Genomic DNA, 72,089 nt, shown 5'->3' with positions numbered 1-72,089 from the left:
TTCACTTTAGCGTGCAGTCAAGGTTGAGAACCAGTAGCCTGAAGGGCACACCTGTTAGAAATCTGAACCCTAAGGTCTTTTCCTGAGCATTGTATAAGATCAAAAAAGAATGACAAATGTGTACATTTAAAATAGTACTGTCCAACAGAAATATATAATATATATGTTAGTTTATATTCTATATGTAATTTTCAATTTTCTAGCAGTTCCATTATAGTGAAAACTAGGTAAATTTAGTTTTAATGTTTTCTTTATCCCAATATACCAAAAAGTTATTTCAGCTTGTAATCAAAATACAAATACCTGAGACATTTCACATTCTTCTGAAATAAACCTTTTGAAAATTCTTTTATTGTTGTTCTATTACAGTTGTCCCATCCTTCCCCCCACTTTTTGACCTCCTCCGCCCATCCCACCCCCCTCCCACCATCAATTCCCACACTGTTGTCCATGTCCATGGGTCATTCATACGAGTTCTTTGTCTAGCCCCTTCCACTTCTTTCCTGCCTTACCCCCCTCTCCCCTCCCCACTGGCTGCTGTCAGTCTGTTCCATGCCTCTGGCTCTATTTTGCTCATCAGTTTATTTTTGTTCATTAGGTTTCTCTCACTGGTGAGATCATATGAGCCAGTCAGCGGAATAAATCTTAATTGAACTCACCACATTTTAAGCACTCAGTAGCCACATGTGTTTGTGGCTACCAAATTGAAGCACACAGCTCTAGACCAAGACAGTCTTGTTTCCGACCCCCTTTTCTTTGCCTGTTTTCTGACCATGAAACTTCTGTACCATTCTGCATGGCACAAATGTAAGGCTATTCACTCCAAATCATAGAGACTGTATTTAGAAAACCTGCTTCTGCTTACGGCAGGATGAAACCATTCTCTTCCAGACAGATGCACTCGTGGTGGAATATGCTCATAAATATTTATGCTGGACTAACAGCGATGCGCCCACAGCCTTGGAGCCATGGTGTCCCCCGACCAAGTTTTGATTCTTATATTACTTTCCATCCACTAAAGCTACTCAATTCACATGAGTTTACACAGTGTTCTAAATTCACAAGGCCCTTGTTTATGGACGGAACTGTACAGTGGTGAGGGTGGGACAAGGTAAATCTTACATGTCATCATTTAAACTGTCTAAGGAACAAAGAGCTGAGTGGGACTGATTTTCAATGCACCAGTGAAAGGATGCCAGTTTAAAGAAATGAACCCGTAGCCATATGGCATGGACTAGAACAGACTTTCTCATGCTTAGCACTGTTGCCATTGTGGATCGGACCATTTCTTGCTGTGCGTGGTGGGGGAGGGGTTGTCCTGGCCACTGCAGGATGGTTAGCAGCATCTCTGGTTTCTAGGATCCACATGTTCCATAGTGTGACAAACCCACATGTCTCCAGATGTTGTCAGATGTCCCCTGGAGGTCAAAATTTCCCTTGCTGAGAATCACTGGGCTAGAATAAAATCAGTTTCTGATATATATATATATATATATATATATATATATATACACACACACACATATATATATATATATTCATATTTGTGTGTTGTTTTTGTAGAGGGTATTTTCGTCCTAATTTGAAATTTGACACAACTAACTACACTTGGACTCTTAAAAATAAATGGAGGCATATTACACATTTTAAAGAGTTTATTTGAGGAAAAATCAACTCAAATTGTTCAGTATCTGATCTAGCAGATAGAAAGGGGCCCTGAGTTGCTGTACAAAGTGAGAGACTTTTATAGGCAGAAGGGAGCAGGAACAAGGAAGTTATTGTAGGCAAAAGAAAAAAAGGCAGGTTGGTTTCTGCAAGGTCATTTTCCTTTAGGGGATGACAGGGGTCTATCAGGCAGGTGACCCTAACTAGTGCTGATCTGGTGATTCCTCAGTGACTGGTGTAGGATTCCACTTCTGGGAGAGTTGGCGCTGTAATGAAGTCAATGTTTGGGGATGTAGGGCTTGGCATAAGTCACTCCATTTGGGGTCTGTTGTCATATTTTTATTTTATTTTATTTTATTTATTTATCTTTAGAGGGGAAGGGAAAGAGAGAAATATCAATGTATGGTTGCCTTTCGTGCATCCGCTCCTGGGAGCTGGCCTGCAACCCAGGCATGTGCCCTGACTGGGAATCGAACTACAATCCTTTGGTTCACAGGCCTGCCCTCAATTCACTTAACTACACCAGCCAGGCTTCTTTTCTTTTTAACACCTCAGCATTATGGTATATTTTGCTCTTCAATTGGTTTTCCTCTTTGGGGAGGAAATTATGTTTCTAAAGTGCCTTTGACAGTCTTAATCAATTAGAAGATGACACCCAAACCCTGGCTGGTGTGGCTCAGTGGATTGAGTGCTGGCCTAGAAACCAAAGACAATGGCATCCTTAGTTTTAGGCAGTAGTACTATAGACTCCTTGAGACACAGAAATAGGATGCAGAAATTTTCATCCAATCTTTGATGTAAGATTTATCTTTGAAATAGACCTCTATTCTCTGCTTGATGAATTCCCACTCCTCTGGTTCTGCCTCATTTGTGAAGTCTTTGCTAATTTCCCAAGAAAAATGATATCTTTGTCAGAGGTCTCCTTACTTTTTGTTGAAGCTCCGCTAAAAGCATCTATTCATTATGACTGTCATCCCTGCATAGTGAGTGAACGAATGAATGATTACAAGTGACGTTACAGGTAGAAGCTGGAGGCTGAGGCATAGCCAACTCTTATTAAACCAAGAAGCACATTTCATGTATGGCAGACAGACCAAAGTAACCAGTAAATGGGTAATGCTTTGAACATGGCCAAGAAGCTCTCCAAAATTTTTAAAAAATTAATCAAGAGGATCAACAACATCTGTAAAGAGAACACTGAAAGAGCAGAGTAGTTATGAAAAATGGTGCTGCTCATCACGTTAGGCAAACTTGAATGAGTGTTGCAAACTCATCTGATCCTGTGATCAGTGACTTTCAAGATGGATGAAGCATTCACAGTAAATGTCCTTTATAGTCAAGAATCTGGGGGGGAATTATTAGGTAGATGTTGCTGGTTTAGAGACTGCACTTTGAGGCAATCTTGTCAGGGATTGAGAAGGAACTCTGACTCTTTGATGTCATTGTCATTGGCCATTTAATGTTGGGGGGTCTGCTAGGCTACAAATAGCACTGATGACGTGAAGAAGGGTATCTTTGCATACCTTTCCTTGAAGAAAAGGAGTGAAATACTCAGCGGGATAATCATAACTATTGTACAGCATTCCTCCCCTCTTCTTCCCATGAGCCTAAGATTTTCCATCCCAGAGCTGACTTACAAAGCTGTTCTAAATTTTGTCATTTAATCTATCCTGACCTTTAGCTCCCACTCTCCTTGCCAAAGATGAGGCATGTAGAGACAGATTACAGCACAGATATGTGACTGGCTCATGGGATGGCATCAGACACTATTTAGGGAGAAAATGCACAATTTTGCAGCTACTGGTTCCAGACCACACATACAAACCACAGACAGGTGAACATGGGGTGAGTGTAGGAGAATGAACATGTGGATGTCCAGCTTTAGTATGGGGCAAGTGTATGAATGCCCTCTGGCCACTCATGGTGTGGTAGTGATAAACTACAAGCCTGTGAGAGAAATAAGATTAGTAGGTAAGATACAGTTCCTAAAGGCAAAGAACTTATTTATATTAGTTTTCACGTGGCTCTTCTTTTGATCAGCCTGACAGCAAACAAACCAGAGTTTCTACTTCCTGCTCTACTTGCATTTCTTGCTTAAGTGACCTTCAACTTTACAAGAGAAGGGAGGGTGGGTAGCATCACAGCTTCTGGACCCAGCAAGCTTGGGTTTGGATCTTTGCCCTGCCGCTCACTACTTTTCTAACCTTGGCCAGGTCACATGACCTCAGTGTGCCTCACTTTCCTCATCTGTAAAGTGAGAGCAATGATAGCACCTACTGTGTCGGTTTCTCCTTCTGAGAAATAAAGGTGAAATGGGGTAATGTATTTAAAGTGCTTAGAACAATAGCTAGTACATAGTGAGCACTCGAAAAGTATCAGCTCTTATTGTATATACTGATCAGAATTTTTATTGTGGAATAGAAGCTTTATAACCAGCATTTTATTAAGTTAGCACAATAAAAAAGCAATCATCTTTTTTTATAAAGTAATAATACAAGGCAACAGCAGGAGAAGGGTTATTTTTAAGAACAGCTTCAATAAATATTGCAGGGACCTCATTTACAAGATGTTCAGGAAATATGTCGGGTTCCATTCACTGTTCACAGGCAGATATTATAGTAGCCTAGTTGCCACTGAGCATGTTTATCTGCAACTGGCCCACTGACCCTGCCAAAGTGAAGAATAGGATCAGGTCATGGAATGCAAACTAATGGAAATGAAATGATTTCTAGTAGCAATGCAAATGCAAATAAGCAAAAACAATAATAAATACGGGCTTCGTATTTTTTCTCCAGCAAAACTCATTCAAACTTATTCACCTGTGTTTGAAAAGTACTGGAACAAGAAGCTGGAACAGCCACTTCAAGTCCAACAAGAAAAGAGTTTTCATTTAGTCCTCTTACAGATGGCTGCCAGAAGGGTCAGCAGAGTATTGATATGTGACCATCCTAGCATTGCTTTCCAGTGAGTGCTAGTGTGTGTCTTAAATGTGAGAAACCAAAGACCTGGCTGTCAGAAAAGTGGCGATAGGGGAAAAGAGCCACGAGACCGTATCGCGGCAAAATAATCCTAGTGTGCTTCTCTGTTTGCTCCGCCATGAAGGAATCAAAGGGTGCGAGGAGGAAGAGGAGAAGATTCTTTGTCTTGAAGAGGAAGAGCAGAATGTTCTTATCAGATCTGTGTGTGAGCCTGTGACTTTTCTGTTTGTGGTTCAGAAAGAAAAAAAAGCATTTGGTTCTACAATGGCTTCAGAATATGACCTGATATCTTTAGATCGGGGTTTGGCAAACTCAGCCCTACTGACATTTGGGGCTGAGGGATTCTTTGTCATCGGGGCTATCCTGTGCATTAGGGGACATTGAGCACCATTTCTGGTGTCTACTCACTAGATGCCAGTAGAACCGGCCCTGACTTTCTAATTGTGAGGATTAGACATGTCACTGGATGCCTCAGGCTGGTGTGCTCAGTGGATTGAGCATGGGCCTGCAAACCAAAGGATCATGGTTCGATTCCCAGTCAGGGCACATGCCTGAGTTGCAGGCCAGTTCCCAGCAGGGGATGCATGAGAGGCAACCATACATTGATATTTCTCTCCCTCTCTCCTTTCCTTCCCCTCTAAAGATAAATAAATAAAAATCTTAAAAAGAAAAAGAAATGTCACTGGATGTTGATGAATGTCCCCTTGGTGCAGGGGCAAACGTCATAGCCTGTTGAAAACCACTGCTTTAGGTGGTCTGACCAAGATCAGAACATTCAGAATGGTGCTTCCCAAATTATGTGTAGGGAAATACACTTTTGAAAAAAAATCACATCTATTGGGAACTGGTACATTTTGAAACATAGGAAAAATGAATTACTTGAATAAAGTAAAAAATGACAAAATAAAAATTTTGGGTTGTATTCAAATGAAATAAAATTACTCTGTAAAGCTGGCAAAAAGGTTTCCAAAAGCTTACTTTCCATCCCTGTGCTTATGTGGACTAGCAGCGAACAGCAGACTGGCCCTGTCCTCAGTACCACTACATTGCAGGACATCAGCCTTAGAGAGAGAGAGAGAACAATGCATTAACTCAATACCTGCAGCATGCAGTAGTCGCCCCTTATGCATGGGGGATACGTTCTAAGAACTCTCAATGGATGTCTGAGACTGAAGATAGTATGGAATCCTATTTATACCGGTTTTCCCTATACATGCATATTTATGATAAAATTTCATTTTTAGAATAGGTACAGTAAGAGATTAACACTAATCACTAACAAAAATAGAACAATTATAATAACATACTGTAACAAACGTTATATGAATGTGGTCTTCCCCCCATCAAAAAAATAATGTATGGCACTTACCCTCCCATCTTGTGATAATGGGAGATGATAAAATGCCTATGAGATGAGGGCAAGTGAGTGACATAGCCATTGTGACGTACTGTTAGGTCTCTATTGACCTTGTGACTTGCTTTGGGTGAGCCTGGGCCATCAAGCCATGATGGTGGCGATAGTTGGGATCAAGAGCAGACAATGTTGATGTTTAAGGAGATTTAATATTTTGGGACCAGGGTTGACAGTAACTGAAAAGGTAGAAAGTGAAACTACTATCGTACGAAATTACTATAGTAAGAAATTAAGTTTTTACATTTTGTTCAAATTTTTGTCACCCTTCAATTATACAATGTAGGTTCATTTTAGGGGTTTTATTGGTGGCTTTTATTGAATTGTTCAAAGGAATAAATGCTTTTGGAAAAGCATAATCATTTATAACTGTTTTCCATGGCACAGCTGGCTATGAAGTCTCCAGCTGAGATACAGCATTTGGCTTTTAGACAGTGCATTATTTCTTGGGTTCACTTATTGATTCATTAGTCCAACACGAATTTGTTCAACAATCTGCACCTCACCTGGCACTGGGCTAGGCCCTGGGGATCCAAAGACAAGTGAGGGAGAAATTTCACCTATGAGGGAGAGTAGTGGCATCCAGAGAACCTTCCTGGAGGAAGCGATACCCGGAGGGACCCAAGGCATGAATAACAATCCACATGGTGAAGCACAGGAGCTGACAGTGTGCTTTCTGGCAGAGGGTACAGCGTGGGAAACGGTCAGCAGTTAGTCATGACCCTTGCAGGGAACTGAAAGTAAAGCATGGCTAGAGCTGAGAATGGAAGAGGAAGAGGCCAAAGATGATGCTGTAGAAGTAATGCAGAGGTCAAATCTCGAGGCCCTTGTCAGCCCTCGCTATGGCAGGCATGGTGCCGAGGACCAGTACCATTAGCATCACCTGGGAGCTTTCTGTAAATACACTCTCAGGCTGCCCCCCAGTTCTGCTGAATCAGAACCTGCATTTTGACGGGAGCCCCAGCGGACCCATATGCTCAGTAGAGCCTGAGAAGCACAGCTCTGAGGCACAGGAAGGCTGCATTGTTTATTGGAGCCTTTATCCTGAGAGATGCAGGCAACTCTTGTATGGTTTTCAGGCACCGAAAGTTGGCTAAACCCTATTCTCCAGGTACCCTTGCCTGCCTGTGCCACAGGTACTAGCTAGGTAGATGAGTATGTAGCTCAACACTGACCTTCCCAGACTCCTTCTCACTTGCAGAAAGGGCAGAGCACCTCAGTGGAAATCTATGGGGGAGATTTTAGAGAAAGCCACTGCTTTCCCAATGGTTAAAACAACAGGTGTGGTTGGCAGATCCCTTTGCCATTTCCTCCTGCCTTCAGTGGGGATGTGACTCCAGGAGCTGCAGAGGCCCTGTGATAACAGGGGAGGCCAGCTTGGCTTGTTGGAGTTTAGAAGCTCATCCAGGAGCCACTCCCTACGGACACCATTTGTTGGGTTGTTACGTGTCACTGAAAACACTCCTGTGACCAGTCCAGGTTATGTTTGTACACACACAAACCACAAAACAATGTTTGTTTGAACAAGAGAAATCTTTACTACCCTCTCACATACAGAAACAATTGGCGATATGGAGTCTAGGCTACCACAGTTACCACAACACGCCAGGAACTCAGTTCACTCTGTTTGCCTTCGTCAGTGGATGGCTTCCATTGTCATGGGAGTTGCTGAAATTCCACCCATCACTTCTCCACTCCAGGTCAATGGGCTGTGGAGGAAGAAATGTTCCTCTGCCCTCAAGGATCTTTTGGCTGGTCTGATGATTAAATCTACATGAGACAGATTAACAAGGGCAAATAAACAAATTTCATTATCTCCGTGTACATGAGAGGTCCAGAGACAGAAAGGGAAAATGGGGTGTGGTCTATATGGAATTCTGAGCTAAGGATGAGGTGAGGTGCCTCACTGCAGGATGGTAAGAAGAGCAGATGCCATAAAAAGTTATTTCTGGCAATAACCTTTATTATGGGCCAGGCCCCTAATTAAAATTCCTTAAGGGAGAGGTAAAACTTTCTTGTGGGCCTGCCAGGTCTCTGGTTGCCCCTCTTGGGGTGACTCATTCTGAACCCCTACAATACCACCTCCTAATTTTTAAGGAGCCTTTTTTTGAAATCTGACACCACCCTTCTACAAACAGTTCATTGGCCTGGACTTGTCACATATTTACACCTTTCTGGGAAGGACATAGGTAATGTGTTTTTTTCTGGGTTTCCATATCCTAAACTGAAGACCAAAACTCTATGACAAAAGTGAGTGGGAAAGGATATTTAATATCTACATTTCTCTGGACGATCCTACCTCATTTTTTTTTTTTTTGTATTTCAGAATGATTATTCTGATACTAGTGTGGAGAGCAAGTAGTGAAGAAAGCAAGTGGTAGGCAGACCAGCAATGACGCAATGGAATATTCTAGGACAGAGGTTGGGAACTACAAACCATAAGCTAAATCTGGCCTGCCACTCATTTTTGTAATGTTGTATTGCAACATAGGTCACACATTAAGATATAGTCTACAGCTGTGTAGAGCAGGCAACATCATTTTCCTTCTACCCTTCTGGGTCCCTGATGGACATCCCTCCTGTAATCAAAGACAGATTAATAGGAAAGATACAAACAGAAGCTTAATAACATGGATACCTCCTGTGTACATGGGTGAGACCCAGCCAACCTGAGTAGCTCCCTAAAATGGCCCAAGCCCGCACTTGCTTACCATCCCCAGCTACAGACAAAGGAAGTTGCTCAGGATGGGTGGGGGTGCTGTTAGAAAGCAAGGTTGTCATGCAGATTTAAGTCCTTGCCTTCTCCGCCACTGATAGGCCATCCTGGAGATCCAAGGCCACCTCCTCTTCCTGGTAGGAGAGAGAGATACAGATGAGGTTTCCCTTAGAAATGTAAATGTATCTTACAAAAGGGTAACCTCTACTCTGTTTCTCAAAAAGAATCAGATCGAATGTCCTCACCACGACAACTACAACCAAAACGGTGTTCATTGTGTAATATGGATGTGTTAAGAAAACTTACTGTGATAATCATTTCAAAATATGTATGTGTATCAAATCAACACATTAGATACCTTAAATTTACATAATGCTATGTCAATGATAGCTCAATAACCTGGGAAAAATAGAATATATTTCTATTAGGAGTATGAACTGCAGTTTTGGATAAAGATATTTTCAACTTCTGATGGGTTTATTGGGCTTGTGAAGTGGTTGTAAGTTGAGGTGCATCTGCTCTCGGGCAGGCAGTGGTGTACTCAGCAGAGTTTTTGTCTTCAGAGAAACATCACGATGGAAAATAAGACTCAAAAAGGAAATTGCCATTAGCACACAGAGAGAAGGGGGCCGAGATGAAAAGATTCTGTGTAGTTATACCAAGTCTGCCAATGCTTTCACTTCAAACATACTTACAAGCAATACAATCGCCTGAGTTAAGATTCTTGCACTGCCCTTGCGGTCTGTTTGGATTTGCCCTTTGTGAAGAAAAGCCAACAAAGGCCATGTGTGTTCTGGAGGTAGTGACTGCCTACTGGGCCAAGGAGCTCAGCCTTCAAGCTGTGTGTGGGTTGCCAGAGCTCCTGCCGAGCAGAGAGCAATAAGGCTGGCTCTCACGGTGAGCTTTCATCTCAGGGAATTGCAAAAGTGTTTCACATATTTAGCCCTTTCACAAAAAGATAACAGACAAATATTTGTCCAGAGAGGAGCAAGAAGGGAGAGTCAGATATATACAATCTGGCCATGGCTGAAATATAAACTAGCTGGAGGAGGTAAAATAGGACATGGAAGAGGCAAATCTATAGAAAGTTATTTTATTTAAAAATAAAAGTTTATTTTTAAACTTTAAAAATTGATCAGGGAGAGGGAGAGAGGGAAACAGAGAAACACTGATTTGTTGTTCCACTTAGTTATGCAGTCATTGGTTGAGTCTCATGTGTGCCCTGACTGGATATTGAACCTGCAGCTTTGGTGAATGGGGATGGTGCTCTAACCAACTGAGCAGTCACACTGTGCCATATTCTGTTATTTTTACAAATGGAATTTAGGAAATGAGAATATAAAGACCTCTACTGGGCTTTATCTGTAAAGCCCATCTTCCTTTATTTACGAGGATCATGGCATTTTAACCTTGAAGCATCATCTTTAGCTCTGACTTAAATTTCTATTGCAGGCTGGGCTTACAGGCACACAGGATTCCTTAAACGTGTACTAAAACTCCCTACAAAGTTTTCCAAAATGTGTTCTTGTTACAGAACAGACACACAGGGGCCCGGACTCCAGAGGACAGTACACTAATACTGTCCAGACCACCTACTGGGCTCGATTGTCTGCCACCAATAGGAAAGACATCTCTCAATGCCAGAGATTTGTGGAAAGGAAAATAAATGTTTATTTAATGCTATACAGACTTAAAGTAATGACCTAACATCTTCATTAAAATATCAGAGTCCTTTAGGATATCCACAGATGCCCACAGTGCTTCCTCCCCACCCTGCCCTAATCTGGGGTACACTAACTCAGGAAAAGAGCACACGTCTGTGTTTCAGGCCCATGGCACTGTCATCTGTGTCGCCATCCAGGCAGGATCTCTAATTACTCCAAAGCCATGTGGCACCTTCTCATGGCCTACTGCCAAAGAGTTCTTTCACCCTTCTTCCAGGCCAAGTCTCTCTTGCTTCCCAGGCCACGTGGCCAAAGGGAGCACCCCAAAGCTATGTGGGCCTCTTCTACTAAAGCTGCGGGGGTCAGCACTCTGGCTAAGCCTCGTGGTTCTCCCTGCTTCCACCAGAGCCAAGAGGAGGTCCTCACTCCGACAAAACCTCGTGGTTCTCTCTTCTATCAAAGCTGCAGGGGGCCCCACTCTGGCAAAGCCACATGACACTCTCCTTTTTTCTTCTTACATGGCTGCCACATCTGGGTTTAAATCCCCTCGCCAATCTTCCTCTGCACCCCCATTTCCAACTCCTCCCACGATCAGTGACACCTGCCAGCATTCCCGTATTATTCCAAGTTTACTAGGCTGCCATCATGAGACTGGGTAGGTGTGACCCCATGTCCTGGAGCCAATCTTCTCCAAGCTTCCATGCAGGCACTGTAACTCGGGGGACCTGCCCTCCAGTTACATCTTGGGGGGAAGTGACTTCCATCCCCCTGGCTCCAAGCCTGGTCACAGCCATTTAACATATCCAAGTGATCCACCAAAGGCTATAGATATGTTAAATGACCATGCCATGGATTAGCTGCAAGGTTGTGGCTGTACGAAACAGCCCTGTTCCATATTCCTGCTCCATGTGTCCCTTCCCCCAACTCATGCCTGTGGGGGAAGGGGTGAGGACATTGTATATGTCTCTCCAGTATTTCCTAGACACCTTGAGTTCTGGACCCCATTCCAAATCCCTTTTGGGGGCCCCCCTCTTGGCTGTACCCTGTATCATTCTCAGGATACCTAGTCCCCAAATGCATTGCTTAGAAAGGGATTCCATGATTTTAGAAATTTGGGAAATAAAATACATAATATTCTTGGAGATTTGTCATGCACATTAGTACATTAAAGATTCTGAGACGTTCTCTTGTGGGAAAGTTTAATTTTGTTTAAGAGTGCTTCTCAAATTTATATGATGATGGAAGCCTTTTGGCCCCGAGTAAACTACGGGGTTGGTATTGTAAGGGATCTCCTTGGAGAAAACGCACACTTTTAGAGATAGAAAACCGCCCTTGAGAAACTTCTTGGCCATGATATTTACAACACTACAGCCTCCTCTGCTTTGAGGTGAGGAGAGGAAGAAAAGCTGGGGAGCCTCCATCCAACATCCGGGTGAACCTGACCACTAGCTGCTAAAGCATCCATGACAAGTGACGGAACATCATTCCCGCTGACCTGTAATTCCCACTGGGGCTGCAGAGCAGGTATTCCTGAATCTTGGAGGATAGCCACTGTCTCCCTTGCTTGCTCTTTTGCCTGCAGTATCAAAAGCTGTGCTTGGTTAATGTTACTCGAATGATGTGCATGAGGAAGAAAGCTAGAAATGAGAAAGAAGGCTAGCCTAGAACTTCAGAATAGTTTTTTTTTTTTAAATCCCAGGAGCAATTTCCTTCATCATGTAGGCTCTACCTATTTGGCAGGTACGTGTTAGGTGATGGGGACTTGATAGTGAACCCCATCCCTTCCTTTGTGTAGTTTACCATCTAATGGGGGAAAAGACATCAATAAAAGCCCCACAAACATCTTGAGATAAGGTTCAATAATTGCTGGGAAGAAAATGTGGTGGCATCATGGGGACATCTAATAGTGGGACCTGATCACATCCTTGGAATGAGAGATACTTAAATTAACCTTTTGTTGAAAAGTAGATATAATTGACATTGAGCATTGTATTAGTTTCAGGTATACAATGTAATGCTTTGATATTGTAATGGTTTTGCAAAGTGGCCGCCACAATAAGTCTAGTCAACATCCATCAGCACTCAGAGTTATAATTTTTTTCTTGGGATGAGAACATTTAAGATTAACTCTCTTAGCAACTTTCGAATATGCAATACACTGTTAGTAACTATAGTCACTGTACTGTATATTACATCCCTGACAATGATTTTATAACTAGAAATGTGTACCTTTTTGGTATACGAATTTGTACCTTTTGATCCCCTTCACCCACTTGGCTTACCCTTTTCCCTCTGCTTCTGGCAAGCACCAGTCTGTTCTCTGATTCTGTGAGCTCATTTTGTTTGTTGTAGATTCCACATATGAGTGAGATCATACAGTATTTGTCATTTTCTGTTGGATTTAGTTCACTTAGCGTGAAGCTCTCAAGGTTACCTATGTTGTCACAAACAGATTTTATTTTTTATGGCTGATTAATACTCGTGTGTGCGTGTGTGTGTGTGTGTGTGTGTTGGTAGACACACAGGTTGTTGCTGAACATGGGAGTACATGTATTTTTTTGAGTTACTGTTTTTATTTTCTTCAGATTGGTATCCAGAAGTGGAATTGCTGTGTCATAGGGTAGTTCTGTGTTTAAATTTTTGGAAGAAACTCCATACTGTCTTCCACAGTGGCTGCACCAATTTACATTCCCACCAGCAGTGCAGGAGGGTTCCCTTTTCGCCCTACCCTTGCTGTCCCTCGTCTTTTTCATAATAGCCATTGTAACAAGTGTGGCTTGGGTTTGCATTTCCCTGATGATTAGTGAGTGATGTTGAGCATCTTTTCATGTACCCGTTGGCCATTTGTATGTGTTTCTTTGGAAGACAGTCTATTCCAGGGGTGTCTAACCCACAGCTCGCGGGTTGCATGTGGCCCAACAAAAAATCATAAATTTACCTAAAACATTATGAGTTTTTTTTTGTTTTTTGTTAGTATTTGTGTATTTACTGTGTGGTCCAAAACAACTCTTCTTTGTCCTGTGTGGCCCAGAGATACCAAAAGGTTGGATGCCCCTGGTTCTGCCCATCTTTGAATATTTTGTTTTGTTTTGCTATTTAGTTGTATGAACTCTTTTTAAAATCATTTTTTATTGAATTTAATGGGATGGTGCTGGTTAATAAAATTACATATGTTTCAGGGGGACAGTTCTATAATACATGATCTATATGTTTTGTTGTATTCACCACCCCAAGTCAAGTCTCCTCCCATCACCATTTATCCCCCTTATACCCTCTTCTACTTCCCACCCCTCTTCCCTTGGGTAGTCACCATACTGTTATCTGTGTCTATGAGGGTTTTTTTCCTTTGCTTAATCCTTTCACCTTTTTGCACCCAGCCCCCCAACCTCCTTCCCCTCTGACAGCTGTCAGTCTGTTCTCTGTATATGGGTCAGTTTCTAGTTTGTTGGTTGGTTTATTTTGTTTATTGGATGTATGAATTCTTTATGTACCTTGGATAGTAGTACCTTATCAGATATGACTTGCAAATATTTTCTCCCATTTTAGAGGTTGCCTTTTCATTTTGTTGATGGCTTGCTGTGCAGAACTTTTTTAGTTTTACACTTGTTTCTTTTTACTTATGTTGCCTTTGATTCTGGTATCAGATACAAAAAAAAAAACATCATCAAGACCAACATTAAGGAGTTTACTGCCTATGTTTTCCTCTAGGAGTTCTATGATTTCAGGTCTTATATCTCAGTCATTAATCAATTTTAGTTAATTTTTGTGTATGGTGTAAGATAGTGGTCCAGTTTCGTTCTTTTGCATGTGGCTGTCCAATTTTCCAAACACCATTTATTGAACAGACTATTCTTTCCCCATTGTGTGTCCTTGGTTCCTTTGCTGTAAATTATGATATAGCTTGTTAGGATATAATGTGTACTCTGTTGATGATATATGCATGGGTTTATTTCTGAGTTATATTTTCTGTTACATTGATCTCTATATATGTTTGTTTTATACTAGTACCACACTGTTTTAGTTACTATAGCTTTGTAATATAGTTTGAAATCAGGGCACATGATGCCACCAGCTTTATTCTTCTTTCTCAATTTGCTTTGGCTATTTCAGAGTCTTTTGTGATCCATACAAATTGTAAGGTTTTTTCTTTTATTTCTGTAGAAAAATGCCATTGGAGTTTTGATAGGGATTGCATTGAATCTGTAGATTGTTTTGGATAGTATGGGTATTTTAACAATATTAATTCTTCCAATCAATGAGCACAGAATATCTATTTGTTTGTGTCTTCTTCAGTTTCTTTCATTAATGTCATACTTTTCAGTATATGTGTCTTTCTCTTTCTTGGTTACATTTATTCCTGGGTACTTTATTCTTTTCAATGCAATGATAAATGGGATTTTCTCCTATCTTTCTGATAGTCTGTGATTAGTATATAGAAAGATAAAAATTTTCTTTCAATACAAAAATATTGATTTTTTGTATCCTGCAACTTCACTGAATTTATTAATTCTTATAGTTGCTTTTTTTGAGGAGTCTTTGGAGTTTTCTCTATATAATACCATATTATCTGCAAATAGTGACAGTTTTACTTCTTCCTTTACAATTTAGATGCCTCTTATTTTCATTTCTTGCCTCATTTCTCTGGTTAGGACTTCCAAAACAATGTTAATGATAGCAGCCACAGTGGGAAGAGAGGGACATTTTCTAAGGAAATGATGAACCGAGAAGAAGTGCGAAGAGGTGAATGCGGGTGTTTGGGATGGAAGAGAATTACAGGCAGACAGATAAGACCAGACCATAAAGAGGAAGAGAGAGGGTGATGAACAAGGCGGAAGAGGCTGGGAAGGGCCAGATCATTCATTTTCCTAATTTTTGCAAATCAATATGCAAAATGTTATCTTTCTATACACTAATCACAGACTATCAGAAAGATAGAAAATCCCACTTATCATTGTATGGAAAAGAATAAAGTACCCAGGAATAAATGTAACCAAATTAGGAAATTTACTCTGGGGAGGGATATGATAGGATGAGCATTTTCAATGGGTCCTGAATGTCCTTGGATGTGATGTGGAGAAAGGACCAGAGAGAGTCATATATTTACTGTACTACATGACACCCTCCCCAAAATACAAATCAAATACTTTATCTGGTACCAAAATTAAAATTGGGACTCACGAAGCTATGGGTTACTAGATCCGTCTCTACTGTGGCACCTTCTTCATGAGTTTTCAGGGGGTAAATCTCACTATATTCAAGTCTACCCTAAGTATTGACTTTGGAATATAACTCCTCTATAGGACATGCCTCCACTTTCAATGACTGAGATCTTAAGCAGTTGAAAGTTCCCAGCCCAGTAACTACTGGATTTGCAAGGAAGCTTTTTTCTTTACATCAGTTTCCTCTTACCTTTCCTTTTTAGTAACTTATTAGTCAGCCACATTTAAGAAATTAAAATTACTACACTGTGTCATACTATTCTTATTGCCCCTAATAATAACCTTGTCTCTTTCCACCCTGCTAAAAGGAAGTAGCTGGAGTTACAGAGTTAGATTATTGAAAAAGTATTCCAAGCACATTTTTGACATTTACTTTATGACTGAGAGGAGTGATTTGGCATTTGACTCAAGTGGCTTAAGCACATTTGCTTCATAGTGAGTGAAAGCAGCGCAGGCCAAATTTAACTGCAAACAGTAAGGTGTCATGCATAGGATGAATCTGTATGATACCGTTAGAGTGGAGATTTGATGCAGGAAGATGGAAGAGTATTGGAACAAGAAACACAAATGATCCACTTCTTTGTTTGTTATTGTCCCAGGTCTAGCAACAGGGCACAGGCATAATATTGGGAGTTTTGAAGTTTCTTGCAGTTAGAAACAAGTATACAAATCTGAATTTGTGGGGCAACAATCAAGTCCATGCGGAACAGTTTAGGATGACTTTTACAAACTAGTGAGATTTTAAAAAAAGATTTTATTCTTTTATCTTTAGAGGGGAAGGGAAGGAGAGAAGGAGAGAAATATCAATGTATGGTTGCCTCTGGTGCGCCCCCTGCTGGGTACTGACCTGTAACCCAGGCATGTGCCCTGACTGGGAATCGAACTGCGATCGTGTGGTTCACAGGCCCGCACTCAATCCACTGAACTACACCAGCCAGGAAACTAGTGAGATTTTCAACACCCATACATATATACAGAGTTCCAGAATAACCTGACAATTTTCAGGGGAATTTTTGGAGTAATTCAAGGTGCTGGTGTTTGGTCCAGAGTATATTGGACAGTATAAATGCTGGGAATCATGATGTAAGTCTCTGTGGGGACTTTTGTCCTTTCTTATAGTTTTAAACCTTTTAAGCAGCTCCCTCCACAGAGCCTATTTATGTCTGAGAAAAGCAATGTAAACAAACTAACTGAAGTGAATGGATTATTTCAAAGGAAAAAGGAAAATTCATAAAACTTACTGTTTTTCACTAGCACTTTGTTTACAAAAGCACATAATTACTGGAAGTCCCCTTCCCCCTAGCCCACTCACTTATCATGAGAATGGTGTTGAAGGGATTTTTGTAAAGGTTTTGTTTATTTTTAGAGAGAGGGGAAGGGAAGGAGAAAGAGGATGAGAAACATCAATATGTGGTTGCCTCCCATGTGCCCCCAACTGGGGACCTGGCCTGCAACCCAGGCATGTGCCCTGACTGGGAATTGAACCTGCGATCCTTTGCTTCACAGGTCCATGCTATACCAGCCAGGCCTGAAGGGATCTTTATGATTAAATAAATGGTGAAAATAGTGCTGATATACTTCTTATTGATAGTTTATAAAAGTTTGAAGACCTGTGCATACTGAGACGTGAGACTTAACAAAGCCTACTGCAATAGAGGCATAGTGACTGGCATGCCTGTCGTTTGGTGCTGACCATGGACATTCTGGGCTACTTCCTATGCTGTGGAGGACATTTGTGAATTCCAAGCAGGAAATTAGATTGGGTAAAAAATCGGGGCCAGTCCTCTGATTCTCTGGTTCCCGGTCTGTAAAATGGAGATACAGGGTTGTGTGAGCTTGCAGGTCCCCCCAACACCATACCTAACTCTCTCCTTTTGAGGGTGGGGCCACAGGTAGTGAATGGGATGGGGTTGCACTCCCATGATTTAGGTTAGTTTATACAGCAGAAGGGATTTTTGTGTGGCAGGTGTAATTAAGGCTCCTAATCCATTACCTTGGAGTTCATCAGAAAGAGGATTGTTCTGGGTCGGCCTGACCCCACCAGGTCAGCCCTTAAATAGAATTGGGTCCTTCCTGAAAGAGATTTCAAGTAGGAACAGCCATTCTGTGAACTGATGGTGAAAGAGTTCACATAGCAAGGACCTGGCAGTGACCTTTAGGAGCCCAGAGCAATCCCTGGCTAATAGCCAGCAAGGAATTGAGGGCCTTAGTGAAATAGCCACAAGTAGAGAAATTCTGCCAACAACCCAAAGGCACTTGGCAGTGGACCGTGGATCTTTGTCCCCTTGTGGCTTCAGGGAGGATGTAGGTGGCTGACAGCTTGACTTTAGTCTTGTGCAACCTTGGGCAGAGAGTCCAGACTTGTTCAGGGTCAACCCACACACATTGTAATTTGTGTTTTAAGATGCTAAATTTGCCCTGGTTTGTTACAAGGCAACAAAAAAACTTGCATGCTCTGATTTTAGTGAGTACCGTATTTTGCCATGCAGTGTTTTTGCCCAGATTTTTGAGGGAAAAGTAAGCATGCACATTATACGTGAGTATAATGACTACATACCGTGAGTATAATAATGGGTCTCATGTATAGTGCGCACAAACATGTGGGCGTGCATTATACACACCAACATATGGTACATGACTAGACTGATGGCTGAGACTAGTAGCAGCACACCCTACTGTGTGTCCTTCTGTGGTGATGAATAAACTTCTCAGAAGGTTGATGCTGTACACCCAATTCCCCGTCAAAGAAAACAGTAAATGAACCCTTATGTTTCAAAACTTTTTCAAAGTAAGGTGTAGCTGTAGCTTAGAATACCAACACACTGATTTTCTGGCCACGGGTCTTGAGTGTGAATATTGTATTTTGTCACTTCTACATCTCCTCAGGGTTAGGGGTGTCAACCCCTCACACCATTGACAACTGGTGTATCATTTTCACTCCCTCAAAACTTAGCTACTAATAGCCTACTGTTGACTGGAAGCCTGGCAGGTAACATTCACAGTCGATGAACACACTTGTTGTGTTATATAATTACATACTATACTCTTACAATAAAGTAAGCTAGAGGAAAGAAAATGTTAAGAAAATCATGAGGACTGCCCTGGCTGGTGTAGCTCAGTGGATTGAGCACGGGCCTGCGAACCAAAGGATTGAGGTTCGATTCCCAGTCAGGGCACATGCCTGGGTTGCAGGCCAGTTCCCAGCAGGGGACACACAAGAGGCAACCATACATTGATATTTCTCTCCCTCTCTCCTTCCCTTCCCCTCTAAAGATAAATAAATAAAATTTAAAAAATCATGAGGAACAAAAAATATATTACAGCCCTGGCTGGTGTGGCTCAGTAGACTGAGTAATGACCTGTGAACTGAAGGGTCGCCGATTTGATTTCCGGTCAGGGCACAGGCCAGGCTTGCGGGCCAGGTTCCCAGTTGGGGGCACGGGATCGATGTAGCTCTGACATTGATGCTTCTCTCCCTCTCTTTCTCCCTCCTTCCCTCTCCCTGAAAATAAATAAAATCTTTAAATAGTACATTACAGTATTTGTTGAAAACATCCATGTGTAAATGGACCTGTGAAGTTGAAACCTGTGTCTGTCTTCTCTTCCACTGTTCAGTGAAGGTAAAGCTCTCCGCCCTCTCCTTTCAACACTTAAACCTATAATTTAGACATAGCAGCTCTGGTTGGTTGTAACAGACAAGTATTGGACTTGCAAAACTAGTTCAACTCTTTGCTCTGAAACCAAATGGCCATGTGACCTTGGGAAAGAAAATTACTTCTCAGGCACTTGGATTCCTTATGTGTAAAACACATCTTAGAATGCATTCCCAGAATTTTCAGGACAAACTAGTACAGTTTCAAGGACACTCAAACTCTCTTTAGAAAGAATTAAAATATGCACATATCTTGTTCCTAAGGGTCAGGGAGCTGTTCCTCTCTATTCTTGCCAGTTGAACCAATTGTCAAAAATTTTTAAAGATTTTATTTACTCTTAGAGGGGAAAGGAAGGAGGAAAACGTCAATGTGTGGTTGTCTCTTGCACGCCCCCTACTGGGGACCTGGCCCGCAACCCAGGCATGTGCCCTGACTGGGAATCAAACTGGCAACCCTTTGGCTTTCAGGTTGGTGCTCAATCCACTGTGCCATACCAGCCAGGCCCCAGTTGTCAAATATTTAAACGTGCAAGAGATCAGTCATACTTCGCATGGTAGGGGACATGATGAGTAGGGTAGAGAAGGGGAGAAAATGTTTGAACATTACAGGGAGGTCATTTTATTCACTGTAAGACAAAACTATTATGAACATGTGAATGATCCTATGGTTTATGTGATATTTTAATTGTTATGAACTCAAGGGGGAACAGTTGCAGGGAATGTTGCAAGATCAATTCCATGTGTGTGGTGTTTGGAAGGGATTGCAGTTATATGGGAAGAAAACATCTGAGCGCATCTTCCTCAGACTGGAAGGGATCCTCCTTCACAGGAGTCAAGGCAGCCGAGCGTTGCTGGGCCCTTGGGTGTGTCCCTGGGCCTAAGCAGCAGAATTAAGAGGTGTTACAAAGGCGAGGTAGGGGAGTACAAAGCAGGGTAACATTTGGAGAACTGAAGTTTGTCTTTGAATGAGGTGGAGGAAAGAGCATCAGAGCCAGGCCAACCTTTTCCAGCCCATCAAAGGTGGGCTGCTTTAATGCACTATGTCCTGTCGCGCTCACATCTGTCCCATGAAACAGTACTATGCTTATCAGATGCACTCGGGGACAAGGAAACAGTGGCCGAAAGAGGTCATTCATGTTCCCAAGTCACACAGAGAGCAAGTGGCAGACAGTCTTACGTCAGAGCCCTCCCTCCTAACCACCACTGATTGCCTCAGTCGGATCAGATGGGAGAATTTCCTTTCCGTCCTCTTGGGCCAGAAGGAGAAGGGCAGCCCTATGCCTCTGAGGTCCCATGGTGTTGTGACATCAGCATACCTTGAGCTGCTGGCGAAAATCAAGAGAGAAAGAGCTGCCGACTGTGGGAAAGTAACTGGAGCTTTCCTAGTCAGAACAGTCCCCACAGCTGTTCTGTTTCCTCAAAAACTGTCTTTTAGGGAAGGAGACCGCACTTGCCACAGTAGATGTGGTGCCTCATGTTAGGTTACTCTTGTCTTCGCAGCTCCATTTTAATTTTCTGACGGCTTTGTATCTCTACTTCTTCAGTTTAGAAGATAAACACGTCCTATTTGTTTCTAAGGAGCAATGGCTGCCCTTTGGGCCTCCCTCCTTCCCCATGGAGCCCCCAGCCCCGCCAGTCCAATGCCAAGTCCAAGGAAAGCAGAGCTTCAGTGAAGAGCAGCCAGACCTTGACCCGGGCCAGGAAGAGGGACACACTAAGGGCAGGTCACCTGGGAGTGAACATAATCGCATCTTTGGAAGCTTGCGGAGCTGTCCTTACCGAAGCAAGTCTAAAAGAAATTAATGTAATCTTGGAAAGGTCAGAGTGAGCCTAAACACTGGTTTTGAGATACTTTATGAACGAGAGGCCAGAGATTTTTCCTGATGATATTTATTTCATAAATGCAATTATTTTTCTAAAACATATTAAAATAGAAAACATGTTCTCTTGATCGATTTATACAAAGAAAATACCAATATAGTAATAAAAATACTGAAAATATATGAAAAGCACCAGAACATTAGAGAAATTACACTGACAACAATTCTAGGAATATATTTTTTGCAATAGTACAATAAAGTGCTATTAAACCCAGTCAAAATTAATGGCAAGATATAAAAAGTTATGCTATTATTATGAAATTTGAGGCTAGATTTACCAGCAATCGCATTTTTAGGCTACTCACAGATCAGACTAATGCTATCTCATGAATGTGTTCATGCAAAAATCGATTCATTTCCATCCTCAAGTGAAAACAATCTAAACTTATATGTTGGTTCTTGGTCATTTGGTCATAAAAACAGAATGATTTGATTCAAAATAAAATAATTACAGAGTACCAAAAATCATCATACAAATGTAATTAAATAAAAGGAAGACAGAATAAAATGAAATGGAAATATAGTGATTAATCAATACATGTACAGAAGTTTAGATGCCTTTGATTTTATAGTGAATTTTGTGTCATTTTGTGTAGTCACATTTAACAGACACACAAATGTTAACAAGATACATTATTAAATAAATTCAACTGCCCAGACGTTAGGGAAGAATGTGTTAGTAAGTCAATGTAATTGTTATATGAAACATTAAAGGGACAGTGTTAGGACAGTGCATTTCCAATTTTGACTAATTATTTCCTCATTTATTGGCTGAGGAACAAAAGGCGTACATTTTGGGATTACATTATATTAAAGCTAGGAATCTAACATGTAAGGGAAAGTGCTGTGCACAGACACAGAGGGGGACTATGGATTGTACTTAGGGCAGACTGCAGTCACTTTCACGTCTGGAGTTGGCAAACTGAAACAGAAAAACCCAAGTTAAGACCAAGTATCAGACCAGTGTCCTTTTAAGGTTTGATTTCATAGGCCAGTTTTGAAGGGACTCTATTATATGGTTCTTCATAACTGAGTTTTGGAATCATCAACTTCTGCAGATGAAAGCCACCAGCACTGCATTTCAGAATAAAAATAAAATCTCCAAACACGGCTCAATCAAAATGCAAAATCCATTTTACAGGCAGACTGTTTCTCTTTCATATGAAGCAGGTTTTAAATGTGAACCTGCGGGGACCGAAACCGGTCAGGTTAATGAGAACAAACTAATTCATCTGGGAACCCTCCTGGGTATTGCTGTGAAAAAGGCAGAGCATCAGGCACGCCCTTGGCCCTGGCCTGAAGGTTCTACAATTGATCATGAGTTATGTGTTTCACTCTTAAAGGGAGAACTGACACTTGATTTTTGATTTTCCCTTCCTCATAGATACTCTAGTCTTTTGTCAAGTTCCCTCTTCATGGCTGACTTTAACAAGGAGCGGAAATGGGAAAGAATTATACTGCTATGAATCTCAGACACTAACTTTCCAAAAATTTTTAGCCTAAGTCCTTTCATTTAAGAACACAGGGCGAAGATAGTGCAATAGAGGGCGATCAGGTCTTTAAATAAATGAGGCGAACAGGTCAGGGGCCAGACACAGTGCATGACATGAAAGAGTGTAACAACGAAAATCCAACTGAACTTAGCCTTCCAAATTCTACCTCATTGAGTGTTCATAAAAAAGTCCAAGGTTAATAAAAGGCAGGCTGTTACGGAAGACAGATAAGAAACAAAGGCAAAAGGTTGTTTGGCATTAAATAGTTTTACATTCCAAAAGATTATTGACTAGCATCTGGAAGTAATTCTCAAAATTACAAAGTCATGATTAAAGAAATTACTCTGCATGTTTCCCCCCAATATACATGTTCTATATACACAGTATAGAAAAGCTAGTAAGTTGGCTCAGCTCTAATAATCATGTCATAAAAAAGCAGATTACATTTTTTTGGGCTGCAACAAAGCATGTTATACTTTTCAGTTCTATATATTCACATGATAAAACTTGAGCTTTGAAAAGTCTTCAAATCAAAAGGAAAAAATAAGTTAGATCTAAACAATGAATTTACACAATGAATAGGCCTTTATCTGTTTTACTAACTAGCTATATACTCTTATCAGTTTCTTCAGTGTTTCTTTATTTTACCAGTTGATTTTCAAGACATGTATCTGTTCCCCTCTAAACTGCCACACATTTCCTTTTAGGAAGCACAGGTATGTGACACTGTTAGTAGCGTGGTGAAGGGCTGGGCCTCACTTCTTCCAACTAATGGATGAAAGAGCCACACGTTCCCTACCGAGCACCACTTCTTTAACTGTACAACAAATAGGAGAGAGAGACGACAAAAGCAAGCAAGAGCACTGTTAAGGAAAGCAGCAGCTGCTGGAACCAGATACAACGCTGAACTTGGTCTTCAAGCTTCCTATTGCTTTCTAGTAAACGATTGAGCTAAACAGGGAAAAAAGGATGAAAAGATTTTTATCAGTCAACTGTACATTAATCACGTGAATAACAAACAGGAGTATAAGAAACCCACACATTTACAGGATGGGGTCCATCTACTCTGAAGGCTGGTAGCTGGAAATGCAGTGAGGAATTAGATTCGTCTGGCGAACAGATGCACATCTGCTGACTTGCATTTTGAAAAGATCTAATTTTTAGTTGAGAAAGGAGCAAAGCAATCACTTCCTGGAAGTACCAAAACCAGCTACTGAAAGGAGAGCCTTTCACCCTCCTCCTTTTTTGAATTGAAATGCACTACGTGGTACCTTTTCCATGAGTTTGGATTCTCTGATTCCTCCCCAAAGCACCATGCGCTTTGCAACATGGTTCCTAGTTCAAATGAAAATGGCCAGAGTCTTAAAAATGTTGGATCTCCAAAAGTAACTCACAGCTTACCATTTCCGATCTGGCGTCCCTTCACAAAGAAGAGGGCATTTCTGCTGTGCCTATGCCAGAGGTTGTCCTTACGGCAGTGGGGAAGATGGATTTCTACTGTTAACTAGCATTAACGACACTGTATGAGGAAGAACAAGCACTTACTTGTAGACACATATCTTCACTGGTTTTATCTGACACGTTAAAAGCACCGTCTTTCAAGGTGAGAGTGTTTGGTTTATTGTTTTCAACAATGTGGCATCTTAATCTGTGACAATCCAAAGGAAACATAACTTTTTAAAATTTGTAATAAAAAAAAAGTAAACTATAGAATAGAACAAAAAACCCATAAGAAGTATATGTAACAAAGGTGAAAATACTCATTCCTCCCCCCAGATTCAGCTAAGGTGGCAGCTCAGTGTGTATTTTTATCTTTGAAATGGACAGAATTCACCACCCCAAAATGTTTTGAGCTGTTTTTTAATAAAGAAACAGCAGACACCGGAAAAGCTCTGAAAACCAGGAAGTTCCCCTTTTGTAAGAGTTACATTTATAAGGGCAGTGCCCATTTTTAAGGGTCTCTCCCTCCCTGTACCAGAAAGAAGACTAAATCTCTAGAAATTCTTATCACTGGAGAAAGCACTGACCCAAATCTACCTAACAACCTGACTCTTGTCTGCTATGCTTTCCTTGATAACCCACCACCACTGGCTCCTTTACCCTAGCATGTGTTTATCTTTAGCTGGAGATGGTACTGAAGGTGGGAGCTTGGGCCATTTGGGGGAGTTTTACTGTTTCTGGGTCCCTCCCATGCATATAGGATGATATACACGTTTTAAACTTCTGTTTTTCTCCTGTTGTCTGTCTTTGACTGGTGGGGAGGAGACTCAGCCAAGAAGGTTGAAGGGTAAAGCAAAATCATGTTCCCTTCTCTACAGTTTGGTGAGTGACTATGGGACCTGCTCAGATGCCGCACTGGCCGGGAGCCTGCAGGCTGGATCCTGGAAAGCCAGCAGAAGCCGGTGAAGGGGTAAGAATTCTCACCCAAGTCACCTCTCCCAGATGTCACTCTAATGCCAGGCTGAGAGCGGAAGGTCCTTGTGCCCTCCTTTCAACTTTAGATTAGAAAGAGAAATATTTGTGCGAACTAGTTCCTGGGGTCCAGTGATTTCAGTAGAGATTTTTGTTGAGTGCTCCTGTTTTTTACCGATCCATTTTCTGGCAGGAAAATGGTGAGTACCCAGGAGTCACCATTTTCCTTTCATTTGTCAGAAGGAGAAGAACCATAGGCATAATGAGGTGTTCCTTTGGTCTAGTTCTATGTCTGGAGACCTTGGCTTTGGGACCAGAAAGAATATTTTCTCTGGAGAGATACATGCATGTGGCAGCCAGCTGAGTAGCTCGGAGATCCAAGACATAAAGTGACAAACAGCTTCCTTTTTTGTCTGACTGTGCCAGTTCCAAGGGAGTTTGTCACCAGAGGTCCCAGTCCATAAGGACCTTTGTCGTTTCACCCTTCCTCGTCTTGTAAGTGCTGGAAAAGGCCCCCTCCAGTGAGCAGCCGCCTCGTGCAGATTAGCGAGTCTGTGACTGGAGGCATCTCACTTTCTTGTGGGAAACTGGAGACATGTTTGCACTAGACTGGTTTTGAACTTTCTGATCTTGTGAGGACTGTGTTTGTTGATTGCTCTTTTGGGATACCTCCTGCATCCATGTTCAAGCCATAAAAAGGCTCACTGGTGTGAGTTGCTATTGAGATTAATGTGAGAGCCTACTCATCAATGGCAGGTGATAGATCCTTTCAATTGGAAAATCTTCTATGTTTGGAAAACATTTTTGGAGTGCTCTCATCCCAGACAATTGTCTTGCTGTGTCTATGGGAGGACCACCCTGAAAGGAGGACAGAGGGATATGGTGACGTCCCTAGCATTGGGGACTTCCTTAGCAAGATGAAATTACAAGGCTCTTCTCACCTCCGCTTTCACAAGGAGTCTGCCCAATTTGGAGAAGAGTTAGGAAGATCAGTGCTCACTCTATCCCTACCCACGGGGCCCTTGATGGGCTGCTGAGTCATATTCTTCCCACCCATGACTGTACTGCAGTTACCAGACAGGATCTGTGTTGTGACACATCCAGATTCTTGCACTGGGCCTGAAAGCCAACGTCTGCTGTCAGCAACCACCTCGAGAAACTCCAGGTCTCATTCCCGGAAGAGAATGAAACTCACTCCCACAGCCTCGCAGAACTCAGCCCCCACTACATGCCTCGGTGTCTGCCGAACTCCAGAAGGAAACTACGCCTGCCTAGCCCGTGTAGGCACAGTTCTCTCTCTGATCCTTCCCAGTGCATTGGAATGCCCGTGAGTAGACACCATACCTGTGCTCCATCACTTTGTTTCTGGGGACTTCTTTCCAGAACTGAGTCAATTCCGCCGGGCCCGTGCCAGACGACTGCTCCATTTCTGCAGCCATTATCAGAAACCGGTCTTGGGCAGACACAGTTAAACCTGCATTCCAAAAGGGCGGCTTATTACGTAAACAGGAATCTTGACAATGGATTAGATATGTGGCCTGAGGCAGTATTCTCGAAAAAAATGAAAGATAAGGCTATGGAACTACATTAACAAAAAGTTCTAAAAAGGAGGACTTCCTTTTTGAGGTTTGATTTCAGCTGGCATCCGTTTCAACAATTTTACTGGTTCAAGAACAATGAAAGCTTATTTAATGGTAGGAAGGACTTCAGAGACCGTTCGCCTATCTCCTTTTACACGTGGGAAAATAAAGTCTACAGTGCAGTGGCTCCCGTCACATGACAACTCACCCCCGTGGGGAGACACAACGATATCCACTGATGCGCCAGGGTCACAGTTGCTGTTGCTCGGCTTGACTCTGTATTTTTCTGGAGCAGTTGTTCGCACCTGTGCATAAACACAGGAGTCACATGGTAACCTTGATGCTTCTGGAGAAAAATGGCTTAAAAAGGACTTTTAACAAAACCAGCAGTTAATAATCACCAAAACTAATAAACTTTGGTGATTATACTCAGAATGTATTTTTCCCTGCCACTAGGAAAAAAGTGTCTCAAGCTCATTAAAGAATATTTACTCGTTTTTTAAGGCCAATTGTCACTTATCCTTCCTCTTAAATAAAATAATTACTCTGTATCTGTTAAATAGCATCTGCTAAGCACATGAATTTCATAAGGCAAATTGAAAGAACTGTACATGTTACAATACTGTACAGAAATTTAAAAAACAGCAGATAATTAAATGTATCCAGACATCCTAGTGGTTAAATTTAAATTCAATGGATGATTTAAGGAAGCGACGCCTATAATATGGGGTGGTGGCGGACTCAGTCTTCTTAAAAGTGATGCTCAGTATCAGGTGAGTACCCAGTATAAACCAGTACTCCTGAATATGCTACACTGGGAAGAAAATGCATATTTGATTTTACAGTTTTATTTTTTACTGTTAATTAAGAATGATTCATGTAGTGAAGAATGATTTTCCTTGGGTTTCTTACTTACAACAAATGTTAAACCCTGGGATTAATGTATGCATTAGCCTATTACTGCAAATAAAATGTTAAAATATAGACCCCAGGAAAAATTTCAGATACGCTATACCACATAGGTAGAAGAACTAGAAGGCAATATAACATGCCTAAAAAGACTATAAATGAAACCACTGTGCAAGTTCAAAATGATCAACCTCTCAATGAAAATGTCTAAAAATCACTCCCCATGTCAAATTTTCACACATACTTTATCCCACCTTTCAGAAATGTACCTTAAACGCCACTACGTTTTTGGTTACATTTGTCAACACTATTAAAGTTTTCTTCTCTCCAGATTCTGCACTTCCAAAGTACAGTTCTTCAGCTGGGCTAAGTGATGAAAACAACATAAGGCATTTGTATTACTCAGAGTACACAACGACCCTAATGTAGCTTGAAGAAAAACATTTGGTTAATATCTTATGCACATTTGTATAAAGACATTTCATCAAAAAAGACAAGATTACAAAATAATTATCTAATGTATTTTGTATTTGAATCTTACTGAGTCAATGTAGGGTATTTAAAAAGTCCTAGGTTTTTTCCAAGATCAAAAGCAAAATAAGAAGAAGCAGAGAGAAAGAGAACTAGGAAGATTATGCATTAGTCCCATAATTAGCTCCAACCTAAGGTACATTTGCTTAAACTCTTTAGGTTATAGATAATAATCAAAGCAGAGAGAATTGCTGCTTTAGCTCCATCTAATTACAAAGAGATTACAATGGGCCATATTTTGATACACCAACTGAGAACAGCATAATTTAAGAAGAAAGATCATTAGAGATGTATTCAAGGAACAGAATCATTTCTTACTAATACGGGCTTTTTCTTTGTAATGGGGAAGAAGAAAAACAGGTAAAAAAATCTGGGGTGAAAAGTGCAGGAAGAACTTGTCAAACAGTAAAAGCAGTGTGTCTCAAAATGCAAATTTTACTATTCTTGACCACTGTAATGCCCGTGACCTAAAATGAAAACAATAAAGACTTCAGCGAAGTTTGTTTAGTTTAGTTAAACACTGGCCAAATTGCATCAGGTGCCTGCAAACAATGGGGAATGTTTTTGTTTTTAGATAAAAGGGTGGATTCGTCATATAGCTCTGCAATGTGCTCCTATCAGAGATGTTTACTCATCTAGAGAATGTACATTTTCAAGGAAGCGCTCTCCCAGGAGGGCTTTGCCCAGCTTTGGACAGGTCAGTAAAAATGAGAAGGGTTGCTGGGTTTTCTTTTCGGACTTGATCTGAAATGTGCCGCGGAAAGATAGGGTGGTTTTGGATTTCAGAACCGCTCTCAGTAACCGTGAGAAGCTCCAGGGAGGCAGACCCAGGCTGGGTCCTCAGGCGTGTGTAGAGGTGCTACGACTTCCCTGGGGCAGAGGCAGAGAATGGCAGAGCCCCAATTTCTATTTTGGCTTTCTCCCTACCAAGCTCTTCTGGCCCTACCTTGATATTTATAAACCGGGACCTACATTTTTGACAGGCCTCCGGTGAAAAAACAGGAACTTCCAAACCAGCTGAAGGACACATGGGGAAGAAACTCCCAAGAGGGAAAATGGCAAAGAAAAACCACGGAAAACAGAACATGCATGTGCATTTCAGCTTCTCTCCCCCCAACCCTTTCTCCCTCTTTCTCCTTCGCTCTCTCCCCCACACAACAAACCCAAATGTAACAGTAATCAAAACATGTAACACACTAATCTTCTCAATTAGACAGACTTAGATTCAGTTTTTAAAACTTTGGCCATATTCATAACAGACACACCTAAAACAGTTACTCAGAAGGTTTCAAGTACAGGCAAAGGAAATGATATAGTAGCTCCTCATTAAAGAAGGATGGTGGGGCAATATTAACATAAGGCTAGATAGATTTACCAACCAAACGCATCATTAGTGAGAAAGAGCTCTTTACATCATGATAAAGAAACAATCCTGCATCTTTTGAATTGTATAACCTAGAAACAGAAGTAGAGATGAGCTAAAATTTGGCCGCAGGAAAAAAAAAAAACACCTATTTTTCTGATCCAGCTTTTGGAAAGTCAAATGGATAAATACCTACATTTCAGTGTTGTTTCTGGCATCTTTGAACTTGTGCAAGTCTAACAGTATCAGTAAACCGAGAAAAATACATGCCATTCACATTAACTGCTAATATATGAATATTCACTTTTATTACCTGATAAGGTATGAGGGCCTTTTAAACACACTCAATGGAATAAATAACAGAAAGGTAGCTAAAAATATCCACGATACCTGGAAACTAAAGTAAGTCTTCAATAACCCTTAATTTTGTATTTCTCCCGTTTCAAAAACAGTACAGAAGTTTCTTTACTTTGCAGTTTCCCTCGAGATGGTGAAAATGTTACGAAAGCAGAGTTAATAAAATCTCCCACTAATACCTGATGTGTAGTAAGGGCCCTTTAAACACACTCAATGGTTTCTTGAAAGCTTTTATCTTGGAATCAACTTTTTCATTTTCTTCTGCTTTGGAAGTAGGCTCACTTAGGTTTACCTAAAGACAAAAGAAATTATGAAGAAAGAAAAGAGAAAGAAATTTAGTTTCATACTTGACGGTTGGGTAGGTCATTAGGACGAAAGTACACATTATATTGAATCCATCCAGATTATAACCTTTAACATAGCTTTATTGTAACTCAATTATATATTTAATATATATTAACTTTATATCAACATAATTGAGCGCCTACTCTAAATGTCACTGTGGAAAATATAACATGGTTTCTCCTTCCCCTTAAGAGTCTTTCAATTTATTGTAAATGATAATGTATTTATCTGTCAAGGCCCCAATGACAACATGACAACTAAGTGCTTTTTAAAATATGAAACAAGAAGCAGATCTAGGCAACATTTTAATGACTTTTATTTCAGATAAAGAGAAATATTTTAGAAGAAACAATTCCTTCCAGGTGCATTTTGCCCATTTTCATACAAAAATGGAATCAGCCCATCTGATCCCTCTTTCTTTTTACACGCAAAGAGGCAGAAGGACAGATGGGTAAGTGAATTACCTCCAATCACACGGCAGGCTATTAGAACTGGGGCTAGGTTACAGTTTTTGACTCAACTTTATTCTTAAAGTCACCTTTTTCAGAAGTGACGTTTGTTCCTCATTGGAAATTGTTTCCAAGGTGTCTTTGCCATCACTTTCTATGTCTTCCTTACTTGAAGCTTCATCCTCACTGGCAATAGGCCCGTTTTCACACAATGGTGTCTGAAAGTCATCATCTACTAGTGGTGGGTAGCTGTACTTGAAAGGATCCTAGAAGAAAAGAATTTTAGGATCAGCCTGCTAAAGGGTGGGCAGAAAAACAATGGTCTCAGTAAAACTGAAATCCAGTCCTTTAGCCAAGAAAACAGACTGAATTGGACAGTGAGACTTAAACCAAACCAAAAGGGAAAAAGTAATCAGCGGTGTGGGACAACTGGCCGGCCATCTGTGAAAACAACCAAGCTGGATCTTTAGCTCACTCTTTACACCAAAAAGAATTTCAGATGGATGAAAGCTTTAAGCGTGCTTGCAAATGTGTGAATTTTAAACCTATATAAGGTCCAGAACAACACACAGGAGGATTAAGAAAGAAAAATGCAACCTGCCCTGGCTGGTGTGGCTCAACGTATTGAATGTCAGCCTGTGAACCTAAGGATCGCCAGTTCGATTCCCAGTCAGGGCACATGCCTGGGGTGCAGGCCAGGTCCTCAGTGGAGGGGCACGCGAGAAGCAACCACACATTGATGGTTCTCTCCCCCTCCTTCTTCCTTCCTTCCCCTCTCTAAAAATAAATACAATCTTTTAAAAAATAAAAACAAAAACCTAAGCAGGGACAGCCTTTCTAAGCATAGCACAAAACCTAGAAAGCATGCAAATATTGATAAAAATTGGGCACATTTTCCTAAAAAGGCCATAAACTGAGGAAATATGCACCACACATACTAGAAACAAAAGACAGCTTTTGTTAATATACACAAATCAACAAGGAAAGAATAATGCAACACAACAAGGAATATAGGAATGATACAGTTCATTGAAACAATAAAGACTGCCTTTTAAATCATTAAAACATGCTCAGCATCACTCACAACAAAAGAAATGCAAATCAATACTGTAATGAAATATTTTCCACCTGAGACTGTCAAACATGAGAATACACAGTGTTGGCAAGAATGCAGTTCCAGCCTTTTCATGTGTTATTGGTAAATGCACACAATCTCTTTAAGAGGGAAATTGGCAACAGTAATGAAAATTAAACACTAAATATACCCACTGACCTGATGATTGTACTTCTAGACATATACCTGTGCACCTGTGTACCAAGAGTTATTTACAAGATAATTAGTGCAGCACTATTAGTAATGGCAAAAGATTAGAAAATAAGTAATGTACTTTCAAGAGAGAATTGATTAAATAAGTTATGTTACATCTACACAGTGGAATGTCCTGCAAGGGCTTAATGAATCAGGTTGAGCTCTGTGAATCAATATGGTATAAGCTAGCCCTGGCTGGCGTAGCTCAGTGGATTGAGCACGGGCCTGCGAACCAAAGGATCGAGGTTCGATTCCCAGTCAGGGCATATGCCTGGGTTGCAGGCCAGTTCCCAGCAGGGGTCTCACGAGAGGCAATCATACATTGATATTTCTCTCCCTCTCTCTTTCCCTTCCCTTCTAAAGATAAATAATATCTAAAAAAATAAATAAATAAAATTATTTAAAAAAATATGGTATAAGCTAAAAATAAATGCTCCAAAAACACAACATTCTATACATGGTATGGGACCACTGTGTGAAACAGTACAATGGAAGAGTGTTTCTGGGTGGAGTGAGCGCTCGGAGACAGTGCAGCCTCCAGACAAAAGCAGTGGGTGGCAACCTGGGGAGGAAGATGTGCTTTTCACTGCCATGTTACACTTTCCCGTCTTTGGTATTGTTTGCTGTTTTTTTTAAAAAATTATGTACAACTAATACTTTCTGAAAAACAAAAAAAAAATCCCTGAAAATATAGTAGTTCTAACTACAATTTTTACTACAATCCTGAAGAAATACACCACTTATATCAGAGAAGGGAAACAAAATAACCTTTTATACCTCTACAAATAAAAATAAATTTTACTAAATGCTATCAATTTTAAGATATAACAATTTTATGGGAAAACCGTAAAAATGGCCAATCAATCAAAGCACCGTTTGAACTAAGGGTAGTATTTGAAATGAAGCATACACTGGTTCTTCTAGGTTAAAATATGACTAATGCTTCAGGAGCAGGAAAGCAGCAAACTTCAAATTAAAGATATTAGTTCAAGTTTTTTAAAAATCAAAGGTAACAAAGGACATACCAGCTTTTCATCTCGCTATCCCCTTGGTTCTGGTTGAGTACAATTTTGCCAGGAAGGCAATAAACAAGGTAGATTATAAAAATCAAATAAAAATATTATTAATCAAGCTAACCCAAAGCATAACAATTCTATAGGTTTCACAATATATAAAGTCATATATCATGTTTCACTCTTACACAGTCTTAAGAATTTAACACATACCTATTTACTCCTAGTCTCTTATTTGTAAGTAGTGAAATAATTTCTAAAACAGTTGAGAGTATATATTATCTTTTAAATTAAAAAAAGATTGTCCAATAGTAAACAATTGGAAGCAAACCAAAGACACATCAAAAGGAAACCAAATACCTAATGGTCATTAATGAAATAATTTATGGTTTATCTCTAGACACTGGATACTACGCAGCCGGGAATAAGAGTAAGGACTGCGTGTTGCATATGGATTTGGAAGGATCTGTGAGACATGTCTGTAGAGCAAAAAGCAGGATACACAATAGTACTGAAACTTACTACTTGTTAAAAAGTGATGGGTAGAAGGAAGGATTACATATACATTCTATCAGCTTATACATATATTACATATACTCGACAGTTGTTTATACAGGCACTAGAGATCCCTTCCTGGAAAGAAATATAAGAAGGGGAACTGGGGTGGGGAACAGGGTGGTTGGGATAGCAGCAGATTTACTGAATACTTCTTTTTACGGAACACTTTTCAGGTTAGAAGCATTCAAAAATAGCAATCCAACAACTGGAAAACTTGAAAAGTGTAACCCTGCTTGCTATTTTGGGGGATCTGTGATCTTTCTTTGGATGTTATGACATTGCTTTCCCTTTTTCCCTGAGGCAAGAATACAGCCTAACGTGCATGGCCCAGTCTTATTTTAGAGACAAGTTTCAAGTGCTATACTTACAGTTCCACCCATGTGGGGAGGCAGGTATTCTACACTGACATAGTCTTGGACTTCATTTTTACTTGTAAACTTCAACAAACTCACTGCTTCTGGGCCAAGCCAGGATTTCACAATTCTGAAAGCAGCTGAAGAAAAAACAGTCACTTTATTAAATCTTTTCATTCTTTCTCAGTTAATTTACTGTTGGTACTAAACCAGGTCTTCAGTGTGGGCTAAAATTTGTTAATGTGGTTTGACATGAATTTCTTTAATGACTCATGTTGAGCATCTCGTCATGTGTTCACTTCCATTAGCATATCTTCTTTGGAAAAATGTCTATTCAAATCTTTCAACCCTTTTGATTGGGTCATTTGTCTTTTTATTGTTGCACTGTAAAAGTTATTTATATACTACAAACAGAAGTCCCTTATCAAATATATGATCCATAAAGACTTTTATTTCATTCTGAGAACTATGTTTTCACCTTCTTGATGGTATTCTTTGGAGCACACAAGTTTTAAATTTTAACGAAGTCCAAAATGTATCTATTTTTTTTCTTTTGTCACTTATGGTTTTTTTGGTGCCATATGTAAGAAACCACTGCCTCAACTAAGGTCATAAAGATTTACTCCTATGGTTTATTATAAGGGTTTTGTAGTTTTAACTCCTATATTGAATTTTTGTATATGATGGGAGGTCCAACTTCAATCTTTTGAATGGAAATGTTCGGTTGTCCCAGTGTTAAAAAGACTATTGTTCCCTCCACTGAACTGTCTTGGCACCACTGTGAAAAAATCAATTAACCATAACTGTCAGAGTGTCTTCTTGGACTCTCAATTCTATTTTGTTTATGTATCTATCCTTATGTCCATACCATGACATCGTCATCACTATAGCGTTGTAATGAGTTTTGAAATCAAGAGTGTGAGTCCTCCAGTTTCTTTGTTCTTTTTCAAGATGATTTTTACCACTCTGAATCCCTTGCATTTCTATTTCAATTTAAGGACAAGCTTGTCAGTTTGTTAAAAAAAAAAGTCAGCTGGGACTCTGACATGGACTGCATTGAATATGTTGATCATTTCAGAAAGTACTGTCATCTTAAAAATATTAGGTCTTCCAATCCCTGAATAAGAGGTGCCTGGTTACCTAAATCTTGAATTTCCTTCAATGGTGTTTCGTAATTTTCAGTGTCTAAGTCTTGGACTCTTTTTACTACTTTTATTTCTACTACTTTTATTTCTAAGTATTTCATCCTTTGTGATACTATTATAAATTGAATTGTTTTCTTAATTGCTCTTTTGGATTATTCATTGTGAGTGTATAGAAATACAATGGATTTTTTGTATTGACTTTGTGCCACCTTGCTGAACTTGCTGATTACTTGTAAGTTATTTTTTTTGTTTCTATTCCTTGAAATGTTGCATACAGAAGATTATGTGACCTGCAAATATGGTCAGCATTACTCCATGTTAGCTCTGGGATTTCATAAATGCAGGTCTCATAAAGATGCCTTTTATCAGGCTGAAGACATTGTCTCCTGTGTAGCGAAGAATTAACCTTTTCCCAAGAAACGTCTGGCCTTTGTCTTCGGCTGCTGGGAGATAATCTTCATGCCTTTCAGCAGTATCTTTGTTTGTCTGGGGACCTTGGGTCACACTGGAACAATACAACTCAGGGTGGGGACTTTGTGTCACACAGAATCAGTAGAACCCTAGGGATACTGGAGACTGAGATAAGCCTTTGTGCTAAATCAGCAGGGCCTGTGTAATGAAACCCCATGAAAACTGGGAACACTGTGGTTTGGGTGATCTTCCCTGGCTGGCAACACTCGATGGGCGCTGCCACATGGATGCTGGACAATGACCTTGCTCCACATTTGGTACTCACCTGGATGCCACTGTTTTTCTTTCCCCTAATTTAAATCTGAATCCTATCTCGGTAATCAGCTGTAACTGTGAGTATAACAGCTGTCATTGAGTTCCGTAAGTCATTCTGGTAAACCTGAGTGAGAGTGGTTTGGAACCCCCTGAACGTACAATTGGTGTCACAAGTGAAGGTAGTAGCCCAGGGTGGAGCACTGTGGTCCCCCTAACTTCACAATTGTTTCAACTATTTGTGCTTTCTATTCCTACTTTCTTGAGTGTGTTTGTCATGGGACTGTGCTGAATTTTTTGAAATGCTTTCTTCTGTGTCTGTGGAGATAATCATGTGGTCCCCCCCCCCCTTCAGCGTATGAATATGTTGGATAACATTGATTTTCTTACGTTGAACTGATTTTGCATTCCTGAGATAAATCCATCTTGGTCATGGTGTGGAATCCCTTTTATATTGCTAGAATCAGTTTGATAGTACTTTATTGAGGGTTGGTCCATCTGTAGTCATAAGGGGTACTGGTCTGTAGTTGTCCTGTGATGTATGTTATTAGGGATATACTTGCTCATTAAATGAATTAGGAATTGTTCCTCTTCTGTTTTTTTTTTTTTTTTTTGGAAGAATTTACAAAGGATTGGTGTTGCTTCTTCTTTGCGTGTTTGGTACAATTGACTAGTGAAGCCATTTGGTCCTGGGCTTTTCTCTGTGAGAAGTTTTTTGATTACTAGTGTTTTTTAGTAGTTTCAAAATTTTTATCAAAAAATACACAGTCAAACCTCGGTTCTCGAACCTCTCCCATCTCAATTCAGTTCTCGACCAAGTTGTGCACGGAAAACATGTTTCGGTTGTTATACAAAACTTCAGTTCTCGACCTGACAACCCTTTCATGCGGATACAGTATTTCTAATGGGGAAAAAAATGATCCGGTTTTCAAACAAATTGATTCTCTAACAGCCTTCCGGAACAAATTAAGTTCAAGAATTGAGGTTCCGCTTATTATAACCATCATAAGGGCTATGCGACTACAGAGATTTGAAGCAAATTTCAGATTCATCCTACCTTCATCCTCAACATCTGAAGCTCATGAGAAAACCTAGCCAAGGCCTGTATTCTTGGAAATACCCCATCTGTGGGCACCAGACTGAGGCTTCTGACTATAGTTTTGCTTGCGTGGTTCAACCTCCTGAGGCTATTTTTAGGGAAGACCAGTGGTGTCCCCATGAGCTGAGAGTTAGCCCAATTTGCTTAGGAACAGCCTTTGAGTGTTTCAGCTCTAGTCTCTTAAGAGTATACACCAAGAAAAATACAAAGTTTTTTTAAACAACCATACAAATGTGGCTAAATTGGCTAAGACAAAAGGAAACCAGACATTTTCTTTGAGAAAGTATAAGTAATATACTCACCATTCATGATCCAAGGCATATCAAAGATCACTATTTTTGCTGAAAGATGAAAAAATTCATTAATTGTGACTTAGTACCACTATAGTAGTATCACTTACACCTGACCTAGAAAAAATGATGATCTAAATGTAAGTGGGTAAATGGAGTCTTTGGATCTGGCATGTCATATTATGCTGAAGTTCACTGAACTTCAAAACAAGTTCAACTCTAATTTATACTTTCAATGATCATTTTCTAGAGATTTTTAAACCACTCTCACAGTTGCTGCCACCATTTTAATAAATCATTATGTTTTAAGAAAAAAATTATTTCCACTTTTCTTAATATTGTAAGTTTCAGGAAGCCAATCATTCCAAAGTTTATGGAGTATTATTTGCATACTTTAAAAAAAGATTTTAGCCCTGGCTGGTGTAGCTCAGTGGACTGGGTGTGAGCTGCGAACCAAAGGGTCGCGGGTTTGATTCCCAGTCAAGGCACATGTGTGGGTTGCAGGCCAGGTCCCCGGTGGGGGCCACATGGGAGGCAACCACACATTGATGTTTCTCTCTCTCTTTCTCCCTCCCTTCTCCTCTCTCTAAAAATAAATTAAATTAAAAATTTATTTATTTATTTTTAGAGAGAGGGGAAGAGAAGAAGGGAGAGCGGGGGGAAAAAGCATCGATCTGCAAGATACATCGACTGGTTGCCTCTGCACGCCCCCAACTAGGCACCTGGTCCACAACCCAGGCACGTGTCCTGACCGGGAATCGAACCAGTGACCTTTCCATTCACAGGCTGGTGCTCAGTCCACTGAGTCACAACAGCCAGGCCACTCTTTGCACACTTTGATGAAGATACTAAACAGCCCTATTGTGAGAAAGAATCAGAAAACACAAAGGGGATTTTGATATCCAATTTATTCGTATATTTCAGAAGAATTAAAGTGTAATTTCATTCTTCTCTTAGCAGAGAACTTGCAAGAATGATTATATTACTGTAGGACAGTAAAACACATGTAAAGAACAAGGTATCTGCAATGAGGTACCCTGGTACTTAATACTTGAGTCTTCATCTGAGATATGTGTAAAAAGATTTGGACTCAGGATATTAAGAAATAATACTTATATTTCATGACAGACTTTGAAACATAACCAATTTAAGCTGCTACAAGATTCAGTGTCTGCAAAATCACATTATATAAGTAGAATATATACATTTTCTCTAATTAACTGGAATGAATAAATAGTAATGTAATCCATTTTTGCATTGAGCCATGAATTTATTAATAGGTTTCTCAAAAAAATCTTGGATGTGTTTTATGAGGTAATACTAATAATACTATTTATAAATGGCTCTTCACAAACTCCGTTAGACAGTCCAATAAAGATGTGAACATTTTACTTCATTTTGTACATAAGAGAAGCAAGCTAATAATGTGAGGTGCTGATTCCCTAGTGACCACTGACTGGCACTGCTCAGCAAGCGTTAATGAACCAGGGGACATGCTAGATGCAGGAAGAATTCAGATCCCACAGGTTCCCCAAAGCAGACATTGTCTTTTCCTGAAAACATTCATGACTACTCTCTCTGAAGACACAACAGCCAAGGTTTTGAAGATATGAGACAAGAAATAAATGGGCTAATGGGTGTATGACGGTTCTTGTCTGTTCTGCACTTCATGTTAATGATACTGCAAAAGCATGCTACAGTAAGATAACTTGGGGATTTTATGCTGTAGTATTCCCTGAGTCACTAGTCCTAAAAGACCCTGTTTGTGGTATCTGCCAGGGTGTGCCCAGGCGGACCTGAGAGTTTTCATTTGCTGACGCCCCTGTTGCCTCTCTCTTGTCTTTTTGTATTCAACCCACTGAGCTTAAAAATATTTGACTATTTATGTGGGAAGGCATCTTCATTTCTCCAAAGGAAAACCATCATATAAATCCAATAAATCAAAAATTAGCAAGATTTAAGAGTTCTTCATTCAGGCAATTAATGATGTAATCACAATTAAAACCAAACTCCAAATGCCAGATTCAAACATAGTACAGTTTAGTTAAGTGTTTACTCAATGACAATTTGTAAATAGCAATTAGTACCACAATGTACTGTATGTATGACTAGAGCTTATCACAGTCCATGTTATCTGTTGCTTATCTGTTCCCAATACGTAGGAAGTTCTATATAGTAAATATTTAAAGGAATTGTTTCAATTGAAAGATGACTAAAATTGGGAGAATCTTGGAAATAAATGTGTGTTTTTATGTTCCTATATGTGTGCATACATGTATATATGTATGTATGTATACATGTAATAGGATGCTATATGTACAGTTTAGAACTTAAACTCTTAAGAACAATGATTATTTATGAAAAAATTTCCCTCTATCTGCTACAACATGAGCTTAAACTTCTATGAACACATTTCAGCCCTTCATCAGAAAACAATGTTTCAGCTATTAAAGTCTGTAATACACAAATCTCACATATTGTTTACAGTTTCTACATTCCATATTTCTACAGAGGAATAAGTTACTTACAGAGGTATTTAGGATAATAAATCTTAAAGCAGTTGATGATAAAGCGTACAAAATCCATGTCCTAAAAGAAATTATACATTTAAATCTTTAAGACTGGTCCACATTAGAGAATTTTAAACTGTACATTTCTAAAGGTGATAAATTATTAAATACAAATGAGACAATTATTAAATTCTTTAAAAATAAGCTTATATATATATATATATATTCCCAAGAACTAAGGTTTTAAGTCATTAAGGTACTTATAATAATTAGTCCTAAAATTGAGTTAAAAATCAGAATGTTAAATATTATTCATTTTACCTCAAACTACTTAGATACTTCAGGCTGCTAAGGTAGCATGGCATTATAAAATCATCTAAAAGCAATTACCCTAGAGAAATTCTGAAAAACTGTTGAACAGTTAAAGAATGATTGAAAATGGTATAGTTTACAACCTGACTACTTGGGATAACAATACATATGTACATAAATTATGCTATATTTGCTTTTTAAAGCTAATTTCTATACCTCATAATAGCTTCAATAAAATATATTTTATTAATATTTTATTCAACAATGAATCTGATCACACTGGCCTGCTGTAGCTATTTCACTTCTACCTTCTTTCCTCTTATTTGGGGACCTAGAACTACAATTACAATTTCTCAGTTTACTTTCAAGTGTTGTTCGTTGACTTCAATTTCTCTTAAAATATTTTATTTATTTTTTTAGAGAAGAAGGTAAAAGAGAAAGAGAGAGAAACATCAGTGTGTGGTTGCCCCTTGCATGCCCCCTACTGGGGACCTGGCCTGCAACCTAGGTATGTGCCCTGACTGGGAATCGAACAAGCAACCCTTTGCTCCACAGTCTGACTCTCAATCCACTGAGCCACACCTGCCAGGGCATTTGACTTCAATTTCTGGAAGACTTTACAAATACAGCTGTCTGGTCGATTCCACTGCACTGAATACAGCAACATGAAATCAGGTTATTAGGATAACTACTCATATGGATCATTTCATTCCATGTTGTTCCATGGCCAAAAGCTGACTTACTAATGCTGATCAGCCATCTTATAAGGACTATAGGATGAAAGATACATGTAACCAGGCAAACTTAAACCCATCAATTACTGAAAGGTGGGTTGTCCTAGAGCATCTATAAAGACATTCCTAGTATGAGAATTGTAGGATCTTTAACTGTAGTAAACTGTAAGCAAGTAATCCTTACCTATTTTAAGTATTATGGCATAAATCCTACTATGTAATAATACCTTTATAAACTAATAATTATAGCTACTGTGCATAGAGCTTAATAATTTGAAGTTAAGAGTCCAAGATACACCTCAATAACTACTTATATATAAATTTGGTTACCTTGTATATGATCTATGGCCCCCAGAGACTTTGCCTAAAAAGCCTTTATCAATGTTCTTCTTTACCTCTTTTATGTAATTGAACGGTCTTGCTTATAAAATCTGAAGTTACTGTTAATTCAAGTGGATCCGATGGGATGTCTGTCTATGATGTGTATATATATTAGTGAGTGCTCCATAAAAAAGCTCCGTGAAACTATTGGTCTGCATTCCGTGAGAATGTTTTCAAGGATGCTATTCATTATCTTGTAAAATGTCCTCCCTTTGAGGACCCACGAAAGACTTTTCTATCTAGTTTAAGTATCAGGAATGCATATACTTCTAGGATGCTGGGTTTAAAGTGTGGCCTCTGAACAATGTTAAAGGATCCCATTGCTTTCAGGTAGGCAGCTGAAAGCTTATAGATAAATTAGCAGCCAACTCTAACAAATAATTGTTTAAATTATTTGTACTTGCTTTGTACTTGTGTATGCAATGCATGCTGTAAGCCAACTTAAACCCTTTGTGAATTATTGGGATGATATAGAAAGATAATTCAGTAAGATTCAAGTATTTTGAAAAATACTGATTTAAATATTTAGTCATGCAAATAAACCTTATTATGAATTGAAGATAATGAGATAGCATATCTTTAGTAGCTTGAAAAAATAATCAGACAGTTCAAGTCCATTCTTTACCCCTGTATTTGGCAATAAAAAACATTAACATGTATTTTTCATGAATCTTGGTTAATAATTAGAAAATTATTATCCATAACATAATAGAATCATAATTTATTTTTATGAAATATTATTTATAAAGGCATTTTGATTTAGATTTTGGGCATAAAACGATTTACTCTGTAATTTAAAAGTCAATGATACAGAAATTACATTGAAAAAATCCAGGGCAATGAAGTCTTAAAATATAGATGAATAAAGAAGAAAGAAAAAAAAATCTGTGGTTCCATCACCCAAAACTCATCTCTAGTTCTCTCCAGTGATTATCCCCAGTTTTGTTGTTGTTTTTGTTGTTTTGACTTTTTAAATGTCTAAGGTTTTTGTTGTTTTGACTTTTTGTTGTTTTGACTTTTTAAATGTCTAAGGTTTCCTTTTGGGGGGGAGGTTGCACTATGATATAATCTGGTTGCTGGTTTCATTAAAAAAAAAAAAGGTAGTTTTTGCCCAGGGGCTCAGTTAGTTGCAGCATCCTCCCATACACTAAAAGGTTGTGGTCAACTGGGTAGGGGCATGTGCCTGGGTTGTGGGTGTGGTCCCCATTCTCAGGGCATGTGCAGGAGGTGACTGATCAATCTTTCTCTCTCCCATCAATGTCTCTCTCCCCTCTCCCCTCCTCACCTTCCTCTCTCTCTAAGATCAATAAACATATATTCGGGGGAGAATTAAAAAACATTTTTTTGAAAGGTATTTTTCAATAGTACTACAAATCCATTGTGAACACCATTACACATACTACATCCATTACAACACCACAGTCTACCATTGCCCCGTGCTGACATACAAATTTTGTCTGACTTTTCACTATTCCACATCACACTCTGATAAACCAATCTGGGGCATAATGCTTTTCTGTACCCAAGATTCTTTTGTTAGAATAGACTTCTAGAAGTTAGTTACCAGACAAAGAGTACAAATGTGAACACTTTAAGATTCTTTTTTTAAATTATTTTAATTGTTCCAGTACAGTTTTCTGCCTTTTACCTCCATCCCAGCCCACACCCGCAGCCCTCCCTACTTCCTTCCCGTTTCCACTCCCTCTTGTTATTGTCCACGTGTCCTTTATACTTGTTCCTGCAAACCCTTCCCCTTTTCCCCTGAAATTCCCTCCCCTCTCCCTTCTGGTCACCTTAAGATTCTTCACATACTTTGTCAAGTGGGTTTTCAAAAAGGTTCGAACACTGTCCCAGGCAGGTGTGCAAATGGCACTGCTACCAGCATCCGCCAGGGTTTGAATGTAAGAGACAACAGTTCTAACCCATGTGCTGACGGATCCCCATCCCCGACAAAGGGTTTGTAGTTACCACCAAGGTCACAAGGGCCCTGAATAAGGACTGTTAGGTTTTACTTATTTTTTTAGCTTGGGAAAAATCACCTGAAGTGGTTTCCAAAGCTCACCAAGTGAGACGAAAAACAGATCTACACAAGGAAACCAGCAGCGCCAACAAAATCACAAAGTGCTGTATGTGCCAAACTCAGGGGAATATTCTGCAACTGTAAAACACAGTATGAATCTAATGGTACACCAGAGAGCGGCTGTCTCTCTCCTCAGTATTTACTGGGTGCATTATGCTGTGCCAGGCACAGGGCTAGATGCTGTTGGGTACGGCTTTGATTGAAAAGTTCACTGTTACCGCATCTACTCAGGACCCTGCCAGCCCCCACAGAGTAGCAGAGAAGGAACATTTCTAGGAAACCTACAGTTTCAATGCCAGACACTGAAGCAAATTTACCTCTTTGCAAATCCTATTCTATGCTTCATTTCACTCACAGTGCAGAGGGGAAAAGTAAATCCCAGACATAAATTGGTTAGCTCAATTTTATAAGCAATATTTGGTCAAGGGGAATGGCAGGGAGGGCAGGAGGGAGCACGCCATGATGAACAATGACTTAGCATTAAAAAAAAAATGCTTACTATGCTATTGATCCCAGTTTCTGACAGGTCAAACATCACTGTTATGGGTTTTCCATTTTCTCTTTTAGCGTAACGTTCCAACCAGAAGGCGACAAGCTTCTTTTTGTCCAGGATGGTTTTATGGTCTTTTACATGATACTTCACCCTGATCCATACTTTTAGCAGAACATAAGAAAAATGTTTAGGGCATTATAATGTCATTGTATACACATAGCATTCTTGCCATTTCTCCATTTCTAATTCATTTTGTTTGTAAGATTAAAAACATCTCTGCCTTTTTGTAAAATAAGAAATAGTGTGCACTTGGGCACTTTAAAGAGTAGCAAACAGGAAACTATTTTTCCCCATCCTTTTAGGAAATAAAGAAACGCAACTAAGAGGGAAAGAAAATACAGGTGAACAAACAATATTTGGTAATAACCTAAGAGTCCTCTTCGGTGTGCTTAACAAACAAAAAAAAAAGCCATCGGTTCTGCCAAGCACTAGAAAAAATGTTCTTTCAGAGGAAAAGCCGAAGGGAAGCACTATGGCGGTGTGAGTGGGTGTCTTGCATGTGCGCGGAATGTGGCAAAGTGTTCAGAAATGGTGGCAGCTGAGACAAAATGTGATGAATGACGAGAGGAGAGGCTACACAGACAGGGCTGGGCTTGAACTGCCCTGAATGAAATGCTAAGGTGTTTTGATCTTCCTACGACAACAGCTCTCAGGCGGCAGCACAGAGGGGAGGCTGGAAGAGGCAGAGAAGCAAATCCAGCAGGGGGTGCCTTGGGAAGGGATTGGGGGGAAGGGGATAGTGAGGGACTGAACTGAGGAAGTGCTGGGGAAATGGGGAGGGGGTGTGTGAAGCCCTGTTGGAGGGGAAAGCAACAGTTGCTGGCCTAAGCCGGGCAGTACAGAGACAGATCCGGGGGTGAGATGCGGGGGGGGGGGTGCGTTCAGCTGTATGTTGTGGTAAAGGCAGCTGGGTGGCAATGAATTGCTGGCAATCAATTCATATGGCCTGGGGACGATGTGGGCTCATGGCTGCTTGGGGGGGGCAGCTGAAGCTGTCAAGGTACTTGAGATTACCCATGGAGACTGTATCAGCTGGAGACTCAAAGAGGCCAAGAAAGGAATGAAGCCAGGGAAGCACATTCAAGGGTCAGGCGGAAAGTCGGAAATGAAAAAAGTAGACTGAGAGGGAGTAGCCAGAGATAAGGAAAATGCAAAGAGTACTGTTTGGCCAGGCACAGACCGCACATCAAAGGGGAGCAAGTTGCCCCGACTCTGTGTGGGATGGGGCTCTAACACTCCTGCCTTGTACAAAACCAAAATGGATTTTCGGCAAGGTGGGGAGAAGAGGGTCCTCAGGTATGGCAGGAATGAGCGTTACTACTTCTCTTGCTATCACATAGATTGAGGAAGAAGCTAAGGGGAGCAGACTGGGAAACTTGAAAAAAGTCCATTCATCAATCATTAGGGACTGTCAAAAAAGGTTTTTCATAACAATACTGGGTTGAATTTTAATATCAGTCCAATTACAAAGAAGTTAATGACTCTGGATGACACTATTTTGGTTGTGTCAGAGGATGTAGCACTTAACCTCGTGTGTTTTATTATACTGCAAACGGTAGTATCACCATGCTCAGTCAAGAGGGCCTTAACAATCCCCAGTTACAGGAAACTTGCTGGGTGGCACATGTGGAGAAAGTGCCGCCTATTACTAATGCTGTTGAGATACATAAGAACATCTCAAACTCATGAAAAGCCAGTAGTACAGAAATTAAACAGACTTACACAACTTGTTGCCTTCTTTGTCATAACCATGGAGATAAATACCTCCAATCTCCAGTAACCATCTGGGAATAGAGTATTCAGTCAGATCTAAAAAGTAATAAACTGTGATGAGTTATTATAACTTAGACAGAGGCCTTCTAAAAAAGAAAATTCACAATGTAAGATTCAAGTTACATAGTAGTTCTGATGTAACAGAAGATAAAGCTTATTCACACATCTGGATAGAATGGCAATAAAAATGGTGTTTCTTACTAAGTAAACAAGCTCTATAGACACAGATGAGAGAAATGAAAAACATCCATTGCCCTTTGACACCTCACTCATTATTTCTGTGGACACATCTCCATGTTCTGGTTGTGTTCCACCTGAAGAATTGCAGACAGATATTATCACGGCTGGAGAATTTCCAAGAACATGCCCATAAACATCCACATTATGGCCCCAGAATTCATGAAAAAAATCACTGCGGTTTCTTTTGCAAAATAATATATTTCTACAGGCTTTGATATCTGGTAGAGTTTAATACATTTTATAATCTTGGGGTATGTAGGAAAAATACTTCAAGAAAAATGCTAGTTCCTTTAGTAGGAGGAACAAAAACGCCCATTCAGTCTCTAGTGAGGCTGATAACCAACAGACCGAGGCAGCGAGTTCCAAGGCTTTTGTTACATTCAACTGCTAGTTCCCCAAGAACTTTCAAGGATTTCCGTATGTTTCTCCACCTGCTTTTATCATCTATCAGCAGTTTACCACTGGAAACAAGCAATTCTATGTAAGACAAACTATTAAGTTAAATAGCAGTTAATATTTCTTTACTTGATTCATAAATGCTCCATTGTTTGTTGAAGTGACCTACAGTTTTGACATTTCGAATCAAATTATTTCTTAAATACTCCCTCTCTGATGGATTCCCTCTACAAATGTGAAGACTGGGGACAGTGTCTGCCCTGGATTTATCTGTTGGCTATTTTGTGTTAAGTCTTCAGACTCAGTCACTCCATAGTTTTATAATCTTCCAGGTCAGGAAATCCTTCTATATACTCCATCAAAACCAACAGTTATGGCAGTTTCTTGTTCAATTTTCAGGAGGAGAGAGATAATGGGTAACTCTCCTATGAAGAGTTCTCCATATACTTGAAGATTATAATAAACCCCCCTCTGAGGCTTCAAATTCCCATTTGTGGAGCGAATTTCCATCTTGAAGTAGGCCTTCAAATACAGCAGTTAAAAGAAGGCTGCCAAAGGCATAAGCTTGCTCTTAGGGGATGCCTGTTCAGTAATTCCTTATGGAATCCTGATTAGCACAAGGAACTCTGGGGAGAGGAAGATGTAAGTCAACGACAGAGAAAACCAGGCAAATGGTATCTCTTTATCTCTAGGCTTGATAGTGAAGATGCTGTCTTGTTACTGTTTAATGGCACCAAAGTAAACAAGCACAGATTAGGAGACTGCTGTGAGCCAAGAGCCTGAGTGTGATTCTGCTCCTTCCAGATCTGATTGCCTTTCCAGAGATCCAGCTTAGACATAGGCATATGACACTATTCTCTTTCTTTCTTTTTTTTAAAGATTTTATTTATTTATTTTTAGAGAAAGGGAAAGGGAGGGAGAAAGGAGAAACATCAATGTGTGGTTGCCTCTTGTGCATCTCCTGCTGGGGACCTGGCTGCAACCCAGGCATGTGCCCTGACCAGGAATTGAACTGGCAAACCCCTGGGTTTGCAGGTTCACATTCAATCCACTGAGCTACACTAGCCAAGGCCATATGACACTATTTTCAAAGTATTATTGGGACTGTATAAAACACTATATTGTGATGTTTATGATGACTGCTTAATAATAGTACAAAACCACTATTACATGAAAGTAAAACAGTTAACATTTATGCAGGAGATAGAATACAGTTCAAGGTAGACTGAACAGCTTACCATTGACAGCCATTTCTTTCCTCCACTGAAAACTCTCATCGAGCATCTTCAGTGTTTCATCTACAACATCACGTCTGCAAAGTAAGTAACTTTCAACCCAGTTATCATCTTGTTGTAGCCTTTTAATGTCACGTGGATCATATTTATCTGGCTTATCTAGGGGAGAAACAGTAGTAAATATCCAAGTCAGAAATTCTTCAGTGATTATTAACAAACACTAATGTCAAAGGAGAAGACCTGGAAGACAAACACTAATGTCAAAGGAGATCTGATGACACACACAGGGATGTAGTTCAGATGAAGATAAAATTTAAGGGATTAATGAATTTCTAAGTGTGAAGAGAATAAAGTTATCTAAAGACTGCAGATGTACTTTAAATAAGCCACCAAAGATTTAAAAAAATAAGACCAGAGTAAAATATTTTCCAGGACATTCTCTATAACTATAAACCAACATCCGAGGAGATCAATTATGTTATCTGAACTTGAAATCCTTACCCTAGTCAATGAAAAATGAAATTTTATAGGTAATGGACCAAGTTGTACTTAAAAGACATGTTTGGCAAATGTCATTTAAAAAAAATAAGTAAATACAAAGTGGACAACTGACCAGTATGCAGCAGTTACCATTTCCTATAATACATTGGAGTAACTGTTTTCAATAATAATGTCTCATGCTCAGATTGCACACATACTATGCTCTTACCAACCTGTACCTGATACTCCCTCCCCCTTCCTTGTCCTGCTCTCACTTTTTCTGTAATCGAAATCATCCTGTCTCCTCGCAACCACCTTTACCCAAATGTGACCGTTCTACAAGCCACCTTTTAAAGGTTTCCTCTTCCAGAACATTTCCCCAGAGCCCAGAAGTCATTCCTTCCCACCTGTGAACAGCTACGGGACGTAAACTAAGCCCTTCTTTCTTCCTCCTTTTTTAAAGACTTTAGTTATTTAACTTTAGAGAGAGGGGAAGGAAGGGAGAAAGAGAAGAACATGGATGGGGTGCCTCTTGCCCCCAACTGCCCCCGGCTGGGGACCTGGCTGGCAACCCAGGCATGCACCCTGACCGGGAACTGAAGGCAAACCAAGCCTTTCTTAAGGCACTTGCCACTTGCCCCTTGAATCAGAGTTACTGGCATGCAGGCCATGTTTTCTCATAGAGACTGTAACACCAATGTCTATCCATGCTAAGAATGAGGAGACATTTGTTGGCTAAATCTACTCTTTCTCAATGTTTTTTCTCAGTTAATGGGTCACTCCCAAGGGCCCAAGCAAGAGATTTCAGAAAATTCTCTGGTTCCTTCATCTCTATTTGATTTTGCACCTATTAGTTGCCACGTTTCACAGATTCTATCTCTTGTGCATTTTCTCAGCCTTATTTCAGACCCTCAGAGATAAAAGTTTAAAGGGCAGGGAAATACAAAGTGCATTCAGAGAATTATCTTCTTTGAGTCTCGATTTTCTTATCTTTAAGCTGCTTTTATACTCACAGGGTTGTGTGAGGATCAGATGAAAATGTATATATGAAAGTACTTGGAAGTTTAAAGCACGATAAAATATGAGATTAGGCCATAAATCATGCATTTGTACAGTGTTACCTTGGAAATGGCTTTCAATACCTCAGCTCTATTTTTCTGGTCTAAACAATAAGTGGTTCTGTAGTAGGTGAACCTTGGAGAATGTTTTTTACCTCTGTTACTTGAAAACCTATCAGTATTGAAAACACAACTTTCCTTGAATTAGAATTTGTAAACATGAGTCGGCTATAAAAGACTCGATGCTGTTTAACATCAAGGAGGCCCCGGGAGCACCTGTCCCCTGAAGAAACATCACCTAGTCTGGCCACTGGACAGCCCTCCACACTGGACCAGTCCGGGGTTTCCCGTGAAGTTACACGCTGACTTCATTCATTTTCAAGAAAATTTCTGTCTGAATAACAGAAAGCCTGAATAACCACCGCTTACTTGCCAGTTGTTCTTTCAAATAAGTGACTAATTCACCCTGGCTGGCATAGCTCAGTGGATTGAGCGCAGGCCTGCGAACCAAAGAATCGCAGTTCGATTCCCAGTCAGGGCACATGCCTGGGCTGCAGGCCAGTTCCCAGTGGGGGATGCACAAGAGGCAACCATACACTGATATTCTCTTCCTCTCTCCTTCCCTTCCCCTCTAAAGATAAATAAATAAAATCTTTTTAAAAAGTGACTAATTCAGCTGGAACACAAGCATGTAGAAGTATTTAGTGCCTCCTCGATTCTGTCACATACAACATGAAAGAACATGTACTCAAGGGTCAAGATATAATAAAATGTACTGCTTCACTGGGGCTTCCTAAAGTAAGATTGGCTTTTTTAAAAACAAAAACGGAGAATGTTGATAATGAAGACTAGAATGACCACGAGCCTTGGTTCCAGCTGAGGAGCCAGCAGCTCTGCCCCCCACTGCTTCTGTGCCATGGGTGTAAACGTGAGCACGAGGAAAAAGGCAAAAGGGTTGCTTAGCATTAGGATGAAAGCAGTTTTGAGCTCACAAGACTCCTCGAGGGTACTGGGCCTCCCCGAGGCTTTAGACAAGACTCTGAGAGTCACTCACCTAGAACAGTATGTGGCAAGGGGTAAACTTCTATATCTGTAAATACTTGTCACGATAAGAATAAAACATTATTGTTACTTTTATTATCACCGCCACTGCTGCCACTACCATGGAGGACACCATAAACAAGTCCACGCCCGTTAGTAAGAAATTTAAAGCCAACTGCTCTTGGATAGCTTTTAGGGACATAGATCTTTGGAATTAGAAATGTTTGTAATAAAGTGATCTTTGTTATTAATGAAACACGTACTTATGGATGAGATACATGTTAAACATTTACCCATAAAAACAGGTACCTGGATTAAGTACTTCTGCCTTCTCTCTGTCCTAAAACTAGACACAGAGTTTAGTTTTGTCTGCATCTCGTCTGCTTGGTTATACCCTGGTGTGCCATACTGGAGGATCAGTCTTCAAAGGCCCCATTTTAAGAGGCCAACTTTGAAATTAAATTTAATATAAAAATAAAAAAAAACATTTACCCATAGACAGAAATGAAAACAGGGAGGAAAAGACAGAGGAGAGGATTAGGGAGGAAGGAGACAGGCAGGAAAAAAGTCGGGGCAGTGGAGGACAGAGAAGAGGGCTGAGGGGAGGAGATGGGGAAGAGAGAAAGAACAGAAAGTGAGCCGAACACCCAAGGTAAGGAAAACTTGGCCTGGGACCACAAGTGTAATAATAACTGCTTATGATGAAAAATCTGCTGCTTTCAAACACAGCCCCCAGCAACTGAACCCTCAAGTACCAGGAAGTTTTCAGGAAACTAGGCCTTTGGTAAGTCTGGATGTTATAGAAAGAAGCTAAAGATGTATGCTCACAAGTTATCTGAAAACATCAAAACACACGTGTACAAACACATACTACCCCCATGTACCTACTCAGGATGTCATATTGAAGGACTGTCCCACAACTGTTAAAGCACAGATAAAGATTAGGAAGAGAGTAGCTGTGAGGAACAGAATGAAGAAATAAAATGGGGTCACTACACTCAAGCTGCTAAATTACTAAAATCCAGTAGGTTGAGGCATGAGGAAACAATTTGATTCTTGTTTTAACTAGTCTGGGAACTTCAACATAAACTTTCCAGTCACTCTGATTACCCTTTGAAGGACTCACATGTCCAGACCACCAGCTGTGACCAGACCTCCTGGTGCCCATCTTCTGGACCACCTGGCATCCACCACCCAAACTGCCTGAGGTCTGACTGATAACTACTCAGGACCAATCCTAGGGCTAAGGATACAGGACTAATTCTTCTCTAGGATGAGACTTTTAGGAACTCTTCTCTTCTTTTTTTTTTTTTTCTGTACTGTGTACATGTCAACAATGCGAATGAATGGGAGCAATCAGGTGCCTAATTAACAAAATATTCCCTCAAGGGCATCCTGTTGGCAGGCCACAAGTACCCTGAATCTCCTACGCAGAGAGAGACTGAGAAGCAAGTGATATTTTAGGATGGGACTGAGCCACTGGCCTATAGCAGTGATTCTCAAAAGTCATCAAGTATCAGACTCATGGGAAAGGCTTGTTAAACCTGGGATTACTGGGTTCCACACTTAGCAGATTCATGAGTGGGATTCCAGAATCTGCATTTGTAACAAGTCCCTACAGAATGCTGACGTGACTGCTGGTACAGGGACCACACTTGGAGGACCACCAGTCTTCTGCAGGGGTTAGCAAACTTCTTCTGTAAAGGGCCAGGTGGTAATATGTAAATATCCTGGACTTCAGAGGCCACATATGGCCTCTGTGGCTGATTCTTCCTTTTTTGTTGTTGCTTTTAGCAACCCTTTAAAAGTACAAAAAAACACTCTCAGCCCTAGGGCTGTACACAATCAGGACTTCGCTGACTTCAGTGTGGAGAAGGGAGATGCTTTTCTGCTTCAACTCTTATCCTTCAAGAGCCGGATTCACATGCTGGGTATGTAAAGCTATCTCTTAGATGACACATCTCTCGGCTAATCTAGTCAGGCCTTTGTTCAATGTTCTTTAATATAACACTTTATAATTTTCTCCATCAAAGAAAAAGTTGTACATTTCTTCTGTTAGATTACTATGCAGCTTAGAGATTTTTGTGTAGCTATCATCGTTTCCCGGCAGGGGCCTGGCTCTGAGTGGGTCCACCTAGGGCCAGCTGTAGTGTATGGGTTCTTACCTTCGTGTAGGAAAGATTTCACCACATGCATGCAGGTCACTATGAAGATACATTTATTAAAGCTGAGGACAGTGAACCAAGGAAGGCCCTTGCATAGAAGAAGCAACAGGAAAGCCTAGGCTGGGCTGCCTTAGCTCACTGGGACGTCAGAGAAAAAGGGGCTTTGGGACAGGTTCGGGGGTCAGCCTGGGACAAGCTGCCAGCTGCCCACTGCCTTAGAGATTAGGAGGAAGAAGTGGGAGAAAGGAAAGGAAATAGCACCGGCTCTCCAGAGGGAGAGCGCACAAGTGCTGGGTCTTTGTCTTGAGTCTTTTATTTCTCTTGCAGGAGGCAATCTTAGGGGAGGTCTCAGGGGAGGGTTTCAGCTGAACATCAGTCCTCCATGTGTGTCCTTTCAGGGTCACAGTCTCCACTGACGGATCAGTTGGGGCGGGGATCTTTAGTCACTGCAATTGTTTCTGATGCCCCCAACCTGGTTTTGCTGCATTTCTGGGCCTGGAGCTGAAATAGATTCCTAGATTTTATCTCCGGGGAAGGAAAGGTCAGGGGAGAAGAGTTTAGCTTGGGGGCAAGGTCCTTGTTTTCCCAGTTTTGCCCCAGCCAGGCAGTGGGGCCTTCTTCCCCACTGGTGACCATCTGTACCTGGCTGTAAACTGCAGGGACATTGTGTTCAGCTCTGTCTCAGTTTCCTTATTCTACTCACCAAAGGATTTTCCTAGCTGCTCACTATCCTGTCTCATCGTGAGACAACAATAGTAGACTAGCAAGAAGTCTCATCCTTATTATGTTTCTTGCCATATTGGTAACTAATCATTTTATGTACTGTACAATTATAAAATAGTAGTAGAGATCAATGTCTTTTCTCCTGACTTTATGGGAATTATTTTGAAGTTTCACAATCACACATGACATTTACTGTATGTTTTTAGAAGATACTTAGAGGTGAGAAAGTTTTCCATGTTTGTTGAGTTTTGTTTGGTTTTCATAACAATGACGTGTAGCCAGTGTGGTTTCTATCTAAAGAAACATTTTCCCTCATTTAATTTTGTTAATGAATACACTATGTTTGTATTGGCTTAAACAAATATAGAAAAAAGAAAAAAAAAAGAAATGAATATGGTTACCTAAAAAGAGGAGGGCATGAAGAGGCACAAGCCAGGATACTTCCCAAGGTTCATCGTATAGTTTTGACTGTTGACCTGTTCATATTCAAAAGCCTCACTGAGAAGCATCGTGCTCGGGTGCTACAATCCCTCTGCTGCATTTTCTCATTGTGAATCATCTTCGCATTCCTGGGACTACAAAACTGCTCGCACCTCGGGGCGGTGTGAGACTCTGCGGCAGCAGGGTGGGGAGAGTCGGAGAGATCTATGAGTACTAACTGCATGTAGTAGTCACCGACCTATGCAGGTTTTTTACTTCTCAGAGACAATTTTAGGTGGTTTTTCTTTTCTCCAGAAAGTTCTACATTTAATCTAAGTTTATGGACATAATGTGGGAAAGCTGGTCCTCGTATTGTTCTGAGGATTTTAAACCTCTCTGTCACCTGTATATATAGTTATATCTCGCTTTTGTTCCTGATGTAGGTCTTTGCCTTCTCCCTTTCTTTGTAATTGGCCATCCTAGGTTTGTTTATTTCACTAGTCCTTTAGAAGAACCAGCTTACAACCCCGGGCAAATTAGACTAGAGTCCTTCCTTCACCCTAGCTTGATGCCAGTGCTGGCGGCCCGAGCTGTTTCATGCCTGGGGCACCTAAGAAAAATAAAAGACAGACCCAGTTTATACCTACTATCATTTTTCCCCTATACCGTGAATATCTGTTCTTATCTCCTTCCTTCTACTTTCTCTGTATTACCTTGTGCTCACTTTGTAGCTCTTTGAATCGAATCTTTAGGTGATTTTTATTCAGGCCTTGTTTTCTAGTGAATGCTCTATAAGATACTTTCTTGTTGCTCAGTTTTAAGTATTTTGTAATTTCCATTGTGATATCGTTAGCCCACAGGTTATTCTGCAGACGTAAAAATCACACACATTGCTAGTAAGTTGTTAACCTATAGGTTATTTCGAGTTATGCCATTTCAGTTCCCTAACACTTGATTTGTTTTTAAGTACCTGTTTATTGTGACTTCTAATGTAGTTGCTTAATGGTGTGAGAGGAGAGCATGGTCTGTATGATCTAGCTGTTTTGGAATTTCTGAGACTTCCTTTATGACTTAATATGTACTGAATGTTTCCAAAAGCTCCAAGAGCAAAATACACATTCAAGGAAATGTATTCTCTGTTTGCTGGGTAGAAAAGTCTATACACTGCCCTGGCTGGTGTAGCTCAGTGGATTGAGCGCAGGCCTGTGAACCACATGATCGAGGTTCGATTCCCAGTCAGGGCACATGCCTGGGTTGCAGGCCAGTTCCCAGCGGGGGGCTCATGAGAGGCAATCATACATTGATATTCTCTCCCTCTCTCCTTCCCTTCCCCTCTAAAGCTAAATAAATAAAATCTTAAAAAAAAAGAGTCTATACACTCTCACACACATATACATAAATATTATCAACTTTGGTCATTGTGGTGTTAAAATCCAGAATCTTAAGGATTTCTTGCTTGCTTCTATTTCTGAAACAGTTTTGTTAAAATCATTCGATATGTCTGTGGATTTCTTGAGTTTCCTTTATAATCCTGGGAGCTTTAGCTTTAAGTATTTTGAGGATATATTGTTATATACTTTTTATGTTGTTAGTTCCTAATTGTTACACCTTTATACAGTTACTTTTATCACTAGTAGTCCCCCTTTTCATATGTATTGTTTTTCACCCTAAAGTAATATTTTATGTAATGAAAGTAGAGATTATACAGGATTACTTTGATTAGTATTAGTTTATACATCTTTTTTCATCTCTTGATTTTCAATCTTTTTACATTAATTTTAGGTTAGTCTATGATAGGCAGCATGCAATTAAGGTTTAAACACTACTCTGATCAGAAGCATGCATTTGTTTGTATTGGTAGTAACTATTAATAAAGTTGGATTATTTCTGCTGTTCTACGGTGTGTCTAGTTACTAGGCTCCCTGTTTCCTCCTTTTCTGCTTCCCGCAGGGGAGATAGTGTTTTCTTCACCCCCCTTTTCATGCCTCCACTGGCTTGGAAACTAAGTATTTAATTGTGTCTGTGAGTGGTTACCCTAATTTTAAATATTCATGCTTCACTGACAACATCTATGGTTAATGTCTCTATTCTCCTTCTGAACAATGCAAGTTTTGTAATGTTTTACCTCCCATCTCATGAAAACTGCATGATCTTGATGTAAAAAATGCACAGAAAAGCCCTGGCTGGTGTGGCTCAGTGGACTGAGCACCAGCCTGGAACCAAAAGGTCACCAGTTCAATTCCCAGTCAGGGCACATGCCTGGGTTGCAGAACAGGTCCCCAGTGAGGGATGCAAGAGAGGCAACCACACACTGATGTTTCTCCCCCTCTCTTTCTGCTTCCCTTTCCCTCTCTCTAAAAAGAATAAAAAATATATTTTTAAAAAATGCACAAAAAAGTCTAGAAAGGAAAATTACTGGCCAATTTATAAATACAGATTCAAAACTCCTAAATAAAATATTAGTTAGTCCAACAATATATTCCAAACCCTAACTAATACAGTCTACCATACTATTAAAAGAAAAACACCAAGTGAACATCTCATCAGGTGCAATTAATGTGTCTAATAGATGAGCATTTAGTAAAATTCAACCTTGACTTTCATGGTGTCCTGTTCAGTGCTCTCTTTCTAAGATCAGGAATAAAACAAGTAGGCTTGTATCACTGCTTTGGCTCAACACTAAAGGTTCCAGCCAGTGGAAAACATAAGCATTTACAGCTATAAGAATTGGAAAGTTAGAAAGAAAACTGTCATTAGTTCAAGGTGATATTATTGTCTACACAGAAATCCCAAGCTCATCTGGAGCTAAATTATCAACATTAATATGAGTTGATAAGGCTTCTGAATTCAATATTAATGTAAAAAGTTGAATGCACTTTCTATAAACCAGGGACAATCATTTAGAAAATAAATTCTTAAGCACTTACACAACAAAAAGAAAATGTTTTAAAAAATGAAACAATTAAGGAGCATGTAAACTACCTAGGAATAAATTTGACAAAAATGTGTTCACCTTTATGGAGAAAATCATAAATCTTGCAACAAGAAAGACTCAACCATGGATGTTCCTTGGATTGGAAGACTCAACCATGATGACATCAAGCCTCTTGCAAATACCTTTTGATTTAACACAATTCCACTCAATATCCCACCAAAAGTTTTTTCCCCCCAGAAACATGATAAGCTCATTCTGTAGTTTGTATGGATGAACAAAGCACCAAAAAGAGCCGAAGAAGTGATTTCCACAGAAGTGGAAACCAAATGGCCCATACTGATGCCAAGGTGCTCAATCTGACTAGTAGTCAAAGAAATGCAAATTAAAACCACAATGAGATATTCCAACATCTCCATCAAATGGGGAAAACAAAGAAAACAAAACTAACAATTCCAAAGTTTAGGGTGTGGAAAAACAAGGACACTCAAATACTGCTGGTTAAAATGAAAATTGGTACAATCACTTTGGGAACTAGTTGGCACTGCCTACTCAAGTCAGACATGCCCATTTTTGTGACCTGTCCATTTCAGATTTCAGAGTTGGGTCCCAATGTCACAGCAGCAGTTTTCCAACGTTTTGTTCTCAGACTTCCTTTCCTACTCTTAAAACTAACTGAGGACCCCAAAGAGCTTTCTTTTTTATACGGGTTCTATTTATTGGTCGTTACTCTATTAGGTGTTAAAATGGAGAACAATTGTACACATGAGGACACACAAGCACTCATTCTATTTGCTGTCAGAGCAATGACGTCACCACATGCCCCGTAATGAATGTCTGGGAAACACGGCTGTCTGCTTGTGAGAGAATGACAGTGAAAAAGAAAAGTGATGTTTTTTTTAATTTTATTTTTAAAAAATATTTTATTTATTTATCTTTAGAGAGGAAGGGAAGGAGAGAGGGAGAGAGAAACATCAATGATTGGTTGCCTCTCATGCGTCCCTTGCTGGGAACTGGCCTGCAACCCAGGCATGTGCCCTGACTGGGAATCGAACCGCGATCGTGTGGTTCGCAGGCCTGTGCTCAATCCACTGAGCTACACCAGCCAGGGCTTAGAAAAGTGATGTTTTTAGTGTTATTATGAAAACAGTTTTGCCCTCTCAAACACCTTGAAATGGTCTTAGGAAACTGCAGTTTCTGGACCAACTTTGAGAACCAGTGCCTTAGAGCAAATGCAAGCACCACATAAGCATAAGAACATTTATAACAGCATTGTACATAATAGTAAAACCTAAAAATAACCCCAAATCCATCATAAGTATATTCATTCCGTGAACTACTACTACACAGCTAGAACGAGGAATAAATTATAGTATAGTTGTATTAGACAAGATGAATGACTCCTGAGCAACACAAGCAAGCCATGGACAAATATATTCAGCCTTTAAAGTTTAAAAAGAGGTAAATTTACTAAAGTACTGGTGAGGGATACATTCTAGGTGGTAAAGCTAAAGAAAAGCAAGAGAATGAGTAAGACCAAATGCAGAACGAGTAGCTTCCTGGGAAGAGGGGCACATAGGAAGTTTTATTTCTTTGGCTGACTGGTGAATACATGAATGTTTATTTTATTCAGGTTTTGTACATTTTGTGCATATAAGATATTTCAAAATTTCAACAATAATAAGCCAAGACAAAACAAAAATTGAAAGGCTAATAAGAAAAAGTTATTGAATGAGAACATTATTTAACAGCAGTGGAAGAAACCACAAAGGAATGGGTAATTCCTCTTCATTAAAAAAAAAAAGTAAAATTGACGTAAAGAAAACACCAAAGCAAGTACAAAGCCATACTAATAAAAAAATTAAACTCGAAATGGATGTAAACTTACAAAAAGAAGTTTAATCTCAGTAGTAATCAAATGCAATGCAAACTAAAATAGAACCATCAGTTAAGAAATGAAACTAAATATGGGTAAGACTCTGGTGAAATGAGCACTTTTTACTGGCTGGTGGGAATGAATCTTGCTGCAACTTCTAGGGAGGAAAGTGAAGTGTCTTAAAAATACACTATTAAAACCAGTAATTCTACTTTCAGACAGGAGTCTTAAGGAAATAACCTGAACTACTGTACAAAAAATTATATTAACAAAAAATTGGAATCTACATGTCTAAAAAGGGACTATTTAAGATGAAAAATAAGAAAAATTAATTTATAGAACGGAATATTAATGGCAAAGTAAAATGTTGCTTACTTTATAAATATGTAGAAATAAGATGTCAGTTAAGAAACGCAGCAAGAAGTTACATACAGGATGGTTTTTAACTATGTTTTTTCAATGTATAGAAAAATGTCAGGAAAGAATGTATCCACTGTTAGCAGAGCTATCTCTGGATGATAATAAGCTCGTGGGGGATTCCTCTGACATTTTGGGTAGTATCTAAATTCATTTAAATGAATTCATTTACTTGGAAAGTCAGAAAACAAACCTAAATCAGCTCACAACCCCCCGAATAGGTCTCCAAACTCACTAAAGCACAAACACGCTGCGTGGATGCTTAAGGCTCTCCACACTACGGGGCCTGCCACTGCTCTTGGCCCGGTGTGCTCGCCCTCCCCAGGCTCCTCCAGGTGGACTTCCTGCAGCTTCCCGAACATGTCCCCATATTGCCCTCACACTTTAGCCTCTTAGCTCACACTACTGGATCCGCTTGGGCCGAGTGCCACCATCTTCCAAAGTCCATGAGAAACACCACTTTTTCTGTGAAATTCTGTCTAACTCTAACTCAGCCACCCCAACCAGATGTGATTTTTCCTTGTGTTTCTCTTACAGAAACGACTGTAGCACTCTTACTACAATTTGTCTTTAACTGTTAGCTCTGTTTCGGCGCCCCTACTAGATTCTAGTAGCTCAGGAAGGGACTGTATCCTTCTTCAGCTGTTTCTCTAATAGTGATACACTGTTTCAGAATGAAGGGCATACTGAGTATTTGAGGAACCTAATAAATGATTGTCACAGGGATTAGTTTCTTGCTTTGTCCACAAGAAGAAGGAAAAGAGAACAGGAAATGTTACTTATTTGACTCCTCATGGAATTTCTCACAGAAACAATGAGAAAAAAAGGATCACTAATAATGAATAAAACAATAATGGACTTGTGCTTTATTCTTTTAGCCAGCTACAAATCTATCCTAACTGGTAATTTAATTTCTATGGAAACACAAATGTCCTTGGAATTCCCAAGAATCTACCTCCAAAGAGTTTCTGGAGTACAGCCATGCTTAAACCGATACACTTGCAAATAATATTTTCCATTAGAAAGACTTTGAGTTTGCCTAAGTCTGCCTTCAGCCTCTTCTGAAATGACAATAGAAAGAGTGAAATGAAAGAGAAAAAGGGAAAGTGGATGTTCTAAACACCTAAGTTAATTTCTAAAAAGTAAACTTGAAAAGGAGAACATAGGCAAATCAAAAACTCTTTAATTACTTTCTTATGCTACTTTTACTTGATGCTATATTTCAGGAAACAGCTGAAACTTTACCCAAGACTTGAAAAGTTTTTATCTTCCCTTTCCATGCAAGTCTTTTAAATGAAAAAATTTTTTAAATTTTATTTTTAGAAAGGAGGTGGGTGGGAGAAAGAGAGGAAGAGAAACATCAATGTGTGAGAGAAACATCAATCGGCTGCCACCTGCACACCCCCAACTGGGGACCTGGCCCACAACCCAGGCAGGTGCGGTGACCGGGAATCGAACCTGACTCTTCAGTTTGCAGGCTAAGGTTCAGTCCACTGGGCCATAGTAGCCAGGGTGCAAGTATTGAAATGAATTAATATTTTCAAAGGCAATGTACTCACGTGCATTCATACATACCCAAGTATGTATATTTAAGGACAAACCCTGTATTTAATGCCACACAGGGCTTTACTTAGAAATAATGCTGCTTTATCAGGCATATTATAAGGGCTGCTCTTTGCCAGATTTTGGTGGGGGATGGAGGATTATTAGGACAGATCTTAATACTGACTTTGACTAATTTTCCTATGTATATATTTAAGCAATGCTACATTTATTCATTCACCAAGTATGTATTGAGAAATGTGTTAGGCATACAGAGATGAGTCTGACCTTGCCCTCAATGTCCACAGGTTGCCCCAGATTATACACACTCTACTGCAGGGAATGAACAATAAGCAGGTAAACAAATGAAATGAGATAATTACAGGTTACAGTAAGACCTGCAAAGGAGACAAAATAAACAAGACAGGGAGGTTATTTAATAATCATCAAAGGCCTCTCAGATACATTTAAACCAAGATGTAAAAGAAAAAAAGGACCTAGCCATGCATACTACCTGGGTAAGAGCCTTCTAGGCAGAGAGAAGTGGAAGGTCCCCAGATGGAAACAGACTCAGTTTATTTGAACAAAATAAAAGAGGCAGTGTGGCTGGTTATGTTTTTTATTTGGTGGGTCATGTTTGTAGGCTGTGGTAACAATTTTGAGGGTCATTGTATCAGGGAGTCATAGGTGTTCAGAATAAGTTTCTTTAACAAACTTTTGCTTCAGTTTTGAGTACACGCAAGTACTGGATTGCAACGTGGAATACATTTACTACTGCAGGCAGTGGTGAAATCTGTACTAAGCAAACAGAGCAGGAACAGAGGAGGATGGAAGGCTGGGCAAGAACTGGGGTGTGCATGGCCTTGTACTGTAGGCCACCATATAGAACTGGGATTTTTATCCTAAACCAAGTAGGAAGGTATTTAAGGGTTTCAAGCTAGGGAGTGACATGATCTCATTCAACAGGATGGTGTTGCCAAAAGATTACTATAGTGAAGTTCAGAAGACTGGGGCACCAGCCCTGGTCTAGCCAGTAACACTAGAGACTTTCTTTTAAATTTATTTTTAGATACAGAAGAAGGGAAAGGTGGGGAAGAAAACATCAATGTACGGCCGCCACTAGCAGCCCTCCCCCCCACAGGAGACCTAGCCCGCAACCCAAACGTGTGCCCCAACCAGGAATTGAACCTGCAACCCTCTGGATCACAGGCTGGCACTCAATACACTAAACTACACCAGCCAGGGTTATACATTTTTTAAAAATCCTTACCTGAAGATATTTTTATTTATTTTAGAGAGGGAGCTGTGGCGGGGGATGGGGGGTGCGGGAGAGAGGAACGGGCGGGGTGGGGGGAGGGGGAAAGAGAGAAATAGTGATGAGAGAGAACAGTCTCAAGCATGCGCCCTGACCATGTGTTCTGACCAGCGCTCTGACCTCCTGCTACATTTCTACGACTATATTCTGCTTCCTTTCTTGGGCATAAATAAATTACTGGGGAGACACGAGTTCATGAGGTCGAGTTCTGGGTTACTTCTTAAAACATTATAAACCATGTAGCTGTAAGAGTTATATTTTCTGTAGAAAGAAATTTTGGAGTTATTTCTTTGCTGGAACCAGCTGTATTATTAGAAATGAGATCTCTGGACTAAAAGGGAATCAAGTGCTTTTGCAACTCTCTGGTGCAAAGTTTAGGATGTGAAGAAAACTGACAGGGAGGGATGGAAAGATTTACTGACCAGGACTTTTTTTTTTAACAAATTTCCTTATTTGTTCTAGGTCATCAATTGATATAATCTAGGGCAGTGTAAAGTTGCTGGGAACCTCTACTTAGCACTAAAGTCAAGATGTGAAAGCTTAGCTCCTTTCATAGAAACCAAAACGGCTATTTAATCAAAGTATTCCTTGAGAGACTACTATATGCTAAACCCACGCTAGACAGTTTGATACATGCTTTTTCATTTAATCCTCCAAACCTAGTTATTTGCATTTCACAGCAATGGAAAGAGAAGACAACGAAGCTATCAAGTGTCAGGATTAGCATTAGAATTTACATTACACTTGCAATAAATTACCCTGCGTGTTTTAAAAAATTACAAGGATTAAATCATCAGTTAAATACTGGACAACTCAAGTATCTGTGACATCTTGACACAGAATGTTCAAGCAATAAATCAATTCTGGACTCACAGGTACTTACTTTGCTGGGCACAGTGTGAGACCAAAAGATGAAAACTTGTTCCAGCACTGGAGGGCCTATTCGGTGGGGATCATGCTGGGTTGTGTGATGTGGAAACAGGCAAAACATCCCAGGAATTTGGATCACCAGTTCAGTACAGGTAAACGATATTACGGCAGTTTCCAGGTTCAGCCTCGAGTTTGCTGCTGGTGAAATGTCAGCAGAGGAACCCTGGACTGGACAGTGTCACCAGTGCCGTGTGCCTGGAAAGTGTCCTGCAACTTTCATAAACCCGAGAAGCTGGAAACACTGGTTTCCAACTTACATGAACCCTTTAGCGAGCAATGGACGCATCACCTGCCGAACTGGAGCAGTGTGCATGCTAAGTAACAGAGAGGAACACCTTGGAAACGTGCAGGGCACCATCTCTGTGGGGGGTCGAAATGGTCCCTAATCCTTCCCACAGATGCTCGCAAACACTCCTGCAAAGTTGGGGATAGTCTCAACATCAAAAACGAGGTACCCACCTGTCACATACTCGGCTTCGAACCTCCGTCGGGTCTCAGATATGAGCTTGGCTTTATTCTGAGTTTGAGACTGCAAGGGAGAAAATACACGCTTAGACAGCAAGCGCACCATCCGCTTCATCTCCGCTCAGTCCACCTGCACCTGGGAACGCCCCCTCCTCCCCCCACCCCGCCCCGGCCTCAGAGGAGGACTCCGGGTCCCAGGAGAGGGCCGCCCGCGGTGCGGTGCGATCAGCTTCTCACCTCGGCCATGGCCGCGGAGGTAGACCCGTTGGCAGTCTCACTCCTCACTTCCCCGGCTGCCGTCCCAATTTATCCTCATCGGCCAGGCCAGCCCCGCTGTACAGAGGGAAGGGTGGGAGGTGGAGGCGGTCGCGTGACACCGGAAGGCGGGCGGAGGTGTAGTCAATCTGCCCAATCAAGTACAGCCGCTTGAATCTGGAGGCGGGACCAGGCCCTAGACCTAGCTTGCCATTCGCTTCTTGTTCTCGCCACGCCCTTGCGTCCCCTGCACTGCGGGTCCACCCCCGCCAGCCTCTGAGGGAAGGCGCTTCCCCCGCGGAACTCCGCCCTAGGAAGCTCCGCCTGCTGTTCGCTTTCACAAAGTTCCCGGAGGACCCGCCTTTTTAGCCTCCGTCTGCAACCTTCTCCGCCCTCCCGCATGGCCGGCTCCACCTTCCCAGAGTTTGAGGCAGCCACCAGCCCAGCCCTCCCAGGATGCAGCGCGCGGGCGGGAGGTTTGGAGCCTCGGGGATCTGGCAACTACGGGATCCGAGTCGCAGCGCCGGGAGGTAGGGCGGGCGGGTTTTACCCAACCTTCCCGGAGGGGTGGCGGGACTGGGGTTGCTTCCTTGTCCTGGCAGGGAGGGAGAGCGAGGAGGAAGCGGCCGTTTCGGGCTATAAGTGTCCATTATGCTATATGGATGCGCATCATGCTGTGAAATGATAACTAGATTTTAAGTGCTTGGTATATTCGGGGATATTTCACTTGGAACTTTCTTCACCCCTTGCGACATCTTATTCAATTGGAATGTGAGATACTTAACCAGGAATATATCTCTGAAATCTTTAAACTCAAACAGTTATATAAAGTTAAGACAAGCAACTCGTTTTAGTTTTTAAGTTGATTATTCTCAAAGTGGGGGTGGGTGGGTGGGTGGAATTTTGCCTCCCAGGAGACACTTACAAATGTCTGCTACTGGCACCTGGGGAGTAGAAGCCAAGGGTACTGCTAAGTCCCGCGATACACAGGACACCCTCAACAAGTTAGCCAGCGCAGAAGGTCAGTAAGTGTCAAAGTTGAGAAATACAGACTCATAAGTTAGTGGAGCGAATTTTATGGTTGCTGGTTAAAAAATGGAAAGGAAATTGTTTCCCATAGAATGATACTGGCTTTTTTAAAAATTGAAAAATACAAAGTTACTGCAAGAAGAATGAACGTACAGTACCCCTGTTTCCACCATCCATAGTCAACCATGATTGACACTGCAGCATCTTTCACCCAGGCTTTTTAGGCATACATTTTTATAGAGAAGAAAATGAACACATTGTTTAAAAATTATTTGGCTGCATTCTTCATAGCACTTCAGATACAGGCACAGCTCGTTTTATTGCATTCGCTTTATAGTGCCTCACAGGTGTTGCGTTTTTACAAATTGAAGGCGAGAGCCTCCCCCAGCAAAACCATTGTGACTCATTTTGTTGCGGTACTCGCTTTCTTACTGTGATGTGGAAATGAACCCGCAATATTTCTGATGTCTGATGTCTGATGTCTGAATGCCTGATGTCTTCCTGGCACCATTCCCCTACCCTGAAAGCCATCCCTTTCTCCAGAATAGTCAGGAATGTGGGATCCATCTTTACAGCTGTGCTTTTAGTTTGATTTTAATTTTGAACCAGGCTGCCTGGATTCGAATCCTCACTCTGTCACTTTCTATCTATAGGCCTTTGAGAAGATCCTTCAACTCATGCCTGTTTCCCCATCTGTAGAATGGAAAACAGTGCCTGTGGTGTAAGGATGTTGAGAAGAATAAATGAGTGACTCCAAAGTCCAACAGTCTTGGTGCAGAGAAGGCACTTGGAAAATAGCCATTGTAGGTAAACAGAAAGTAACTAATGCTGTTTTATGTGTTCTTAGATAAATAATGTACTGCCATATACATTTTTCTGCAACTTAATTTTTCTCATTTTATTTTTGAATTCTAACCATGGTGATATACATACATCTAATTCATTTCTCTTAAGTATGGTATGATATTCCATCTGTATGTCTTCATTCCACTATTGGTCATTGAAGTTTTTACTGTTTTTTTTTTATATTACACATAACAGCACAGTGAACATTCTAGGGCAGTGTCCTTGTGAATTGTGTAGAATTATTTCTCTTGGTTTTACTCTAGAAATGAAAATGCTGGTTATATACATTTCCATTTATTGCCATATTGCCTTCCAAAGTCACCTCTACCTTTAAGTACTCATAATTATCTCTTTAAATTGATGGGTCTCCCTCCAGTCTCACCTGGTGACTGTCTTTAACATTGTCACCAGGATCTTTATAATTCAGAAGTATACACTGATTGTTTTTTTTAAAAAAATATTTATTTATTTATCTTTAGAGGGGAAGGGAAGGAGAGAGGAAGAGAAACATCAATGTATGGTTGCTTCTCGTGCATCCCCTGCTGGGAACTGGCCCCTGCTGGGAACTGGCCTGCAACCCAGGCATGTGCCCTGACTGGGAATCGAACTGTGATCGTCTAGTTCGCAGGCCTGCGCTCAATCCACTGAGCTACACCAGCCAGGGCAGTATACACTGATTTCTATATTTTAAATCTTTCATTGGTTTATCATTGCTTAGATAAATTTAGACGTGCTTAATATACCATAGAAATCCTCCTTTGACTTAATCTTGCCTAACTCAGTGGATCACTGTTCCTCCACAGAGTCACCTGCATTTCAGGTACACTAGGTATTATTGGGAAAGGAAAATGGAAGATTGATTCTGGGGAGGACTCAACAAATGACTTCTCTGCATATAGGTAGGAAAAAGTTTTAAGAGTGGAGCTGTTCTGTAGCTAAGTTAATTTGCTTAGGTAACAATGTCCTGTATGTTGGAAAAAGAACATCTGTCTATTATGCTCATAAGATTACGTTTAATATTACTAGATGGGATTTTTAGTTGTTTCAACTCACCTTTTTTTATGAAGATACTTTGTATTGTTTGCAATTGATATGGTTTCATAGACACTTTTTAGATTTCCTACCCAGATCATGTGGTGCTTTTTTGGATCCTCCTGAACTGGCCGGACAGTAATTTAAAGAATTTGGAAATTGACAGAGCCCAGATGAATTTAGTAGCATTTAAAGGCAGCAATGTATATTTGCTTAGGAAGCTGCTGGAGAAGAGGGGATGAGGATGGTAATTTTGTTGCCTACTTATTACATCTACATTATCATGTATTTTTCTAGTGCACTCATACATTTTATATATAAAATATATACTGTTGACTTTGGTGTAAAGTAATATAGGACAGGAAGTGCTCATACTAATTACATAGTATTTTATAAATAATCTTTTTCCAAATCTCCCGCCGCACGATTGGTGCAACAGGAGGTAAAATATAACTGGCTTGAGTTAACCTATTTTTTTTTACAGCCATTGTTTTTAAGGGTACTAACCAAAAAGTCAAACGACCAATAGGCTAGAATAGTAAGCCTGGTGCCCTGATAATCAGGGTTTGATTAATCAGGGCTTGTTTACATTGGTTTAAGAACCTCTAAATTGAACCTTCGTTTCACTTGTTTTCAGATTATTTGTATCTAAACAAAGAAAATCCCCACTTATGCCGTACATTGTTTAAAGGTTTATTCTATGAATGTATGCCAAGTTTTACTCTTAAAACAGATGTTCATTAGTGTAAAATAGATATATGTGAAAGTTTGAGGAAATAATTTATCTCCATTAATATATTACTAGCTTCTCATTTTTAACTCTGAAGCTGGCTCATTTAAATACCATTGAAAATATGTATGTTTTTGCAATAGTATTTAAAAATAAATAATGACCTTTTATGTCATTTATGTTTTTAAATCTACTTGATTCTATACCCACGACAGTAAGTTTGTGTTTTTGCTTAGAGCTCAGGCTACAAGAATGTTGGTTTAGGATTATAGCAGGGCTTTAAATACCATACTAAACTTTGTAACAGTGGTTTGCAACATTTTATTTCTGCATCATTTGTATGTTCAAAACAATGTTTAGTATCTATCATTTGAGGTAGTACAAGGATCCCGTGGATCTCTTGAGAAGGGTGCTGGTGTGCCTGCAAGGTTTTTAAATTAGGAGGCAGTGACCAGATAAAGCTTGTGTTTTATTTATTTATTTTTAAAGCGATTTCCCAACACAAGAATTTTTTTAACTTTTTATTTATTTATTTATCTTTAGAGGGGAAGGAGAGAGGGAGAGAGAAATGAATGTGTGGTTGCCTTTCATGCGTCCCCTGATGGGAGTTGGCCTGCAGGGAACTGGCCTGCAACCCAGGCATGTGCCCTGACTGGGAATCGAACCGCGATCCTCTGGTTCACAGGCCTGTGCTCAATCCACTGAGCTATGCCAGCCAGGGCAAAGCTTGTGTTTTAGAACAGTGACTGAGATAGCATGAATCAATTGATATGTTGGAGCAGGGAGAGACTAGCATAAAGGAAAACCCTGTAAGGATCTCTAAACACAGCCTGAGAGATGAAACCCTGAACTACTGTGGTGGGAGTTGAGCAGACAGTTTGAAGATAGAGGGTTTTCTAAGTGAAGGAACTTGGTGAAATATCACATTAGAAGAACAGAATGTAAGGGGCCTCGTTTTCCTAAGCCATGACTTTATCAGGGTGCCACTGGAGTTTAGTAAAGGGGAAGATTCTACTGACCTTTTAGCTATCACAGTCTCCTTTCTCCTATCACACTTGGATATGAGTGGGTCAGGGCACTTGGGACATGTAATATTAAAATAACAAAATCCTTTCTACACAGAAGTTCTTTTTAGAATTATGAAAAAATCTGATGATGTTTTTGAGTAGGTAGTAAAAGGCAATGTGTTCTTAGAGCTTTATCTCGGAATATATCATTTTATGCTTTTCCTTTTTTGGAAATCTTCTAAGAGACCTGACATATCTGGGAAATTTGAAATACAGAAAGTATAATTCATACATTTTGATGTAATATAATGAACATGTTTATTTCCTTTGAAATAAAAATTAGTTTTATAAGTGAAAGCCACACCTTTGAGGTACCTACCTGCTTGTCCCATATCTTTGACATTAACTGCCTGACAATACACTAGTAAGCCAGTGACATCTGCTGCTTTGTCTTATGGTACAATATCTCCACTTACTTCAGGTCATAGATTTCGTGAAACAATACCATCAATTTAATAAAACAACAACAACTACAACAAATGCCATAAGGGAATGTATTTGTTGCTGCATAGCAAATTACTCTCAAATTTAGCAGCTTAAAGCCACAAACATTTATCTCAGAATTTCTGAGACTCAGGAGTTTGGGAGCAGCTTAGCTGAGTAGTTCTGGCGCAAACTCTCTCCAAGGGGCTGAGTGAACTAGAGGCGTGATCGGAGCTGGAGCAGCTGACCCCAAGAAGGCTCACTCACATGGCTGTTGGCAAAAGTCCTCAGTGCCTCGCTGTCTTTAGGCAGGAAGCTATACTTCCTTGCCCTGCGCCCATCTCCATGGAGTTTCTCTAGGGTGTTCATGATATAGCAGGTGGCTTTCCCCAGTGCAGGTGATCCAAGGAAGAGGTCGACAAGGAAGCCATAGTGCTGTGTGGCCCAGCCCGAGAAGTCACACACTCATTTCTGCCACATTCTATTGGCTAGAAGCACATCATAATGACCAGCCCTCACTCAAGGAGAGAATTAAGTGCTGCTTTTTGATGAAAGGAGTTGCAAAGAATTTTAAAACCACCAGTGATGTGTTTGGAAATTAGACAATAAGGTTTGGAAGGAGATGCTGACTAATCTAGTCTGCTTTTAAGTAGAATCTTCTCCAAGTCAGTCATTTCTCTAATATACAGGCTACATTAAATTTGTAGATAAAGGTTCAGTGATATAATACTTCTAATTGGTCTATTGGTAGATATTTATAATTAAAGGATAAAATAAGCCTTTACAGTTTGCTTTTCATTCAACAGAGTAAACCAATATTATTTACTTACAAATGACCTCATTTTTGTTTACTTCAGAAGTAATTGAATTTCCTAGTGTAAATGACCCACAAGTAAGAGAAAAGGGAGAGGATGAATTACTGTATTTTGCTGTATATAATGCGCACCCATGATTTCGTATGCATTATACACGGGATTATGTAATCATTACACCCATGTATAATGCACATCTTTATTTTTCCCTCAAAAATTTGAGCAAAAAACTGCACATCCTACATGGCAAAATAGGATAACAAGCATGGATAACTGATAGCTATTATGTAATTCTGTGTCCATTATAATATTACTAATAGTGTGTTTTTTCTACTTTGAGTAAGAATAGTGACTTAGGTCTTAAAACTGCATTGCTTTTCTAAAGTAAGATTTAAGATTTATTTCTGTTTACTCCTGTGGAGATTTTTAAAAGCCATCTTATAGCATGTTTTTCTTTCTGGGCTTTCATTTTGGTCATAAAGTCTATATGAGCTCCTGTCTTGGGGAAGCAGGGACCCAAGGGCCTGGGCTATAGAAGCAGTATAATCTGAATCATTGACTGGGGAAACCAGATTAGGTTGATAGGTTTGAAAGAGAGACAGAAGAGGAACCCGTAAGAAATTCCCTGAGCCAAAAAAAAAATGTCTGCTGTCACTTTAACAGCTCCACAGCTTTTAATAGTTGCTGTTAACACATTCTGTTATTGTTTGTGATGTGGTTATTTGCATTCTGTGCAAACTGTTTCTTATGGGCTGTGCAGAAATAATACCTGGGATATGTTTTTTGTTAAGTGTGACATTAAGACAGCATAAAGAGCTTAAAATGGTAACTTCATAAAATTCATTGTTCTCTGACCAATGTAATATTTTTCTAATTGAAACATGTGTTTTCTGCTCTGCCTATCTGATGGCCATTTTTCTTGTTTCAGTTTTAGGCTTTAAAGCATCGAATGGAATCCATTTGCATTTGAAAATTGGACCAGCACAAAGACTTGATATTGTGGAATGATGAGCAAACGAGCGATGTCATGTGACGAGCAAGAAAGGCTCTTGTGTTATAATGGCGAAGTCCTTGTTTTTCGATTGTCTAAAGGAAATTTTGCAGATAAAGGGCCTGCAGAAATACCCATATTACATGTCAGAAGAATGGTGTTTGACAGAGAAACAAGTGCATTTGTTCAGAAGTCCACTGGATTCTTTAAAATAAAGGAAGAAAACTCTCACCACTTGAAAATCATGTGTTGCAACTGTGTGTCAGATTTCAGAACTGGAATGAACCTCCCTTGTATTATGATACAAGGCAATGAAAAGAATAATGTTTTCAAATATTCTCTGCTATTTCTTCACAGTACCAATAAGTTTGAAAAGTGTTTGAGTTTTAGGCTAGGCCATGAGTTGAAGGATAGCGTAAGGGTCTTGAATGGCCCTTTAATTTTATGGAAACATGTCAAAACATTCTTCTATATCTCTTCCCAAACTGGCAAAGTTATTACTATGTCTGCTAACTTGTCATCTATTGATTGGGCAGGAGAGATTGCAAATGTAGGTATGGTTTTAATAGGACAAAAGAGCTGTTATTTATCTGAGGAAGAAGGTACCCCGGAGCCTTCAAAATCAGATTATGCAATTTGGAACACCACGTTTTGTGTATACTTACTTGAAAGTGAAGAAGTAATAAGTGATACATATATTATCCCTCCTGCTTACAGCACTGTAATAACTCATGTGCATGTCTGTGCAGCGGAGTTTGTCAACAACCAGCTAAGAATGTCTGTGCTTGCCCTTACTCGAAAGAATCAGCTGATTTCATTCCAAAATGGGACTCCTAAAAATGTGTGCCAGCTTCCATTTGGAGATCCCTGTGAAGTTCGACTTATGGATTCAGGCGAGGATCTCCTTTTCATTGTATCCTTTAGGTCCAGTGCTTGTGCTGTTCGGGAAAAGAACTTTCAGGTATAGTACTTATTGTTGTAATCATTCCACTGGTGTAGTCTTAGACCTAGTAAGCAATCCTACACTTCATAGCATTCATCCTGGAGTCTTAGCATCCAAATCAATTTTTCAGTGCAGCACTTACAGGAAAAATCATTTATGTTACATTACTGGTTTGGGGGTTTTGGGGGGGCGGTTTGTAGAGTTAATCCGAATACTACCTGGTAAATGTTTTGGCTTCCCTGACTGGTGTGACTCAGTGGGTTGGGCATTGTCCAGCAAACTGAAAGGTCCCAAATTTGGTTCCTTTCAGGGCTCATGCCTGGGTTGCAGGCCAGGTCTTTGGTCGGGGGCATGCAGGAGGCAAAAGGTTGATGTTTCTCTCCCTCTCTTTCTCCTTCCTTTCCCCTCTCTCCTAAAAAATAAATAAAATCTTTAAAAAAGGTTTAAGTTTGCCATTTTGAGTCATAAAACCTTTGAGTTTGGAAATATGTAAATGTATAACTACAATTATTACATGTTTGTCTTTTAAAATGACTAATTTTTATTAATATGACAATTGGATGTGTATTTATACTTAGAATAAGATTGTAAGTGATTTGAGTTCATAAGCCTTCTTAGAAAACTGAAGTGAGTTCAACATTTTAAAAGCTGGGAATCATGTATTTAAACTTAAATTTTAATCTAGAGGAATTCCTCGAAATGTGTTATCGTCCCTGAAGGGGCAAGTAATTGTTCTCCAGAGATGAATGACGTATTAATCTTTTAAAAAACTCACTTAGACTTTTTTTTGTTATATTTTCAAACTCAGAGTTGTTCTTAGCAAGCATTCCCATTTTATCCACACTTACAGTAGTTGCATCTTTGAATGTAAGGTTTGGAAATTGCTTTAAAATACTGTCTGGTATCGAGTGTTCAATAATAGGTAAAAAGGTGCAGAAAATAAATAGGGAATCTATTTCTCTGACCCTGCTTTTTTTGGTACGCTGCATCTTCTTGGCTTTAGATGTATATCAGCTCATTCAGGTATGTGATTTGAGTGTTTCTAGTTCAGGGTAAATAATCATTACTTGTCAGAAATATCTCTCCCAGTAGTGACTTTTTTAGCATGTTATACCACTTTCAGAGTTTCTGTGCTGCTTTGGAAAAAGCCTTACTTTGTGTGCCCTAGGCATTGAATTAGAAGCTCAATTAAAATTTCTATTACTATCACAATATGGACTATTGATAAATATTTTAGAAAAATTTGAGAGGCATTCTTTGTGTGAATCA

The 72,089-nt window shown here is 40.1% G+C and overlaps 2 protein-coding genes across 3 annotated transcripts in view; one reads left to right on the top strand and one right to left on the bottom strand.

Annotated features, from left to right (window-relative positions):
* Positions 1-21,179: 21,179 nt before the first annotated feature.
* On the bottom strand, positions 21,180-63,053 carry MOSPD2 (motile sperm domain containing 2). Of its 2 annotated transcripts, none has more exons than XM_037046335.1 (15): positions 62,930-63,053; positions 62,687-62,756; positions 47,332-47,487; positions 45,407-45,493; positions 43,631-43,785; positions 39,643-39,703; positions 37,127-37,165; positions 33,873-33,997; positions 30,714-30,890; positions 30,010-30,122; positions 27,849-27,945; positions 26,879-26,975; positions 26,435-26,564; positions 24,224-24,326; positions 21,180-23,629 (listed from the first exon to the last, which is right to left on the bottom strand). In XM_037046335.1, exons 1-15 carry the CDS (start codon positions 62,936-62,938, stop codon positions 23,492-23,494), a joined length of 1,557 nt encoding a protein of 518 aa, XP_036902230.1. In that variant the 5' UTR covers positions 62,939-63,053; the 3' UTR covers positions 21,180-23,491. The 2 variants fall into 2 exon arrangements, with proteins under 2 accessions (XP_036902230.1, XP_036902231.1); XM_037046336.1 differs by having other exon boundaries at positions 21,378-22,107; positions 62,930-63,052.
* A 6,171-nt stretch (positions 63,054-69,224) lies between these two features.
* The window catches only part of FANCB (FA complementation group B), a 21,310-nt gene continuing 18,445 nt past the window's right edge, over positions 69,225-72,089 (top strand). Inside the window, exons 1-2 of the mRNA XM_037046334.1 lie at positions 69,225-69,270; positions 69,815-70,838. Coding sequence (XP_036902229.1) covers positions 69,891-70,838 — 948 coding nt within the window. The 5' untranslated portion in view covers positions 69,225-69,270; positions 69,815-69,890. The remainder of the gene's footprint in view (positions 69,271-69,814; positions 70,839-72,089) is intronic.

The sequence above is a fragment of the Sturnira hondurensis genome, unplaced genomic scaffold (assembly GCF_014824575.4).
Source record: "Sturnira hondurensis isolate 20B ecotype Veracruz unplaced genomic scaffold, ASM1482457v3 Scaffold0005220, whole genome shotgun sequence".
NCBI lineage: Eukaryota > Metazoa > Chordata > Mammalia > Chiroptera > Phyllostomidae > Sturnira > Sturnira hondurensis.
This window is presented reverse-complemented; position numbering and strand designations above follow the sequence as displayed.

Coding starts and splice junctions, on each gene's coding strand:
- MOSPD2 (XM_037046335.1), bottom strand. Junction 45,494..47,331: donor GAAAGAAATGGCTGTCAATG/GTAAGCTGTTCA, acceptor ATTACTTTTTAG/ATCTGACTGAATACTCTATT. Junction 30,891..33,872: donor CTCCCCACATGGGTGGAACT/GTAAGTATAGCA, acceptor CTTTTCTTCTAG/GATCCTTTCAAGTACAGCTA.